This window comes from Pseudorasbora parva, chromosome 21 (assembly GCF_024679245.1).
Source record: "Pseudorasbora parva isolate DD20220531a chromosome 21, ASM2467924v1, whole genome shotgun sequence".
NCBI classification, from domain to species: Eukaryota; Metazoa; Chordata; class Actinopteri; order Cypriniformes; family Gobionidae; genus Pseudorasbora; species Pseudorasbora parva.
This window is the reverse complement of record NC_090192.1, coordinates 25,692,676-25,764,764: the sequence shown is the minus strand read 5'-3', so window position 1 is coordinate 25,764,764 and position 72,089 is coordinate 25,692,676. Positions and strand designations below refer to the sequence as shown.

General features: G+C 38.1%; 4 protein-coding genes and 1 long non-coding RNA gene across 5 annotated transcripts; 2 read left to right on the top strand and 3 right to left on the bottom strand.

The window, feature by feature from the left end:
• Positions 1-506: 506 nt before the first annotated feature.
• tap2t (transporter associated with antigen processing, subunit type t, teleost specific) lies at positions 507-7,216 on the top strand. Its single transcript, XM_067429451.1, has 12 exons — positions 507-787; positions 1,015-1,550; positions 1,680-1,794; positions 1,902-2,032; positions 3,823-4,028; positions 4,183-4,380; positions 4,480-4,608; positions 4,690-4,878; positions 4,957-5,130; positions 5,274-5,433; positions 6,454-6,590; positions 6,734-7,216. The coding sequence occupies exons 2-12, from the start codon at positions 1,022-1,024 to the stop codon at positions 6,941-6,943; spliced, it is 2,178 nt and encodes a 725-aa protein (XP_067285552.1). The 5' UTR covers positions 507-787; positions 1,015-1,021; the 3' UTR covers positions 6,944-7,216.
• Positions 7,217-7,226: 10 nt separating this feature from the next.
• Positions 7,227-11,537, bottom strand: faap100 (FA core complex associated protein 100). The gene is made up of 9 exons (XM_067429450.1): positions 11,183-11,537; positions 10,985-11,100; positions 9,896-10,551; positions 9,317-9,535; positions 9,059-9,215; positions 7,953-8,805; positions 7,753-7,869; positions 7,583-7,669; positions 7,227-7,368 (listed from the first exon to the last, which is right to left on the bottom strand). Exons 1-9 carry the CDS (start codon positions 11,324-11,326, stop codon positions 7,237-7,239), a joined length of 2,481 nt encoding a protein of 826 aa, XP_067285551.1. The 5' UTR covers positions 11,327-11,537; the 3' UTR covers positions 7,227-7,236.
• Positions 11,538-18,379: 6,842 nt separating this feature from the next.
• On the bottom strand, positions 18,380-19,387 carry LOC137056345 (uncharacterized). Its single transcript, XR_010900304.1, has 3 exons — positions 19,132-19,387; positions 18,722-18,813; positions 18,380-18,592 (listed from the first exon to the last, which is right to left on the bottom strand). It is a non-coding gene; the product is annotated as an uncharacterized lncRNA (long non-coding RNA).
• Positions 19,388-39,266: 19,879 nt separating this feature from the next.
• Positions 39,267-71,575, top strand: acsf2 (acyl-CoA synthetase family member 2). The gene is made up of 16 exons (XM_067430334.1): positions 39,267-39,899; positions 47,481-47,676; positions 49,860-49,988; positions 50,073-50,126; positions 50,511-50,629; positions 50,715-50,877; positions 51,570-51,665; positions 52,509-52,660; positions 52,983-53,074; positions 53,204-53,280; positions 67,549-67,656; positions 67,737-67,888; positions 68,007-68,148; positions 70,445-70,555; positions 70,640-70,708; positions 71,082-71,575. Exons 1-16 carry the CDS (start codon positions 39,790-39,792, stop codon positions 71,130-71,132), a joined length of 1,821 nt encoding a protein of 606 aa, XP_067286435.1. The 5' UTR covers positions 39,267-39,789; the 3' UTR covers positions 71,133-71,575.
• Positions 54,947-62,738, bottom strand: chad (chondroadherin). Its single transcript, XM_067429505.1, has 4 exons — positions 61,093-62,738; positions 59,358-59,521; positions 58,934-59,079; positions 54,947-56,351 (listed from the first exon to the last, which is right to left on the bottom strand). Exons 1-3 carry the CDS (start codon positions 61,879-61,881, stop codon positions 58,938-58,940), a joined length of 1,095 nt encoding a protein of 364 aa, XP_067285606.1. The 5' UTR covers positions 61,882-62,738; the 3' UTR covers positions 54,947-56,351; positions 58,934-58,937.
• Positions 71,576-72,089: the final 514 nt, after the last annotated feature.

Genomic DNA, 72,089 nt, shown 5'->3' with positions numbered 1-72,089 from the left:
AATAATATGTAAGCAGATAAGGGGTCTGCTTTTTGTTTTGCTATTAATAAACAAGCAGAATTGTTGTTTGGCTTTTTTTTATTTTTTTACCTAGGTAAACCCATTTTTGTTTACTACTTGGAGAAAATTTGTCTTAGGTGAGATTTTTTTTTTGGTGCCATGTTTTTAAAATTAAGATTTTTAATTAATCTATCGGACAAATTATGAATTTTAACATATTGCATGCTATAGAAATACTTTCCAAGGCATATTTATATCCTCCTAACACACACACACACACACACACACACACACACACACACACACACACACACACACACACACACACACACACACACACACACACACACACACACACACACACACAACGTACTATTGCTATTAATGTGTTTAGAAAATGCAAATAATAACACAGCACGTGTTGGACACAGCTTTAGTTATTAAAATCATTGTTTACATTTATGCTCATGAAAGAAACAATTTCACGATTCATATGTTATTCGCTAAACAGCGCTCTCTGTTGGCCACTTGAAGAACACTAACGAGCGTTACTGGCGTAGTGTATTACGTCACGATCCGTCATACGCACTACATACAGTAAAGATAAAAACGTGTTTTGTGCAGAATGATAATGTCTCGTTTTAAGCAAGATATGAGCTTATTGTATTTCTAAGTCGATTCTTACTATTCTTATTTACGTTACACTGAACTAGAAACACCGCCCACATGGGAAAGTGAAACCAAAAGTGATCATCGATCCGACATAATGCGAAGAGAGCAACATATGGTAAGAAAAATAATACTGTACATATTGTTTAGTGCTCTGGTGTCCTATACTTGCACTTGAGCCGATTCATGCTGCTAAAAAAAAACTAAACCAGCCTAAAATGGTTTGCTGGTTTGGAGGATTCGTCAGTTGGTCAGACACAGACTAACTTGCCCATCAGACTAATAGCGTGACCAAGCTATAAACCACTCTTGTCTGGTGTATTTAATTCCCCATTGTCTTCTCAGTTTTAAGATGATCTCGAAGGCCTCTTCCATACCCAGAGCTGCATTAGAACATTTCTGTCTGTTGTGCTGTGATCTTGTCATCTGGGCTTGGGTGTGGATATCACTGCTATGGCTGGATGGAGAGGTCACTCTGGATCTATGGTGCCTGTGGGCTCTCAGGACATTCAGCTGCGCTGTGCTTTATTCAGTCGTACACCTCTCTGACAGCAGCATTAAACCTCCCTTGAAGCGCTGGGTAGCCCTCCTGAGCTTCCTACCTCCAGTGTTTGATAGCATTCAGACATGGCTGCCTGGGACCATGAGAGGCTTTAGTCCTGTTCCAGATCCTGGCATGGTGATCCTGAGCACTGCTACATCTACTCTCATATATATGGTGTGGGAGATGGCCTTCCCACATGGTGGATCATCTAAGGGTTCCAGAAACCAGAAGAAAGATGAAGAGGCCAGAGCACTCCTAATGAGGGTCATCCGCTACTCCAAGCCAGACTATCTTCATCTTGGGGCAGCCTTCCTTTTCCTCAGCCTTGCGGCGCTTTGTGAGTATTGAAGAAACTAAAATATTGTCAGAATTAGAATATTTGATATACATAGACGAAACTATATAAAATAGATAAAATAAACACATTTAAGTTGGTCTGATGCAGTGTGATCCTGTTATTTTGTAGTTGAGACATTCATCCCATACTGCATTGGGAAAGTTATTGACATACTGAGTGGAAAGTACCAGCACAACAATTTCTTATGGGCCATTGGACTCATGGCACTGTGTTCACTCGGAAGGTCAGTGAAACATCAGCCCAGTGCAGATATCTTATTAAAATGAATGTCTTCAAGTACAAATCGGTTTTGTTTTGTGGAGTAAAATGTTCATTTCTTGTGTCTTTAAGTTCTATGTTCAGTGGTCTGCGCGGTGGGATGTTCATGTGTAGCCTCAGCAGACTCAACAAGAGAATACGACACATGTTGTTCCAGAACCTCATGAAGCAGGAGATAAGTTTCTTTGAAGAAAATAAACCAGGTATGCTACCTGTTTAGACTAATATTTTTAGAAATCACCCCATCTAGTTTCTAAATTCATGTAATAGATCTCATGTGTTGACCATGTAATATTTAATAAGAATGTCATAACTGGACCTTCCAGTGAAAACAGACCAATCTCTGGTGACATAGTCAAACAAAAAATGATTTAGACACCAGATATATTTTTTACTAGTAGTAGGTGCAGGACACTATAGTTCGTTTATTTAAGTGAGGATAGCAAAATAAAGTAAACTGTGACATATTATACACAAAAGTCTTCATACAGTGGACTACCAGTGAAATGTACAAAGATTTGGGACCAAAATTATTCAGACACTTTGACCTGACCATGTGTTGCTTAAAGGGGTACTTCAGCGCTGGGAAGATGAATCTGTATTTAAACTGGGTCATCAATGCAGTAGAAATGTGAAATTATTTTTGAATTTGGTGTCTTCTAGACTGAGAAAAGACAGAAAATGTATTTTTGTCCCATGGGGATGAAAGACTACAATTCCCAGAATGCTTCGCTGCCCTGTGAGGCCATTCCCAACGCCAACAACTTCATTACTGTGACTGAGTTAGAGACACTACAATTAAAAACTGAACGTGTCTGTTCAATATAATGAGTGAGTCACCGCGCGAGTCTCACAGCACTGAGCACTAACTGCAGGAGTGATGAGAGCTGAGGTAATCGCGACTACACTCGCGGCATACATTCACAACGCGAGTTCAGTCTGGCGCGTTTCAGTTCATGCCTTTGCAAGCTTAACTTTCATAGAAATGAATTTGAGAAGTTAAAAGACTTACATTGCTCACCATAGCTCCGTTTAAATGATCCTGTCTGCAAGCTGAGCTCTCCCTGCAAGCTGAGTGTAATCTCCCATCCCCCAATGCCGGATTCAAAACATGCGGAAATGGCTCCCTCTGCTGGCTGTAGTCTTTAGCCTCTGGGCAAACATTCCTCCTATGATGCAAAAATCGTCATTTTGCATCATAGGAGGAATTTTTCCAGAAATAAAATGCATAAATCTCTCGTCTCAGGGAGATATGAGAGGGGAAAGCACAATAATTTGAATATTCTCCAGGGTTTCTACTGATACAAAGCCATATGCTAATCGCTGAAGTAACCCTTTAAGTGTCTTTTCTTTAATTGCTCATGTTACCTTTTATACCACACACTGGACAAAATTAAGCATTTCTTGGTAATTGGTTGACCAAAATTGGTATTATCTATTGTGAACTTAAATTTGACAGCTGATTGGTTGATTGTAATCCATTACTTGCCTCTATCAAAGTTATCTGGCATTATCAAGATGAATTTGTTCTGACAGTTTAACTTGGAGTTTGTCATATATATATATATATATATATATATATATATATATATATATATATATATATATATATATATATATATATATTTATATATATATATATATATTTTTTTTACCATTTTCAAAACTATAGCGAATAGACTATGATAATGTGAGAAAAATGTTGACGGTGTCTGAAAAAATTTCAGTAACTGTATGCAGGACTCCGATCTTTAAGCACACTTAAACCCCGTCCTTGATTTTTGGAAGACCATCTCACCTTTTCTAATTAATATCCAGTTTCGCTAAGTTTTGTACCAAGTAAAACATTTCTAAAAAATAAATAAATAAACAAGTACTTTTTTGTGTGTCTTGAGACACTGCATTCTGCTGCACATTTGAGCATTAATAATAGACAAAGCTACAAATTTGTGTATGAAAATATAGCCATGACAACAAAAAATTTCTCTTACAGGTAGTCTCACGTCACGTTTAATTTCTGACACTGATAAAATGGGACGTTCTGTGGCCATGAATGTGAATGTGTTACTGCGAAGCCTGGTAAAGACATGTGGCATGCTGTTCTTCATGCTGGGCCTGTCCTGGCAGTTAACCCTCCTCACCTGCATTGAAATGCCACTTCTTGCTTTCATTCAGAATTCATACAACAACATCTCCCAGGTAAGTAACCCTCCTCATTTAGGTTTCCTTATTACTTTTACAAAACGTAAGCCTTTATAAAGCTGTGCTTTGGCTTCTCCCGAAAAAACAACAACAAAAAAACAAGTTTGAGATAGAACATAATGAATTCATAATGTCTCACCTTTCTAATCAGAAAACATCCAAAGAGCTTCAGGATTGTAATGCAGAGACTACAGAGTTGGCGTCTTCTGTCATTGGGTCGATGAAGACTGTGCGAAGTTTCAAGGCAGAACATCAAGAACAGCAGCGATATGAACAGACTCTCAACAGGAAGCTCCAGGTTTTGAGGCGTAAAGGCATCTACAGTGCAGTTCATCTCTTAATACGCAGGGTAAATCACAAACAGTCCTAAGATGCATTCACTGCTCTCTGAATTATTTTCAATTTCATTGATTCATATGAACAACCATCTTCTTGCGTTGCATTTTAGTTCATTACAGTGGGCTTGAAGGTAGCAATGCTGTTTCAAGGCCGAAATCTAATATCGTCAGGACAGCTTAGCAGTGGCAGCCTTCTTGCTTTTGTGTTCTACCAGAAGGACATGGTGACCAACATGAGGGTAAGATAGCTAGAAAATGTTTACAGTTATATGACCCTTCATTCAGATGAGACTATTTTCTGGTTCTGATCGTATTCTCAGCATCTTGTATATATCTATGGAGACATGCTGAATACCGTGGGATCTGCAGTGAAGGTGTTCCAGCTGCTCGATAGGAAGCCACAGATGAAAGAGCCAGGCGATCTGGCTCCAGAAAAGCTTAAGGGAACACTAACATTTGAAAAGGTCACCTTTTCCTACCACTCCCGTCCTGATCAAAAAGCGCTTAAGGTAAGTTTTTGTTTATATTGCAAAAGCTAATCATAGAACTAATGTGATTTGCATGTACTGATTGTTGAATTGTTGCAGTCTGTTACATTGGAATTGAGTCCAGGAAAGCTGACAGCATTGGTAGGGCCCTCTGGTGGTGGGAAGAGCTCTTGCGTGTGCTTGCTGCAGAGGTTCTATGAGCCACAGGAGGGTGAGATTTTACTGGATGGAGAACCTCTGTGCCGTTACCAGCATCAGTATTTTCATGAAAAGGCAAGAATTGATTCACAAGCATTTGCAACCATACAACTTCAGGAGAGATGTAAAAATCAATTGTTTTGAATAGTTATAGTGAGACTTTAGTGTATAACTAATAGTTTATAAAACTGCACATTATCCTCTTTCATTTGGCTCAGGTGGTGATGGTATCCCAGGATCCTGTGCTTTTCTCTGGCTCTGTGAGATATAATATAGAATACGGTTTGCAGGACTGCACGCTTGAAAGAGTAGAAGTAGCTGCTCGTAAAGCCAATGCACACAACTTCATATCCAAATTGGAACAGGGATACGACACAGGTAGATATAACTAGAGGAACTGATATTAAACTGTTTTCATGTTAAGCCCAATGTCATATTTAAAAAAGACTGTGACACTGACCAAAAGGTCATTTTAAATGCCTAGAAGTTAATGTAGACATCACATTATACTGTTCTGTATTAAAAATGGATACTAATTTTGAGATTTGCTAAAGAATATACTTAATGTTATTACATGAGTGTTTTTGAATATTGAGTTGAAAGGTTAAGTTCGCCAAAAATAAAAATTCTGTCATTAATTACTCACCTAGTAATTATTGGTCTAGTATGTTGTTCCAAACCCAAAAGACTTTTGTTCATCTTCAGAACACAAATAAAGATATTTTTGATGAAATCTGAGAGCTTTGTGTACTCCCCATTGACAGCTATCAAATGAAACTTTGATGCTTCAAAAATTTCATCAAGGGATCGTAAAACAAATCCATATAAATTAAGTGGTTTAGTCCAAATTTTCTGAAGAGACACGATCACTTTATATGATGAACAAATTTACTTTAGGCTTTTATTCAGATTCAGTGGCAAGAATCCTACATGAAGGTGAGTAATTAAAGACAGAATTTAAATTTTTGGGTGAACTATCCCTTTACGTGAGTTAGATAATGCAATTAGGCGATATTTAAAATGAATTAAATTAACATGAACTATTAAATATCCAATATAAACTTATATTTATATACCAGTGACATGGTACTGATATACCGTTTTGTATATTTGTTAAAACTTTCTTGTGCTCAATTTACTACATTTAGATAATGAGCGAATTCATCATGAATTTATTTTCCAAACCATGATGTTTTTGTCTTATCCTGAATCACTACGGTACACATATATTAAGTGTTCTGACTGTTTTAGTCAGGTGCCGCTGCGGAGTATCACAGTATCTGAGTGACTCGTCATAGACATAAACAGACCGAAGTAGCTCCAGCTACAATGTTCTTCCGCAAGACTAGAGCGCCAAAAGTAACAGTGTTGCCATAAATTTGAATGCTTGGTTTGTAGATGTTGGCGAGTGTGGTGACCAGCTGTCCGCAGGGCAGAAGCAGTGCATTGCTATAGCCAGAGCTCTGATAAGGAACCCACAGATTCTTATCTTGGATGAGGCCACCAGCCACATGGACTGTAGCACACAACAAGCAGTACGAACTCCTCTGGAGTTAATACAAAAATATTTTAATTTAAATAATACTAAATTTGCACATTAATTTAAGCTGCAGTAACATGCTAAATTCTGAGGGTTTTTTTTCTATTTATAGTGTCTGTTTATGATCTTATTTCCCAGGTTCAAGATGTGCTCAATACCATAACAGATCAGACCGTGCTGGTAATAGCTCATCGTTTGGAGACTGTAGAGAAAGCAGACCACATTATCTTCATGGAGGGAGGTGAAGTCGTGGAGCAGGGAACACACCAGCAACTCATGGCCAAAGAAGGAAGATACTATCGGCTTAGAGAAAAGCTTTTTAACCTGGAGACACAACCAGTTGACTAAAGTATCAGATTTGTAGATAGTTTTTCAAAGTCTTTAGTACACACTCACAGACTGCCTTGCGTGTAGATTTAACAAATAATTCTAGTATTGTCCTGTGTGGAGACTTTTCTTTTGTACATTTCTCCATCCTTTTTATAAAGACAGTGTTTTGTTAATTAAGGGATAAGTGATGATGCATGGGACAAACAAACAAAGAAAAGCATGGGCTTGTACACTAGAAGTAAAACAGTATGAAATAACAACCTCGACTGTATTACAAAATATATGTAATACAGAATTTTGTGTGCGCTAAATCAGAGAATGACCAGTGGGTTTGCCCTCAGCTGCAGAAAAATGCGGAACAAGATCTCAGAGCTCTTATTTGTTGTCATTGCACCACCAAGAGCTGCTTGATTTTGAGCATCCTGGAGATCTTTATAAAGAGACTGGGGAAAGCAAACAAATTGTTAGTGTTAAAAAAGCAAAACGGTTTGATATATGTGAAGTAATGCTATTCAGAGTGAAGGTGCGGACACAAATGTTCTAAAACTAGATTTTGCTGTGCAACTGTAAATGCGATGGCACCTTAAGACTTTAATGCAAATGCTGTGATCTAAACATGTAAGAATACACAAATAAATTGAAAGGAATCAGATCTACCTCAATGTACCGTACAGCTTCACACAAGCTCTGTGCTTTCAACTGCTTTGTATGGCAACCTTTTACAGTCGAGTCTCTCAGCAAGACCTGTTGAAAATGCCATGATCTCTAAATCAGATTCAATTGTATGTCAATGTTAGAAAAATAGAAACTCTCTATTATAAAAGTACCTGCAATCGTCTCAGAATGGCATGATGCAATCCACACACTGCTGCCACAGATGTACTTTCCACCCGAATCTCCAGGACTTCAAGAGGTCCTTCAGAACATAAATCTCCCAGTGTCACCTTGAGGAAAGACACAAGTATCCCATTCAAAAATATAGACTTTATTGATTGCAAATGTGTAATCGGTAGTATAAAGTCAGCACCTCTTTGGCCATAATCTTGACAGGGCATCCATCTGGGCTGTAGGCACAAACCACTGGACTTTGTACAGACTTCTCAGGTGATACCAACCAGTTTAGCACAGACGTGCATGTTTCTAAACTGCTGGTTACTGAGATGTGCAGTTTGGCCTTTAGAAGCTCGGATGATACTCTGATCACCACTGCAACAGGTCCTGACTTGGAAGTAGTATCACAATCTTTGGTTAACACTCCTCTGGCACGCAGGAAGGCTTGAATGCCATCTGTGACACTGTCATGTCTGATGTGACCATGAGAAAACGATCCCTCTAGCCTTAAAGCATCAAGCCAGTCCACTATTAAAGAATTTAAAGGTGCACTGATGGAGCCCGTCTCGGTTAGGAGTTGGGAAACACCAGGAGAAGATGCATCAGGGCTAAACAGACTGGCGAGGGAGAAGGTGAGAGAACAGTAGACCTTCACTGGCAGAGACAGCTCATCACTGCTTTCAAGAGGAATTGTTACATCCAGTTTTTGATTAGAATCAAGTTTCCTCAGTGGGAATGAGTATGTCCTGGATGAGCTCTCAATATTTGAATATTGGGATAATGGGTGGACCTGAATGCACAGAGTCCAGCCATGTTCCAATGTACATCCACTTGAATTTTCAAGCACACATGTAAGAGTCAAAGAGTCTCTTTGGAGCAATGAGCTCCATCTAGCCACACCATGACAACTAATTGGCTGGTTGGTGCCCATATTAAGCTTTTTTTCATTTCCATTGGTGTCCAACAGTAGGCTGCAAACATTTATGACTTGATTCAGACGTTTGAGAGACTTGTTTTTCTCCTGAAGCTTGTGTTTCAAGGATTCTGCCCTGCAGAAGACAGTAAAAAAGGGTCAATGATGTGGCACTCATATTGGCCGCTCTATTATTAAAAAAATTATTCATACAGACAATGAATTGTATATTAAAAAAGAGAGAAACCAACACGAATACGGAGTACAAAACCTTTAAATTTGATTCTTTATCACAGACACTGTTATATGCCACTGACTCAAAAAGTGACATTTAGCTTTCAATGTTGGAAAATCAGAAGTTGGTTTTAATGAGGAGACATGAAACAGACCTCTCCCAGATGTTTCCGATAGAAGCCAGGAGGTCCTTCACTCTTTGGCCTGCTAGAGATGAAGGTAAACTGGACACATTTCCTTTTTCAGATGCTTGAGGAAGGTTCACTCGAAGCAGTCTTCCACTCAAAGATATGCCCAAAAGCTGCACAGCTCCTTATAATTGAAATACAAACACTTTGTGTCAGTGACTTAAGAATTAAAACACTTAAGTCTGGTAAATAGCACAGAGATGAATCAGAATATATCTTTCGTACCTGTTGGGTTAGTATATGGCTGAGCAAGTGCTATAACCCTGCACACACCAAGACTGTCTGAGGTCAGAGTTTGCCGCTGAGACTCAGTTCCTGTGGCTTCTGATGAAGATATTGTAGTGAACTGAAGTGTGTGTAGGTCATTGAGAGAGCTGTAGTACAGCCGTTTATCATCAACACAAACACACAGCACTGGTCCTCGCACACTATGCTCATCGAAACCTGTAAAATGTGAAATTAACACAGGTTACCAAGACTGATCTATAATTTATTCAAACACATTCAAAAAAGCTTCATTAAAGATGAAATGGTTTGGCATTATCTATTATTATATCTTAGAAAAAAAAATATTTTAACAAAACTGCTTAACTGATTATTGATTTTTGATATAATGGTATAAATGTTTTTCTAAACCATATGAAATCAGTACATTTCTAAAACAATAAATTGGCACATAAAAAGATATTTCCTTTCTTTTATTGTCAACACTTTTATATCTCATTGACTATCACACCAAACAAATAAAGACATTGTAAAAACACAAAAATATGTTTAATAAAATAACTTTCATCTAATTCTTACTATAATCTGCCTCTTTTGCTTCCGAGCTTGCTTGTTTGCTTCTGACCATTAGAAGTTTGCCTCTTTGACCAACTGCGATGAAACACTGAGGTCCGTGTTCTCCGGAGACACAGGTTCCAATAAATACGATTGGCTGCTCTAAGCTCTGAAGGACTCTGATTGGAGATCTCTGCTCTCCTCTTGGACCAGCCAGGGTGGGGACGAGCAAAGGGAAGCAGCAAATACGTCCATCAGGTAAACCACATAGAATGACTGGAGAATTGACTAAAGAGGCATCCACTCCGAATAAGAGCCTGAAAAGACGGGGCTCAAGATAACGATGGAGGTCAGACTGTTGAGCGCCAACTGATGTGGAGCCTTTCGGGTAGATGCAAGTTAGTAATGGAGGACAGTTCACACTTTTTTCTTTGTCTGTTGTGTTTAAATGGCATGGGTTTACAGTTGAAACCTGGAAACATGCAAGTTTACGAAGAGGTCTAGATCCAGGCTCTTCGTAGAGCTCAAAACTCCAGATGGACTTCTGAAGACCAAGAGTCACAAGGATCTTTTTGACTATGGTGAATGCTTGCAGACTGTCATTTTTCAGGACAATGGACTCATCTGATACAATATCCAGCACATGGTTAGGACTTTTGTTTACAGGGACAGTGGAAGAACTAAGAGGGAAGAAGCATGAAAAATAAAACAAAAAAATCCACATTATAGTGACTTTAGTGATAGTGATTTTTAAAATATCTATTTCACCAGAACAAATAAAATGATTAAAGATTCAATTAAATTCCTTGACGAAAGCAGTTTTCCTTCCTGTAATGACACTTCTTAGGGAAATTTCCCTATAGAAAATCTGCTAGGGAACTTCTCATTAAATGACTGTATTACTGCCTTTAATTGATATTTTAGAAAAATCTGGAATTCAAAAAGTCAATTGACCTCTTGCTAAGCCCCGCCCCTATGATTACTGTTGCTGACCTGATTTTAATTAGACCAAAACTGTTAGTGAGTAGAACAACATAAATGTTAAGAATGTTTATTTGCTATAGCCTAGAATTATGCTATTAACTGAAATATGTTAAATATATGTAATATTACCTGAGCTGTGAAATAGTTGTGCAGTAAAGCCCACCGTTAGCGCAAAGTGCATAAAGCCGACATTTGTCCTCACTTAATGACAAATCTGTCACTGAAGCTTCAAACTGCATCACGGTCTGAAAAACACCATTTATTGAGTGAGCTTGCAGAAAAGTAGTCTGGTATATAACACAAAAGTGACAATATACATGCACTTGCCATGACTCTCCTCTCCTCGACGTTGAATACGAGCACATCTCTGTGTCCACTGGCCAAGAAAAGATTCGTGCCGTCCTGAATGATGCGCACTGAGTGTGACTGACAGTCACTGAACTCAGACAAATACTCCACACTACACCGCATTATCCAATGGCACTGATCTGTTTTACATTGTTTTTACTGTTTTACATTCTCATCAGAGTTTACTCTGAATTAAAAGTCGGTTTCGATTCGTATAGGAACGGTTCTCAGATTTAACGGTATAACAGAAAAGCTCGTGACTTTCTCCGAACTTGCTTCATCCATAGGCTTCATCCACCCGCCGCCACAGTAACCAATGAGGGTCAATGTTCTTCCTCTTCTGTTTGTTTAACCAGTCAGATTTACTACACTGCCATCTATCGGAGATATCGAACAGCTCACTCGTTCGCTCTCCCTTAATCGTCTGAAACGGTTTCCCTGTAAAACTAAAACGGAATATTTTATTACACAGAACAAGAAAGTGTTTAAGTGGAATACTTACAACTAGACCAGAAATGTATCCTATTGTTTGTCATCGACGAAATTCTTTATTAAGCTCATGTTGGCAACAATGGTTAATCAAAATAATGGATAAGGTAAGTTACACTCAAAAACACAGTGCATGTCATTCAGTGTCTGCAGTCTGCCCCTATGTGTATAAAAGGTATAAAAGGTTCTTCTCAGACAAACACATTTTTGTTGTTGTTGCTTATTAGCTAAAAAAAAAAAGCATATCTCGAAATAACACCATTTATCTTTAGGCCTAGGGTGACCAGACGTCCCGAAAAATTCGGGACAGTCCCGAATCTGTCCCTAATTGTCCCGAACATTATACTAAAGCAAAATCTTGAGTAGCTTAGTTATTGTATGATAAACATTAAGGGGGACAACACTCAGTTTCAGTCAATCTTGAGTACCTATAGAGTAGTATTGCATCCTTCATATCTCCGAAAAGTATTTAGTTTTATTATATTTACAAAAGAAATATGGGCTGTACCGCGTGTCATGACAAATCCTGTCCCCCTGTGAAATCGTGTCCACAAGGACCCCTAGAGCGATTCGTTTCGCTGAAAGAAATTTTAATAGGTAATCTGTTCAGAGCCTGATTACAATTTTTACACAATCGCGTTTTGATTTTTGCTGTTTAAATTGTGTTAAAATAGTCTTTAATGTCTTAGAAAGCATATGTTTCATATATTAGTAGTATAACTGAAGCTATAAGTGCTTATATAAGTAAATAAGATATATACAAGCATCTTGTATATAATCTATTTATTTTGTGCACCTGTTCTGTATATTGCTGTTTTTTTTTTATTCTTTATTATTTACATTATAGGTACACTGTCATGATTTTGTATTGGTACTTAGTTTATCAGTCAAAATAATTCAGAACATGTTTTTGCTCCCATTATAGCAATCAATTACATATTTCAAATAAATGTTTTGCGTGTGTATGTGTGTACTTAGTATGGCAATGAATTCATAGTTTATTTTTAAACAATTGCTTGTCCAGAACCATGTATAACAACTTTTGATCAGGCATTTAAAACTGCTACCAGCGGACACAATTTCATAGGCGGACAGGATTTGTCATGCCACCGGAAAAAAACGAGCGCCTGGAGGCGTATCGAGTGGGCGGAGCTAAAGAATGACGAATGCGCGCAAAGCGATGACGTCCTCAAGCGTGGAGGAACCCCATAGCTATCGAGCTCAGCCAATAGATATATGATCCAGGCTGAAATAAATTGAACAGGAGAAACAGCAGCAGCAGGACGTCCGTCTCTGTGGTATGTACTGTATTTAGTGGCCTGCCAACATTTGTGTGTGTTTACTCACAGTTTATGATGACATGATTCGGTTTATGGACTATTGTAGCGACTAAACCTTAGCAGTAGCAATCAAAACGGTTTTGCACATCAGACTAGTGTAACGTTATACAAACAATGGAGTCCGTTAGCGCATTTGAATGACGAAGCACGCGATCGTGTCGTTTACTGATGTTTACTCACGCGACAACAGCATAGACATTTGAAGCAGTTTTACTCACCGGCTGCTTCCAAAGCAGGACCGAACCTTAATCGCTGGGACCGCTCCGTCAAAAACACACTTCTTTGGTATGATTTGGTAAAGTCCTGACAGCAGTGACTTGCTGTGCTGAAGCGTTGAAGTCGCTTGATGTCACAGATAGGAATAAAGTGGAGCGCGGCGGGAGTGTATGGGAGTGAATTTCCTCTCTCGCTCTAGTCACACGCGCGCACGCACCCTACCGGGAGAAGAGCCCGTGCGGCCCATACAAGGACCTTCCGCTCTAGTAACGTCAAGCTGAGCCATACTCGAAAAAAAACTCTCCGAAACTTGTGAGAAACCGGAAGGAGTTTGTTTGACACAGAAATACTCCATCAAACGTCCAACATTAGTTTTTGAAACTTTGTCTATGTTTAGGATGGGAATCCAAGTCTTTAACAGTGTAAAAAGCTCAGTATGCATGAAACAGCATTTCACCCCCCTTTAAAGGGGGGGTAAAACACTCAGTTTCAGTCAATCTCATGTCAATCTTAAGTACCTATAGAGTAGTATTGCATCCTTCATATCTCCGAAAAGTCTTTAGTTTTATTATATTTATAAAAGAAATATAGGCTGTACCGAGTCTTTCCGGAAAAAACCGAGCGGCTGGAGGCGTATCGTGTGGGCGGAGCTAAGGAATGACGATCGCGAACAAAGCGGTGACGTCCTCAAGCGTGGAGAAACCCATGGCTATCTCAGCTAATACAGATAATGATCCAGAATCAAATCTGAGGCAGAAATAAATTGAACAGGAGAAACAGCAACATCAGGACGTCCGTCTCTGTGGTATGTTCTGTATTTAGTGGCCTGTCAACATTTGTGTGTCTTTACTCGCAGTTTATGAGGACATGATTCGGTTTCTGGACTATTGTATGCGACTAATGTTAGACCTTAGCAAGCAAAACGGTTTTGCACGTCAGACTAGTTTAACATTATACAGAGAACAGCAATGGAGTAACCGTTAGCGCATTTGAATGACGAAGCACGCGATCGTGTCCTTTACTGATGTTTAATCATGCGATGGTAGCCAGCAGAGACATTTGAAGCAGTTTTACTCACAAGCTGCTTCCAAAACAGGACCGAACCTATATCGCTGGGACCGCTCCGTCAAAAACACACTTCTTTGGTATGATTTGTTGAAGTCCTGTAACAGCAGTGGCGTGGAAATCCACTTTGCGATGCGGCTGAAGCGATGTTGTGAAGCTTCCCGTCATTTCTGCGTTCAAATCGGTTCAAATGCAGCGCTGCCTTCCCGGAATGCTGTGCTGAAGCGTTGAAGTCGCTTGATGTCACCCATAGGAATAAAGTGGAGCGCGGCGCGGCGCGGACTGTAACCGACATAAGTGTTCACGGACGACTGGATCTGCACCTGAGAGAGTGTTTACTCTCTCGCTCTAGTCACGCGCTCACCCTACCGGGAGAAGAGCCCGTACGGCCCATACAAGGACCTTCCGCTCTATTAACGTCAAGTAGACCCATACTCGAAAAAAAACTCTCCGAAACTTGTGAGAAACCGGAAGGAGTATTTTTGACACAGAAATACTCTATCAAACGTCCAACATTAGTTTTTGAAACTTTGTCTATGTTTAGGATGGGAATCCAAGTCTTTAACAGTGTAAAAAGCTCAGTATGCATGAAAAAGCATTTCACCCCCCCCCCCCTTTAAAAACTGTCTGCGGAGGTTGAAGCGTCCTGCAACCAGCCCGCGCCGGCTGCTCATTGGCTGCAGCATTTCTAAGTTCTTAAAAAAACTGTAGGCGGTGCTGACGTCGACCTGTGTGAATTTAAAGTTTTATTGTTTCTATACATATCGTATTGATCTATATGGACAAAGACAACACAACCTTTTTGTCGCGATTTTGTTTTAATCCTTGATAAAGAGAGCAGAGCGCAAGTTGCAGCGCGAGGAGGACGTGATGTGATGTACTCATAAATGAGTAGGCTAACTGATTGGTCGCAGCACTGTGTAGCTACAAAAAATATTTCACTACACAATTATTTCTTTATTTTCATTTAAGCTTATTAGCGTTCGGCTATAGAGAAAGGTCTGATTCATGCACTGTGTTTTTTTCTTTTCACAATAACATTTGAGTCCATGATTTTAATGTAGTGTTTTTTGTGGCCGACTAAATCTTTGAATTAAAAGTAGTAGTAGTAGTAGTAGTAGTACTTTATTTTAGTACTTTAGTAGTACTTTATTTAGTTCAGCCTTGAATTTAAAACCTGAACTAAAAGATGCTGGTTCAGGTTTTAAATTCAAGGCTACGCAGTCTAATATCATAGAATCCCCCCTTCTCTTCACTCCAGACCACAGACAGTGACATTGTATTGTATTACATGTGTTGTATTGTATGTACAGTGTATTACAGTAAAGTTATTAAAAATGTTTTATTATAAAAAATCATAAAAAATATGCAAAAAGACATTTTCCCAGAATAAGTATTGTAGTTTAACTATCAGGACAGCAGTGATGAGAGAAATGAATTTGGTGACTGTGCAGTGTATTACAGTAAAGTTATTGACTGTTTTCGTAGTGACGCGTTTTGCACTTTGCAGACGGTCCCTTCGAATCTGCCTGTCAGCCGTCTGCACGTAATTAGTCCACTGCGGAGGAAAGCTTGTTTTGAGGAAAATAAAGTTGTAGCTGCTTGTCCACACGACTACGATTGAAAAGAGATGATATTTGTGCAAATAACAGCGTTTAGCGCACAAATTATTGATCCCGGAAATTCGAATCTTTGAATATAGGCTACAGCCAACTTTACTCAGGTCAACTAGGCTACTTCACATAAATAAATTACAGAATTTATTAGAGAACTGAACTAATTAACACACTAGGAAACTAACCTACACTGAAAAAAAACAAGAAGTAGAATTTCCTCAATTTTTATTTTGCAAGTTTTTGCACGAATTTTTTTCAAGTAGCCTAAATTTAACACCTAAGGAAATTAATTACATTTACTTAACTAAGCTGAGTAAAATTTACAAAGTGCACAAGTACATATAACTTGGCCTGGTAAATTTTATTGAGTAATTTTTACTTACAAATTTGATGTAGTTAATATAATTAAGTAAATCTATTGACTCTTTTTAATGCATTTTACTTGTTTTATACAGTGCTGGTTATTACCATATTTTATATTAATTTAAATCACTGATCCTTTTAATACATTTTACTTGTTTTATGCAGTGTTGGTTGTTTTAAATTAAATTAAATGTTGCTTTTATAATGTGACAGGTAATTTATTGACAAGAAATAAAAAATAAGCACATACAGAAACATGTAGCTAATGCTTCACTCAGGTTTAAATGTTTAAGATAGCATCTTAATCTCTATCGAAACATTTTGAAAGCATTTAAAACTAAACACTGAAACAAAACCTGAAATACAAATTCGGAAATGTGTAAATGTAAAAACATTTTTTCAAAACATTTTTTAACAATTTTAGATTTAAACCCTCATTATCAACTCGGGTGTTGTAATACAACATATGAAATTTGCATGCAACTAATACAAGTGTAAATGTAAAGGTTACACACAACATTATGGATGTCACAGGGTACAGGTTCTCTCAAGGGTACAGTTCTCCACAAAAACAAAAACAAAAAAACAAGACAGATAATTGCTTTTGGATAGAAACATGTAAAGTCAGTCAAGTTACTTATTAGTATCAAAACATTAACAGACTACTGTTACAGTTAAAGCCAAAGGGAGAGTTCACCCAAAAATATAAATTTGATGTTTATCTGCTTTCCCCCAGGGGATCCAAGATGACTTTGTTTCTTCAGGAGAACACAAATGAAGATTTTTAACTCCAATAATAATAGGCGAAGCTTGAATTTACGGTTATGTCCCTCTTTGGCTAATGTACTTTCAAGATGGAGGGCCAACATGGCGACCGGCATTCGAACCCCTCACCCATATGTATTTTCAATGGCCTATTATAAACTTACGAGAATAGTTTATTACTTGTGTTGAGGCTATCCTGTAAGCCTCGGCATGGATGGCGTGGTGTTCTCAACTCATAGCAACAGGAATCCAAGCTCAAACGTTAGCTTTCGTTTCTTGTTTATTATAAAGGTAAAAGGAGTATTTTCCATCAAATGGCTCTTCACCCAGTGTGGCTATAAACAAGTGTTGTTGTTGTGCTGTTGGTGGAAAGGGTGTTCACGGCTATGGTAAGAACCGTGCGTTCCCTGCCATCCACACCTTGTCTAACTAATTACCACACCTGTACATATACTCAACTCTCGGTGAAGTGCCACGCCTAGTGCAATGTTCCTTCTAGTGGCTAAAATAGGAAATAACAAAATTAACCTGTCTAAAAGTGAGTATAAATGGCTCCTACAACTTGAAAGAAGCAAATATACATTAATGAGCACATATATTTTTTGAAAGAACTAAGTGTTTTTAGCTAAGAATAAACTAAAAAAGTTACACAGTGTAGCTTTATGTTGAACAAATTAGTAGTTACAATGTGGACACGACTAAGTAAGCCGAGAGAACAAATCCTTAATTCGTGGTCAGGGTAGATTTCTCATGTTGTGCATCACATGCTAGCATTATTGTGAAGAAATGGCGACGAGAACCTCATATTACATTAATGCAAGAAGTTTTAATGTGTCTTATCTGATCTGATTTACATTAGATAGTTATGATGACATTTCGTTGAGTTCTTTTGATCATTTTTTTAAACACATGCTTTGTGTCATTCTGGGCAACAAACTAAACAGCAAACAAATGTAAAACTCACAGACGCTCTGCATGGGCTTGTTTTTATGTTAGAGATGTTTCAGCAGTTTCAAAATTATTTTTCATCATCAAATTAGTGAAAGTAATGATGTGAATGCAAATATTAATATTAAATTTTTTGCTGTTTACTGATTATTGTTTTTTTGTGTCTTTTTTCTTAATTTCAGAATATTTAGCATGTGCATCCAGTGCTTTGTGCATTTGATGAAAACTGGTTGCAAGAGTCAGAAGTGAGAGACCAACTTATGGTTGTCCTGAAGTCTACTCCGTAGTACAGTTGATTTGGTGGCTTGGTTAAAGGTATAGTTCACCCAAATATTCATATCCCAATATTCATTACGTCAATGAAAGGTTCGATTTGTGTGATTTTTTTTTTCCTGAACGAACGATCAAAAGGACAAACAATGCAGATTGCAGATTTATTTGATCATATTTATCAATGGTACCAATAATTCTGACCACAACAGAGAATGAACAAACCTCTTCACTACTTACCACAATATCCTTAATACCCATGACATTGATGACCTTACGGATGACCTCAGGAGGACAAGGTGATCCGGCAGCAATACCTGACACAAACAAAACAGAGGATCTTAGCAGAATACTGATGAAGGTGCAGGATGTACTTTTTGATTGTTTAGAAATCGTGTAATCATTAAGCAGTATATTTATAAATGATACAAGTTTGATTGACTCACCACCCTCAACTGATGACAAATCAATCTGGGGTAGGACAGGCTGACTGAGCATGTCAATAAACATAGTAGGGGTGCCATAGAGAAACGTACACCTGTGGAAACAGTTCATTTTCTGCTAATTGCATTACATAAATACAGTTCATATCGGTTTTTCCAGTAATGCACGATGCATACTAAATGACCTTTGATCCTTACCCAAACTCTACATGACTGCCCATGTCCCTGTGTCTTTTATTTATGACAACATGAATTCAATATGGGCATCAAGTAAGATTTAGATTTATATTCTATTGCAAAGGAAAGATGTGCAATTCTCACAATACATCAGTTCTAATTTTGAGGTAAAAAAAGAAGAACATCTTCTGATTCATGCATCTGAGGATTATTTAAAAGAATTCACAACTGCATACTTCTCTTTCTCTATCGCCACCAGGTTGGCATGTCCATTATAACCAGCGGATGGGAAAACCACTGCGGTACCATGCACAGCCATGACTAGACCACCGCCCACTGAGCCAAAACAATGATACATGGGCACCGGCAAGCAAATTCGCACATTTTTCTGTAAGGAGAATACAGTAAAATATTACCCATACTTTATGTACTGTGAAGGAAATTTTATGGAGATTCGTTTAAAGCTACACTGTGTAACTTTTTTAGTTTATTCTTAGCTAAAAACACTTAGTTCTTTTAAAAATATATGTGCTCATTAATGTATTTTTACTTCTTTCAAGTAATAAAGTATTCTCGTAAGTTTATAATATGCCATTGAAAATACATACAGGTGAGGGGTTCGAATGCTGGTCGCCATGTTGCCCCTCCATCTTGAAAGTACATTAGCCAAAGAGGGACATACCCGTAATTCAAGCTTCGCCTTTCACTTTTTAACACTCGATGGCACCGTGTCAAATGTGAAGAGGGGGATTGACTAGTTTTCACTTTTACAAGATTATTCTAAGCAAAATATGCATAATTTTTCCTGTTTTATTTACTTTGCCATAAAATCATTTTTTACAGTGTAGAAACACAGAGACATTCACAGAACAGGAAAACAGATCAGAAACAAACTCAAAACAAACAGTACCCTTCCCTGCGTCCTATACCCTGCGAAGGGCGTCCCTGTACTGCATTACATCCACAGCGGTGGTTAGTTACCCTGGAGGCTGACCAGGGCGTAGCTTCATAGACCAGGAAACCTCCAGGGCGGAAGTTCAGGGGCCTAGTGAGGCTCAGCCACTCAGAGGCCTAGGGAGCCATCACTGGACTCTGGTCAGGGGCTGGGGCCAGACAGGAAGGGCAGGCTCTGGAATTTCACTCAATCAAGCGGACTGGAAATTTTAAATCACTGGAATGGACTTTGTCACTAAAACGGACTCAGGAACTTCTCTCATGTAGCCTAACTCAATTAACTAAACAACACCTGCACAAAAATAAACTTTTGCTTGGTGCATCAGCACGAGAACAGGCGATACATTTTTTTCCAGGCTTCTAGATTGGCCAACATATATTTACGGTTATTGTTAAATTGCCACCTGTTGGTTTGGCATGCTCTTGACAGTGCTTTGTAGCTTGTTTTGCGTTTTCATGGAAAATGAAATAATATTTTACTATTATCTTACTTTTCCCCCTTTTTTTTACTGTATTTTGAGCAGAAGAGTCTTCTTTTTTTTTTAAAAACAAAACAATCTTACAAATCTAAACCTTCTGAACTACACAATATATATGAAATATAATCAAGTATTCAAAAGAGGTCATATAATTTAAAAGCAAATGTTGGTGGTTCAACCATGTAGGCAATTATGCACAAATGACAATATATCTTTTTTTTAATTAAAGATAAGTTTGGCTGTATTTGGTGCTTAGATCTTTATTTGTCATTTTATGTTTTAATAATGTGATCCAGGGCTAAAAATAGTAGTTATTTTAATGTAAAATGTTTTGGTAACACTTTACAATAACAGGACATTAATAATCATGTATTAATACATTAATTAATAGTTAATTCAACATGATCTCATAATTATTTAAGATATGAACTAATCATGAACAAATGAGGAGCTTTCCTGAACTAAGACATGAGTCATAATGATTCATGCATGAATAACATCACCATTAATACATGTTAGTACATGTTTGATAATTAATGCATTCGTTAAGTATGGGTAAACTAAATTAAACAAGCTCCCTAAGAAGAAATAACAAATATTTTAACTTTGAAATACATTTTCAAATGAATTATTGTCATCATTTAAACCATTTTTATCAGAAGCCTCATCATAAATATTACTGAAAGCCAAAGGTTTGCTGTGAAAAATTCTAGTTTTTAGAATTTGTTTTTCATTACTTTCACTGATCATCTAAATCTGCTATATTTTATCTCAAAAGGTCTGTTTTGTGATCTCTTTCCCATCAAACTAAACCTACTGTGACTTATAACAGTTTCTGAGGAATCAGTCCCCAAAAAATAACCAAACAGGAAACAAGCAGTTAAGTCCGGAAGTGAGGGAACGTCTGCTGGTATCTGTACAGTTCTCTCTCCACCCAGACATAGGCCATGATGATACGGTACTCTGTTCTCTTAACTGTTATTCATGCATGAATCCTTATGATTCATGTTTTAGTTCAGGATAGCTCCTCATTTGTTCATGCTTAGTTCATATCTTAACTAATCATGAGTTCATGTTGAATTAACTATTAATTCATGTATTAATACATGATTATTCATGTCCTGTTATTGTAAAGTGTTACCCAGAAATCTCCCCCCTGACACACTTTATTTGACATTACAACTGATAAAACATTTGGAATACTCTGAGTCAGATACAGACATTATTATGTTTGACATCACTACAAGGAAATAACCCGGTTTATTAATAAAGTCATGTAAACGTGGTTTACTTGATAGTCAGTTTACTGGTTTGCATGTAAAACTGGTTATTTCAATAAGCCAATATTTGTGAGTTATCAGCTTACTGGTGTGCATGTAGACACACTCACTGACTGGAAAGACCACTGAAAACACAGGAGGCAGTATGACCCAGCAGTAGACGAGACCAAGCCAGCAAGGAAATCAAGGCTTGTTACAACTCCTCATCTAAGGGTTCTGAATACAGAGTCAAAAACAGGTAAGATACAGAACCGAACGTAGTGCAGACATATGACATCCACGTGACATGAACTGATCCTCTGACAAACAGAGATAGACACAGCTGGGTATATAAAGGGTAGAAGGAACAAGTGAAGTGCAGGAGATCAGCTCGTGATCAAGCTAATAACTCCATTCACAAGCTGCAGAAAAGTGACAGGACAGGACAAACAACAGAAAGAGCCTGTGTCACATGCTCAACCTGTGACAGATTCTTGAAGCACATACTCCAGCTGCAGTCCACTCTTTGTGAATCTCCCCTACATTTTTGAATGGGTTTTGTTTCACAATCCTCTCCAGGGTGCAGTTATCCCTATTGCTTGTACACTTTTTTTTCAACCACATATTTTCCTTCCCTTCGGCTCTCTATTAATGTGCTTGGACACAGAGCTCTGTGAACAGCCAGCCTCTTTTACAATGACCTTTTGTGTCTTGCTCTCCTTGTGCAAGGTGTCAATGGTCGTCCTTTGGACAACTGTCAAGTTAGCAGTTGTTCTTAATTCTCCATGTTCAGCATAAAACCGGAGATGTGCACTGAATCAGCGCTGCACGTCACAGACTATTGCGCAACATGCGCAGCTGCGGAACTTTCGCGCATTTAATACACTGAGAATATGCGTAGCGGTATAGAGCTGCATCCGCCATTCCGACGGGGAAGAAAGTTCGCTCGCTGGATTGCTCACACTTTAAGGACATTGCATGAGTAACGGACAAGTAAGTCCAGTGTTATTTGAATATTAATGTTACATTGCAAGTGTATTCATTGCAGATACTGTTTATAAGAGTTATTCATGTATAGCCTATTAATGCTATCCGTTTACCTCAGGTGAGTTATGTGCTGTATCATGGGCCATCAAGTCTTTGAAGTTTAATACAGCGATCTTTATAATTGTATGAGGAATAAGATACTTTGAGTTTATTTGATCTATCATGTAACACTTAGGTGATCTATATGTTAATTATTATTTCTCTTTCATTGTTTAGAAAACCTTGCACATGTCCATCTATGTTGATGCCAAAGCATTCATTAAAAGGCTATCATCTGTCAATGACTCTGAGTTCTCTGACAAGAACACTGTGGCGGTCAGCGCACATTAATCCAGCTATATCCTAAATCGGAACAGCAGTCATCCCATGATTGTGTAGCCTACAGAACTAGACTGAGAGACCATTTAATGCACTGTAAATGATTTCTGTTGTTTTCACAGTATTATACTGTTTTCTCAACAGTGTCTTGCTGTATAACACATTTACATTATGTTACTGTAGATTTTGTTGCTTTCACAGTATTATTTTGTATTTTCAAAAGTTATGTACAGTGTACACAGTTCACAGTATTTTACTGTAGATTTCCAGTGCATTCTGGGAAATTATCAGCTACTGTAAATCTAAATACAGCAGTGCAAATTGACCGCGAAAAACACCACACACAATTCTGCAGGTAAAATCGCCTACAAATAAAACATTTGGCCTTTGCGGGTGTTTTGAGTTAATTCGCTTATTAGAGTATGGCACCATGTATCTTCAGTACTGAAACTTTTCACAATATTCTAATTTTCTGATACTGAATTTGGGATTTTCCTTAGTTGTCAGTTAATCATCAAAATTAAAAGAAATAAATATTATATAAAACATATTATATATCAGTCTGTGTGTAATGAATTAATATAATATACAAGTTTTACTTTTTGAATGGAATTAGTGAAATAAATAAACTTTTATGACCTAATTATATGACCAGCACCTATAAGGAATGTCCTGGCTAATACAGTTGGCAACCCTAAGGGAAATTGCAAAGCCACTTGAGCGAGTTGTGTTCAACTAACTCTGTCACGGTTCATGAATTCATCGTCTCATTCTGTCTGTGTTGTGTGGTGTTGTTGGAGGAGTGGTCACTGATTACTCATCACCGATCACTCTCACCTGCTGCACCTCCTGGGCCCATATATTCCTGTGTCTCACCCAGTCTTGTTGTCAGATCGTTTCAGTGTGTCCTGGTTTTCCTGTGTTGTCGTGTTCTTCGTGGGGATTGCTTCGCTCCGGTTCCGGTTCCAGCCGACCGTGTCTACCCGATTGCCTCCCTGCTTCACGAGTTCACGGACGTTTCAGTGCCCAGCGTACCTCCTTGTGACTTTGCTGTTATCAGCCTCTGCAACTTTCTGATCATTCAACCTGGTGTTTTAAGAAAATAAACCTTTTATCTTATTCGCAACTGAATCCTCTGTTCTTTCTTCTAGCGCACACGACACTCTCTATGTTTCTTGAACAGAACAACCTCCTGATCAACAACCAATCCGGTTTCAAAAACGGCTACTCGACTGAGACTTCCCTACTCTCGGTTACTGAGGCACTAAAACTGGAAAAAGCAGCTTCCAAATCCTCACACTCATCTTGCTGGATCTGTCTGCTGCTTTTGACACAGTTAACCACCAGATCCCCTGTCAACTTAAGAAGATGGGTATCTCAGGAACTGCTCTCCAGTGGTTCAGGTCTTACCTCTCAGGTAGGTCCTAAAGGGTGTCATGTAGAGATGAAGTGTCTAAGCCACATCATCTAGTTACTGGGGTTCCCCAGGGCTAAGTGCTTGGGCCACTTCTCTTCTCCATCTACATGTAATTAGGCTCTGTTATTCAAAAACATGGCTTCTCCTGTCACTGCTATGCTGATGACACTCAACTCTACTTCTCATTTCAACCAGATGATCCTACAGTCGGTGTTCGTATCGCTGCCTGCCTGACAGACATTTCTGGCTGGATGAAGGAGCATCACCTTCAACTCAATCTTGCAAAGACAGAATTACTTGTTGTGTCAACCAACCCAGCACTTCATCAGAATTACTCCATTCAGCTTGGTTCATCAACCATAACTCCTTCCAGGACAGCCAGGAACCTTGGATTTGTGATTGATGACCATGCAGTTAAACTTCACTGACCACATTACTGCAACCGCCCGGTCCTGCAGATTTGCCTTATACAACATTAGAAAGATTAGACCCTTCCTATCAGAACATAGCACCACCCAAACAAACTTGGTGCAAGAGTGTTAAAGGACAATATTTATTTTCCCCTTCATCATCCTTCAGCTGTGTGTTTTAACCCACTCAACCCGATACAGAGTATGGACGACCACAGGACTTCTTTTCAGCAGCTGAATGGACATGTGGCTGATACATCCCACAAGGACAATGATAAGACCACGCCGCCACAACAACAATTGCTCACAGACACACTCCCAGCTGAGCCCTGCCCACAGAGCTCACCACAGACAGACTGTGAAGGATTAGAACTGCTCCAAGATTCAGCACCCAAGGATGATTTTCTGGAAAATGGACAGGGAAGCCAGGACAACATATTTCAGCTTCCGACAACACCAGAGCAACAGCCCCTCTCACCGGACATGTCATTCCTCTCTCCAGCATCCCCGCATCTGAGCTTCTCGGAGAAAATGGAGGACTCGGTTCATTCTGGAATCAGACTATCACACTCGATCACTGTGAGCCCCCAAATATCGACCCAAAAATCGTCAAGCCCCACAACCGCCAAAGCCTGTGGGCCCAGCTCGCCCTCGTCCTCGCCCTCGCCCTCCTCCTGTGAGATTTCTTCGGTCACAATGCCAGGCCCCACACCCTCCTCTATCTGTTGTAGGTGAACCAAAAACAACTGATTCCAGCTCTCAGTGATGTGTTTTGGGTCCCCGCTATGATAACAGTAACTTTATCAAATGTTTACAAAACAAGGGGGAACCCAGTGTGCCTGTCTCCCCAGCCAACATTTCCATGTGGGTTTTTGATGGGCTGTCACTTGGGCCCTGCATGGGCAACCCAAGTGGGGCCCGTATAATTTTGTCCATCGGCTCCACATGGGCCCTATGTGTGTTAGCCCACAGGGGCACATGATGGGTCCTTAGTGGGCTCTAAGTGGGGCCCATTTGTGTGTTCATTATAGGGGCCAACATGGGTGCCATATGGGTTCTAATAAATGGGGCCAATGTGGGCCACATACAGAACCCTTATGGGGCCTAAATGGGTTGATGACGGTCTCTTGATGGGCTCATACTGGGCCCATATGGGTAACCCAGGTAGCACCCATTTGGGGCCTACATGGGTCTGCCCATATGGGTTCATGACGGGATCGAGATGGGTGTTATGTAGGGCTCTTATGGGCCACAATGGCAATATAGATGGGCTAGCATATTTTCTGTTTGGGTTATCTTATAGTAAACCCCTAAATACAAACATTAATCCACGTAATCCACTGACTACAAAAAAACGACACACGCTAACTGCAAAATAATTATTTAGAATTAAGGTGAAGAATTAATTTTGAAACCATCAGAAACCTTTTAGTCTCCAGCAGCACAATTTTCCAGAACTGCAACCTACCTGGAGTCTCCAGAAGTGAAGGTGTCAGGATCTCAGAGACTTCAGTGAGCTAAAGAATCCTAAAAAAAAAATGACCCCCACTTAATAAGAATCACAAGCAAATGTGTTGTAAAATACATGGTTATGGTTACAAACCTGTCTTGGAGTATCACCAGCCCTGCAAATGTTGTATGTCTCCCTATATCTGACACACCCATTTCAGGTTTTTCAGTCTAATGAGCTCGTGAGTTGAGTCAGGTGTGACAGATGTGGGAGACCTTATATAATTAATTATAAAGTGAAGATCCTGGTGTAACCTACTAAAGCCTAGTTCACACTGCCCGATTTTTGCCCCGATTTTGAGTCGCCGACAGGTTTTGTGAAATCGCCGACAAATGCCAGAGATCATAGGCAAATCGGTGCTCGTGCACGCGAGTGACAATCACGCAGTGTGAATAATCAAAGACGTGATCAGAGAGAATCGCCGACGAGTCGCCGACGCCGGTGAGATATTTGGCATGCTAAATATCTGGACCTGTCGGCGGTTCAAACTGTCTCTCCAACAATTTCTTCAGCCATAATCTTTTTTCTTTTTCTCCACAAATCAGCGCACATACAATTTGAAGCAAACTTTGTGCAGTTTATCATTTTTAATAACAATTCCAAGTCTCGCGCGAGAACTCCGGTCTGACGCACGTGTGATCTCGCGTTGTTTACTTGTCACATCGCACGTGTATTTGGGAAACGTAGTTTGCGCACGGGAGAGAGAGAGAGTTGTCGGCGATTCTTCCTCTTGTTCAGTCATGCAGTGTGAACTCCTCTGTCGTCAAACCATCGTGCAGTGTGAACACAGCAGTGACTGAATGATACCCCAGAAAGTCATGCAGTGTGAATAGAGCAGTGACCCGACGAGTTTGAAAATCGTGCAGTCTGAACTAGGCTTAAGACTAGTCAAGAGTATTACCAAATCCTTCTGAAGGCATTACAAATTATTTGTAACAGTATTCTAAAGTGTTACTATATTTGGTATATTTTGTGCATTTGTTATTTGAATTAGCACTAAATAAAAAAGGGGAAAAGGACCGCTGAGTGATGAGATGGATAAAGCTCCTCAGATCTCATTGCTCAGTGGAAAGTTGTTCTGTGACAACATAAACATTTATTAAAGATCATTTAAGAATGAGAATATTTCCCTCAATGTGCACACTTTTTGAATAAAAAAAATCCCTGTATGGCGCTTTTCTGTGATCACAAAATAAACTTTTTTATTGCCTTTTTTTCTCTGTATCCACAGGCTCTTGGTGCCTGTTACCACTAAATGGCATCATATTTGGTCAAATTGCAATTGTGCTGGCCTTTTTGGATTTTGATTAGATTGAAGTCACATTGTGTTAAAGTGTCAAAATAACAATACAAATTATTTCAAGGGTGATATTTGTGTGCTATCTATCCAATCAACCTTTGGAATTGACTGTGTTTGCACTAGTCTTGACTGTAAATGAATTAGACCACTGAGTTGCCCATTTTCAACCCATGTACTCATTTCCCATTAGTGAACCATCTAGGTCCCACATCGGAAGCCCAGCTGGGTTTGTGGGAAGAACTACATTTATTAATATACAAAAAAATCTCAAAGTGCTACAGACTTAAAACAATCAACAAAACATTTTAAAAAATAACATGGAAAAATTAAGAACTTATATATAAACTTATGAAATACTTAAAATGCAATAAATGTAATCAGTTGTTAGGGTTAGGCTGTTACCCATAATTGTACAAAAACAAAACCAACTGCAAACAATAAAACGTTACAATTCTAAATATAGCCCAAATGTGGCCCACATGGGACCCTCAAATAAACAATAATGGGCAACCTAACTGGGCCCCACAACTTTATCCAAGATGGGGCCCACATTCAGCCCATCAAACTGCCCACCCTGAGCCCATGCCCAGATGACGCCCATGTAGCCCAGCTAAACCCCATGTGGGGCCCACATGGACATGTTGGAGTATGTGTTTGAGTAGGTTGTCCATGGGTGTGCATGCATGTAAACACTCATATATGCCTGTGTCACATGCCTGTCCTGTCTTGTGTAGCACAGGTATTTTGTTATTTTGGGCATGTGCTCGTGTTTCTGTCTGATCCCTCCCTCTTGTTATCTGATTAATGTTTGATTTCTCCCACCTGTTCCCTCTTGATATCTTCCTTTTATAGGCTCCTTGTGTTTGTTAGTCTTTGTCAGATCGTTGTCTTGTCTATGTCTCCTGATTCCTATCTGTTATGTTTTTGAGTTCTACTTGTTTATTTTGATTATGTGTTTTGCCCCATCGTGGGTTTTGTTTTGTTTTGTGTTTAAGTTTCTTTTGGTTTCATAAATGTAGTGATGGGCAGACTGAGGCTTCGTGAAGTGCTGAAACAGTTGAAGCAAATGTGCCGAAGCTTCAAAACAACACAACCGACACCTGTCACCATGACGCCATCTAGTGGTCACGTATTGATCTGAAATAACCTTGACAGTGATCTACTGTGTGTAAAAGAAACAAACAAACAAAAAAACAAATTTTTAACATCTGTCTGACAACTAGGCTACTTGGTTTTGTAACCTGTAGCCTCCTCATTGTAAATAACTAGTTTTTGTTTTTTTGTCATTAAAAGTTTAATTTATTAAAAGAAATAAAGCCACAATGTGTCATTTGTTACACAACATTTTTATTCAAAAATATGAATTGCTCTGCTGTTGAAGGACTTAGTTGATTTTTTTTATTATTATAATTTCTTCAGCCTTTGAAAAAATTCTCTCACAAGGCGGGACACTTGTTGCTGGCATGCACAAATATTTTTTAGCAAGTACATACAAATGAGGGAAAATTACTGAAAATTAAGTCAATGAATCATGCATTCTAGGCCAATACAATACACATGTGGCAATGGGGGCGTGGTTTAGGGAGGTCTGCAGCGGGAGAGAGAGCCGCGGGACGAGCGGTAAGTGAGTGGGTTGGACGCAGATTGATAACACCTGTATCTTGTTCCAGTAATGGGCGTGGAGAGAGGATAAAACGCCAATGGAACCGGAAGCCAGGGAGAGAGAGAGACCGGACGGTTGATGCCACACACACCCAGAGACTGAGTTACCGGAAGCCGGAAGTGCCGACCCGGAAGTGATCGTTGTTGATGAGAATCCACACCGTTGTGTGTGTTACTTTGAGTTTGAGTTTGAAAATAAAGAAAAGCATCAACCGTCCAGCCGACCCCCGTGTCATCTTCCTTCCTTACCTTCACGAACTTATTACAACACACATCTCACTTTATGTGGTGTATCCAAATGGAAATCCTCCCACACCAGATGTAGTAGCTACGACATCTCTTATGTGGAGCCTCCATATCTATCTATATATCACTTATGAATATCTTCTATGTCTATATATATATATATATATATATATATATATATATATATACCTCTGCAAACATGCCTAAGATTCACCCAGAGACTAAAGTTTTGATTATCAAGAGGCTGAAGACCAGATCCACTGCTGATGTGGCAGACACCTTCAATGTGTCTCAGCGTCAAGTACAGAGGATAAAAAAAAGATTTGAAGAGACTGGAGACGTTTTTGACAAGCCCAGGTCAGGCAGACCCCACAAGACAACTGCTCGAGAGGACCGTTTGTTGGCTCGATAATCCAAGGCCACTGCAGCAGAGCTCCACGAGACCTGGTCACCTGAAGTCCCTGTGTCAACCAGAACAGTTTGTCGGATTCTGTCTCGAAATGGCCTCCATGGTCGAATCAGTGCCCAGAAGCCAGCACTAAACAAAAAACAATTGAAAAACCGTGTGGCATTTGCCAAGGCCCACAGCCTGCTAAAAGGATGGACGCTGGAAAAGTGGCAGATGGTGGATTTTTCAGATGAATCTTCTGTTGAATTACACCACAGTCGCCGCAAATATTGCAGGAGACCTACTGGAGCCAGAATGGATCCGAGATTCACCCAGAAAACAGTGAAGTTTGGTGGCGGAAAAATCATGGTCTGGGGTTACATCCAGTATGGGGGTGTGCGAGAGATCTGCAGGGTGGAAGGCAACATCAATAGTCTAAAATACCAAGAAATCTTAGCTACCTCTTATTCCCAACCATAAAAGAGGCCAAATTCGGCAGCAGGACGGTGCTCCATCGCATACTTCCATCTCCACATCAAAGTTCCTCAAGGCGAAGAAGATCAAGATGCTCCAGGATTGGCCAGCCCAGTCACCAGACATGAACATCATTGAGCATATATGGGGTAGGATGAAAGAGGACGCATGGAAGACGAAACCAAGGAATATTGATGAACTCTGGGGGGCATGCAAGACTGCTTTCTTAGCTATTCCTGATGACTTCATCAATAAATTGTATGAATCCTTGCCAAACCGCATGGATGCAGTCCTTCAAGCTCATGGAAGTCATACAAAATATTAAATTAGGATCTCACAGCACCACAACTTAATTTGCTGACATATTTTTGTATTTGCAGTAAATTTGTTCAATTTCTGTATAGGCGACAAAACTTTTGTCTTGCCAAAATTTGACCTTTCTGTCTTGATTAAATGATAAATATTTTTTCTGTGAAAATTATTTATTTCAGTGCATTAAACATCATTTGGGAGGGTTTTAGCTTTTCATATGAGCTATTTCTAACACCAATGAATTAATTAAAAGTCAGGTTAATATCAGGTATTTCTAGAAAATAGATAAGCGACAAGGTTTTTGTCAGGGACTGTATATATATATATATATATATATATATATATATATATATATATATATATTCAATATTATATAGCCTATCTATAATTCTAATTTAGCCTATATGAATGTTTCACTATAGCCTATATCTTTACTAACTATTTGTTGCTGGCTATACCTATCAGTCAATATATCTCATTTAAATTTAGCCTCAACTAAGCAAAGCGCACTATAAATCTCACTTATATCACAAAATATATCTCCTCTCACAAAACCCACGAGGTGAAGATGGATTAACTTCAATTTTAAACTGTGGGGAATGGGGTTCATTCAGATGTGACTGTGTGGTTTGTTCCCGCCCCTTTCAATCAAAGCCGTTTCGACAGGCGCACCTGATTAAACACTTCGGCGCTTCATTTAGCTGCAGTCACGTGACATGGAGCAGGGTTTCGAAACATCGTCGCTTCGGGATCTCGACACAGCGCCGAAACGTCTGTTTCGCGTCAGCTATCCCTACATAAATGTACTCTTTTTTGCATACGAGTCCTCCAAGTTTTCTTTAAGTTTCATTTCTCATAACGATTTGACCCCAAAAGAGGACTCAGCTAGAGGAGTTTTTGTTTGTGGTTTTTATTCATGGAGTGGAGCAGGTTACAGATGATGCAGTATACACCCTTGGAGGGGATGGAGAGAATGGGGAGTCTGGGGTTCTAGGGAATTTGTTGACAACCTGGACCCCAGTCCTCCCATGGTCCCAGTTCCAGTGGACCCGACTCCAGGGGACCCAGTTCCGTGGGTTCTAAGTGAAGAAGGAAGGGTCTCCTCATCTCTGCCCCGATGGTCCCTGCTCCGGCGGTCGGTATTCCTGTGGTCCCAGTTCCGGTGGATCGTGTTCTGGTGGTCCCAGTTCTGGTGAATGAACAATGCATTATGGTTTTTGTGTTATTACAAACTGTGTAAGCTGCTTGTATGGTTTTAAAGTTAACGTGGATGTGGTAACACTAAGCTTAAATATGTAGATGGTTTATAACGGTGTGCTACTGTAAAAAAAAAAAAAAAATGTGTTGTAACAGTTGTTCAACACAATTTGGAGTTAAGCTTTTCCTTGAGAAAAGAACAAAAGAACAGCACTGAAATCATTCTTAAGAAGGGAAGATGTGTGCTGTGTTTTGCTGACTGGATACGGCGAAAGTTTAATCTGTCAACTAGCTCCGCTTAGCCTTCTTCGTTGCTCTGGTTGGTTGTAGCGCTATCCAATTGCATGCAGAGGGAGTCTGAAAAACAACCGTTTATCCCGCCCCTCGGATTGAGCTGATTTGGCTGATTAGATTTGCTGCCGCTAGGGTGCGTCTAGATTTTTAGGTTAGTGTTTTCTTACAATACTAATGAGAATTTTTAATTAAGTATATTACAAAGTTTTCATTTCATTTCATAGACACTAAAAAATCAAAAATCATATTAACTTGTACAAAAATGGCATTATATATGCTATATGCTTAGAAACAGACCTTCCCCCAAAAGAGAAGAAAAAGACTTCTTTACCATGGGGACTTCCATCAGATAAGACTTTGTTTATGGCTTGAAAGAATGTGAAAAACAAGAGCCAGAGGGAGACCTAGTGGTTGAGGGGGATTAAGGTGCGGGGTTGTTTTTTCAGAGGTTGAGCTTGGCCCCTTATTCCAGCACTCAAAAAAAGTCAGCTAGCCACTTGCTTGATCTGATTAATAAGAATATAATGAGTTTACTTCTGTTAAATTCATTCTTGTTATTTGAAACTAAATTAAGAAATAATTAAATTAATTAAACCAGCACTTGTTGATTCAATGAGACTGAGTCACTTCATATCATATGAGCGGAGAGTTCTATATCTTTGATATTGAGGGGGTAAGTACTTGATACAGTGTATTCAAGTTAACCCTTATGCATCCTTGGGGACGTTTTTTGAGTCTTAATTTGGACATAACTTTCTCTTTGTTTCAGCAAATGGAATGATTTTTGGTGACAAATCTTATTTTCACACATATTTTGGGAAAATGCTTTGAAAATGTTCACAAACTCAACGATACATTGTGGGCAAATTCACTACCCTTTCATTACCCTCGTGACTGAAAACAGCCACTAAAAAAACTGCTTTAAAAATGTAACAGATAAATATATATTTTTTTTACATTTTTTTTTTGCATAAATCAACCTCAGTCCTGATCAAAACTATTAAATGTTTAAAAAAAAATAATAATAATCGGGATTTTAACTCTTTAATTGCCAATTTCAATTAGTCAATGTCATTGAATTGGAGAAAAAAAGAGACTGATTTTCAATTTAAAATGTAATTGTGGACTGGGGTTTTTTCAACCTTTTATCACAGTCTTGGATATGTCAAAGATTAGACAAAACATTGGCTTTGATGCATTGTTAGTTTTTGTGCAGCCTCAGATTTTCCCTCATTTACTCCTTGTGGCTGTTTTTGCTCCATTAACTTCCATTATAACCACATTTCTTTATTGCAAAGCCATGACACCATATACTCATACATTTTTGATTGTTGATGGTATTCCCTGTTGGGAAGAGGTAAAATTAGTACTTTTTACAGTTGATAACCAGGTGGCAAAAAAAGCCCAGTTTCTGGCTTTTCTATGGAGTTTTTTATGGACTTATGGAGTATTATATGGAGTTATATGTATTATATTATATGTATTATAGCATATTAGTGTGAGTGAGTGTGTCCGAATGAGTGAATGTGTAAGTGAGAGTGTGAGAGTGAAGGTGTGTGTGTGTGTGTGTGTGTGTGTGTGTGTGTGTGTGTGTTTGTGTAACCTTTGAACACTTGCATCTGAGAAAATCAAAATATGCATCTCAGCTCTCAGAACTACATGGAGTAAAACAAAACAAAGTAAGCGTATTTTTACACTTGCTGTCTTTTGATAGTGAGAAGTGTAGACTAAACAAAAAAAAAGATAAGTGGATTTAACAACTTGCATGCCTTCCTGCTGCTCATTTGATGGTGAGGAGAGCAACATGAGAAGGGGCTTGAATTGTACCAAAATTTTAGAAATGATTATGCAGCCTGACCCCTCCAGTGAGCTGCAGGATGTATCGTCTTCTCCCTCTGAAACCTCAGACTCAGGAGAGTCAGAGACGTGACTCCGGAGGGGTCACATGTTGTCATTTTGTGTGTTTGTTTTCTCCAAATCAATGACATCATTTATGATCAGGACTGAGGTTGATTAATAGATTTATACAAAAAAGAAAAAAGAAAAAAGAAAAGAAAATTATCCGTTACATTTTTAAAGCAATTTAATTTAGTGGCTGTTACATTTTTGCTGCCTATCACCAGACCCAAGCATCAAATATCTTTTCGGAACTGGAAACAACTTAACTCAACCTCCATCACTGTAGACCTTCAACACAATATCTGTTGCCCACTGCCCAGTCTATTCAATAGTGGACGTACTGGTGGATCACTATAATACATCTCTGAGCAGTGTTTTGACCTCCATGCCCTTATCAGGACACGGAACGTTAACTTTGAGCGCTGGTTGCGCCTGGTTCACATAGAAACTGTTGCAAATGAAATCTGAGGGCTGTATCCTGGAATGCAGCTGTAAACAGTCTGGTCTAACTGTTCACAAACTTGCCTTCTGCGACCATCAAAAGGCTTATCAGTCCTTGAAGGGTGCGTGCTCTAAATTTTATTCCAACCTCATCAATTACAATACAATATCAGCTTTTTTCTACATCAAACAATCGCCTGAAGCCAAAGTCATCTTCTGAAACCACAGTGGAGTGATGCAACAGCTTCATTGATTTTTTTTAGATCTAAAGTCAATAACATCTGCTCTTCAATATCTGGCTTTTCCTCCCTGTCTTCACCGTCCTCCAACCCCCACCCGGGAGATTACCATTCCTTTCACACTTCACTGAAGTTCAGCAGAGCCACGTTAAGGAAACCATCCAAAAAAATGAAGCCGTTCACTCGCACCTTGGATCCCATCCCGACTCTTCTGCTTGACCTTCCTATCAAAGGTTTTAGAGAAGGAAGCCACCTAAAGCTCCACAATCTAAAACATAACAACCTATTTGAGATTTTTCACTAACAGCTTTAGGGTAAAAACTATTGCGCAAAATGTTAAAAATGAGAGGACTGCTCAGTTAGTTTCTCACAAAAACATTTGCACAATTTAAATGAAAGAGGTGGAGGCAAAAAACACTGATGCATTTTATTTGGCAACAGGCCTTTAGATCTAGCATTCTGCATGCTTTAAATCAGATACAAAAATGTAGCTTGAACAGATCACATTAATTTAAATTAACAGAGAGAAAGTGAGAAACTGCATGTGAATAATGTTTGTGTAGTGTCTCTTAATAATCAAGCTGCAAGTTTAGTTAAATCAAAAAGGGATACATTGTTACTTTTTAGTTCTTCAGTATGCTATCCAAGCTATTTTATTAATGAATTTTGCATTGATCTTGAAAATAAGTTTCTGTGCTCATGATTGTTTGTGAGTTGTGTGTGTGTAACCTAGCCAGTGAATTGGCCCTCACCACTGTGGTAAAAAAAAAGGGTCAGTCACATCCCTAATTGTTTGGAAGAAAGTATGCAGTTAGGGCAGTTAAACATGACTAAGGCTATCATTCTGCCTTTTGTTTCCACCACAGAAAAGTCATGCAAATGTCACAGTTCAGAGCGGACCACCAATACCGTGGGTCACGCTCCTCCCTCTAAGTCCACCCCGAGGAGTTCTTAAAATGCCCCAATGAGCAGACAGACGAAGAGGTAGAATTATAACAAAACTTTATTTTAAATTAAAAAGGGAAAAAGGGAAAAAGGGAAGGGGATAACTAATAAAAACTTCTGCAGCTGGAGGGTGTAGTGAGCAGCTCGGGACACCGACGTCAACTTCTGGCCGTACAGGTAGGTACTCAGAACTTGGTCTCTTCGACTCACAGGTGGATGCTCTGAACTTAGTCTCTTCATCTCACCAAAGGGCATACAGATAGGTACACAGGGCGTTGGCCGTTGGGCTTACAGGTGGGTTTACAGGTGAGTACACAGGCCTTTGGCTGTTGGGCTTACTGGTAAGTATACAGGGGAGTACACAAGGCTTTAGCTTCTGGGCGTACAGGTGGGTATACAGGAGAGTACACAGGGCTCAACTTACAGGTGGACGTGTGGATGAGTCCACAGGGCTTTTAGCTTTTAGATGTTCAGGTGGCTAGAGAAGACGTGCGGGCAAGGAGACAAGGCTCTTAGCTTTTCACTATTCAGAAGAGCAATCAGGTGACGGTACAGAGCTTTAGCTCTTTGACATACAGGGGTAACGGAGCAGGTAAGAACACAGGGCTGTGGCTCTTCAGCTTACAAGCAAACATACAGACCAGGAGCTGGTATCAGCAAGAGGAGACACGGAGATATGCAGGCCAAGATGGAGGCTTTTAACTTTTGGCTTACTGGTGGAGGAAGGCAAGTACATCCAATCTCCATCTCCTCAAACAGCTGAGCGGAGCGTCAGGGCATGACCTGGCGTCTGGAAACACTCAGCAATAGAATGGCTATACGTGAGGGTAACCAGAGAATTTCCCAGCGGCAGTAGGTAAATACAAACACTCCCTTTCTTGACACCAGGCACAGTAATCGAAGTCAGCTCTTACTTCCACGGCCACAGCACCACCACCAGACAATAAGGAAGGTAGAACAGTCCCCCATCATAAAAAACCTTTTGGGGTTCAAGATACAATAGTGGTCCAACTCAAACTAGCCAACTAAAACAAGTAAGATAATAATCCACCTAAGCACTTTAAGTCTCGTAAAACATCTTTCAGTTGAAAGTCTACATACGTGTACTATCTTAATTACACATTCCCATTCATTTCTTTGCCAAACATGTTTATAACATCCATGCATTTCAATCACTATTTCCTGATTTTTTACTCAAGAAAAGTAAAATTATGACCAACCAGTTCGTATGTATAATACGCCATAAAATGCGTGTCATATGCACGCGAAAAACGGCGTGCCATAGACACGCCAAAATGAGTTTTGGCGTATACATTCCACGACATTGCCACTTACCCCAATATTGTCATAATTTTACCAAGAGCGTACAAATTTCTATGGTCTTTATAAAGTATTCAGGTTTGTCATTATTAATCTTTTTGGGCTATATCTCTTATCCCATTATTCCTCTATCAAATACTTGTTTTAGTATCACTTATCTCTGCTGCTCTGCAGAAACCAAAATATTATTATCCTCATCTCAATCCCAGTCCCACAGAAAGCCTCACAGCCCTGTTTATCTCTTACATTAATTGTAATTCTCTATATAAATCAAATATCTTTCTTCCCTTCTGAGAAAGCATACAAATAAAATTTTTAGAGGTTCTATTCTATTCGTTCGCCCTCCAGCATTTCATAAATGTGATGGAGTCTCTGGATAATTTCAAAAGTGACTTAAGCCAATCTGTCACTTTGTCTCTGCCCTCAAGTCTATAACTTTTCCTAATACAGAGTGTAATTCATCATAAAATAACAAAATTAGTCACAATTACCATTAACAGACAGAGCTGGATATCAATCCACTTAAAGCTTGTCCCATTGTTAGTTTTTTTCGTTTAACTTAATTATCTGTAGTGCTAAAAGACTACACTCAACCAGGACACATAAATATGAACTGCTCATTCTCAAAATGTGCTTCTACTTGGTCTCTAACCAGTTTCAAATTCACTAAAGTTGCCTTTAGAAAAGTCAGCTGGGTTGTTGTAACAAGTATGTTAGTTTTGTCTCCTTTTTACAACACGATCTTGTGGTCATGCGTAAATAGTTGCTATGACATGCTTGCTTTTCTACTGCCATGTGTTTACTGGCCCAAAGGTAAAAGTGGAGAAAGTGAGCGAACGGGTGGTACAATTTGAGTAGCTGAACAACTGTCAGCTGGCTATTGGCTAACACCTGCTGTTGGCATGTAAATTTGCTTTATAATAGATGCCTTGTCCGGTTTTACTGCTGATTCTCAGCTGGGCCTGATGAGAGACTCTCTACTGAGGTCACTATGTTACAGTAATGAACAGCCTTTTAGCTCTCTCACCATAATCATAAATTTATCACCTCTGAGTGCAGATGGTCCATAACCATGCATCACCATCAGACCCTCGCCGGATCGAACCCGGGAAGGGTCTTTTATCCTTTCTCTCTCTCTCTATTTCTTCATCAAACTTGTACAGAAACAATTAAAATAACTCACAAAAAACATCAGCAATGCATCAAATGACAGGATGTGGTTCATAGGGACATTTAATAAACATTGATATACACGTTACATTTAATAAATAGGTTGTGCATGGCAAATACCTTAAGTAAATACATTTTATGCACACTCTGTGACAGACACTTTTTATCAACTATAAATTCGGACTTCTTATTAACTATGTAAATTCTGTAAATGGTTGCTGTAGTTTTTCAGTAACTGTATTTTCATTATAATTAACAGTTTACTGCAGATTTATTTTATTTGAAATCCGGCTTAGGCCTAATTAAACAGCTTTATTGTTAGCAGAGGCTCACGAGTGAACATAATTCAAATAATAAATTCACCAGGAGCTTATTCAATGTGCAAATGTTGCAATATAATGTAGCAACACCTTTTTTCTTAGTGTTTTATTTTAGCAATAGGCACATGACTAATGGCTGGTCTCTCTCTCTCTCTCTCTCTCTCTCTCTCTCTCTCTCTCTCTCTCTCTCTCTCTCTCTCTCTCTCTCTCTCTCTCTCTCTCTCTCTCTGTGTGTGTGTGTGTGTGTAATTCCACAAACATAGACCTTTTGAACAAGGAGATTCTTCTACAAAGAAGTAGATTCAATGAATGAATCATGAGCTACCCTTTATACCGTTGTGAGAATGTGATCATGTAGGCCTAATCAATAGAAAATTAGCCTATCTGTAGTCTGATTACGAATAGCCTATTTTAAAAACGAATATAATTACTTAACTTAATTTTCGGAATCTACTTGTTATCCAGCACTGCTCTCTGAGTGTAATGGGTGGAGCTATAGGACAAGTATAGGTATGTGGTCTCTGCAGGTTAGTAATAGGCGTTACCACATCAGTGGGCGTGGCAACAAACAGGGACGTTTACAACTGTGTTACCTGGTTTTCCACGTCACAGTGTGGGGTGGGGTCGGGTGATAGGGAACATTTTCATTGCGTGATTTATGAACACCCATCATTTCGAAAACCCCCACAAATTTAGAAACGCCCACCCTTTATATAGATCCAGAGTTGGAGCTGGACTAGGACAAGCTCAACCCAAGACGTCCAGAGAGGTGGAGCTGAAAGTCATTTGGCTCTGCAGTGAGCAACACTTGTTTTGTGGCATATGCCACTCTCTCCCCTGGCACATGCAAAATAATACCGGATATGCCATCGGATATGACACTACAACCAAGTATATAATATGCTGCGTCTGTCCATAGGATGCCACCTAATGTTTACCACTACAACTGGAGCCTCCTGAAGTGCCAGCGATTGTTGCTCAGTTCATATTCCGCTGCAGGAAGCTGCTCGTCTTGCAACTTGAAGCGTTGTTGGTTCAACGATTAACTTTTGGACACTTTGAGATCGCAGTTGCATGCTCTTGGTGTTGCTTAAAAGTCGAACATTCATGATTTACCAGTGCAGTTTATTCAGGGTTTTTAAAGTTATGCGAATTTATTTTATGGTCGTGCCTGGGTACGTGTTTTTTGTTTGATTGAAGTCGAGTTTCTGAGTTAAAAAGAAAAAAGAAAAAAAAAAGCTGAGATTAGGATACTTCAGAGTTCACTTCTATCGTAAAGGTGAAACTGAAAATATGTCTTCTAAGATTCTTCTGACTAATCTGCGAACTACTGCGAGATTCTACAAAACACAGTATTTTCTGCAGAGACCCTGGACTCCTCTAGTAGCTTCTCAACAAAGGTGGTAAGGACTGTTTTTGGATGTTTTATATCTTTTGGAAGATGACAAACATGTGCCAGATTGCTGGCATTCTGTCTACATTTTCTTAGAAACTCGAAAATAGCTCAAACTTCCGATGATTACTTAGCAGTTTATGTAGTAGTTATGCAATGTTTTCAATTAGCCTACCCTTTAACTGACACTGCAAATAAACGCGCGCGTGAAATATTATATATTTTAAACGAAATTACTAAAATAAGCGATTTTTCTGTGAAAAAACCCAGTCTAACCAACTTGAAAAAATATTACAGTAGAATTACTCTATTAAATAGGCTACTATAGTAAATATACATTGTAGTAGGCCTATACATCAGTATTTAGCCTACTAGGCCTAGGTGAACAATTAAATAGTTAATACTGCAGTATGCTGTAGTATAAATAAACAAAGTGTAGTAAATAATATACTGCAATTTTCTGTATTGTATGGTTCAAAACACTAGTATTTACTAAATTAATTTGACGATAATATGCAAATGGTTGTTTAGCTGGTTTATTGTTCTCACATACTTTTAAAAAAATTGATAACAATATATAAACAAAGAATGAGTCAGTCATAAAGTAGAACAAATAAACAAAGAAAAGGAAGGAGAAAAAAGTTACACAACAGAGGTTTATAACTTATCAGAATAGATCACATCAAAGGGAAAGAATAAAAGACTTACATATTTGAATTGTTTTTAAAGCATTCTGATGAGTTGGCCATAGTCCCGAAATAATGTACTTCAACAAGCAAAACATGAAATAGTGGTTTCTAACCTGAAAATTTACGTTTATGTTTTTAAAGTTTTGTTAACAAAATAAAAATATGACGTAATTGTGTTTTTGTGTAAATGCTCATTTTTAACTATTCCAAATAAAAAGTTTTCCCAAAGTAAAGAAAAATCTTTATCAATGTTCTCAATGATAATACACAAAAAAAAAATTTGCAAAAAAGTTACTTTTTTTTTGGTTGCCTTGAGTTCATTTTGAGTTCATTGAAATTAAAATTTTGAGTTAATACAATTAACATTTTTTTGAGATTTGACAACCTTTATTAAAATATTATTAAAATATTTTGTAAGCATATTGGGTAATTGTGTGTGTTTTATTTGTGATGACAGTGAAACATGCTAAATAGTGCTATTTTCATGATTTATCTTTTTTTTATGTGGTTCAGATACAAAAATATTTTGAGTTTCTATTAATTAAACAAATTTCCTTCATTGTATCAACTCAAATTGTTAATTTCAATAAACTCAAAATTTTAAGGCAACCAGGTTACTTACCTTTTTAAGTTAAACCAACAAAAACCAACAAAATATTTTTACAGTGTAGGGAAAAGTCTTTCCACAGTAATTTAGAGTAATGTCAGTGCCAAAACAAATGCACCAGAGTCTCTGGGTGCTGTTTACAAAAAATGAACAGTTTGTATCAATATCTTTTTTGAATATTGCCAAACGTTCCTCCAAGGAATATCAGGAACAAAGGCATTCCAATAAACTGTGACATTTGGAATTGACACGGTTTCATTAAGAAATAATAAACTTATAAATCTATTAATCTATCATATTAATCTTTTAGAAGAAGTGAATGAAAAGCAATATTTCCCCACTGCTGGAACAGTAGGGTCTAGAGGAGGTAAAATAGAGGGGTAGGAGATAATGTTCAAACATTCTAATAACACCAGATAGTATGGCATCAAAAGCAATAGCAAATTGTTTAGGGGTAATGGGAATGTTAAAACGACTAAAAAATTATTTATAGTTTTACAAATGGCCATTTTCATTAAACAATGACTTACAAACAAAATAACTGCCTCAAACTTTAGCTGGTATTTTTTCAACATTATAATTACAAAGCAATAAAAAATTAAAGCCACCAAATTATGGAATAAAGTTCCAGATCGAAGTTGGATTTTTGAAAAAGCGTTTGGCTCAATTCATTTTAAAAGTATTATTAAACAAATAGAAATCTAACATATTGAGACAGATTTCTTGATATATTGTATGCCATTTTTCCATATGAAATTGTATAACATTTTGTCAATACTCTTAATAATGTTGTTATCAACATGAAGAGACTAAGCAGCGTACGACAGTCTAGAGATACCATCCCCGTTTCTTCCCCCAAAGCTGCTCTGCAACCCTTTTCACAGACTTGCACCAGCTTGTGTAGCTAGTTGGCTCTGCACTGCACATTTACCAGGACAGAAACGCCCATTCAATATATATATATATATATAATTGAATGGGCGTTTCTGTCCTGGTTTTGTCCTGGATTTTTTTTATATTATATATAATATAATATAATATAATATAATATAATATATATATATATATATATATATATATATATATATATATATATATATATATATATATATATATATATATATATATATATATATATATATATATATATATATATATTCCCCCAGATAAATTCTGAACTAAATTGTGATACATTTCAGATATTTTGTTTTAAATGTTCTATTCATCCAAAAATTCTGTATCATGGTTCAATCATGGTTTTGTCAAAAATATTAAGCAGCACAACTATTTTGTACATTAGTAATAAGAAATATTTCTTGAGCAACAAATCAGATGAAAAGTGTAAAACAATTGCTAAATTGTAGGGGTGTAACAATATACTCGTGTCATGATTCGAGATATATATATATATATATATCTCGAATCACAAACTTACGATACAATGTATCCCGGCAAACATAAAGAAGCATTTTTTTTTGTTTTTAAAATTATGATTATTCAATTAATAATATTATTATTTGTGTATAATTATTAGGACCCACATATATTCCCCCATTGCATCATTATACATATATTTTTTTAACATTATATATAGTCGTATAATGTCACTGAAACTCTGTAAACTTTCCTTTTTTCCCCTCCGCATTGCTCATGCTTCCCATACAGGCATTATGTCTCCTGGTGCTCATAGCACCCTGCCTCTCCTGGTATAAATGCACTAAACGTATAAGAATAAAATAAACCATCTAAAATGCTTTGAACAATCATACTACTCAAACTAAATGTGTTCTGGTGATTTAAATGATGTTTGCACTTTCACTAAGGAGTGCTGCTTTAAATGTTATTTGTGCTTTGACTTTGAGGAGTGCCTTTAAAGGAATAAATCAACTAAAAATGAGACTGTGATGTTTCTCCGCTAACCCCCACACTGTAAAATATTTTTTTGTAAAAAAAACAGTAAATGGCTGGCAGCTACGGCCGCCAAACAAAAAACATAAAAGTAAAATATCTTGATTTAAATAAAGTGCAAAAACAATAATTTTAAAGAAATTTACATTAAATGTTTTAGTTAAAAACACTGTTATTTTACAGATTTTTCCTTGTTTAAATTAAGATATTTTACTTTAATTTTACAGTTTTTGCTTGGCAGCCGTAGCTGCCAGTCATTTACCATTTTTTTTAACAATTTTTTTGATACAGTGTTAAATTGTTAATTCTAAAGATTTTCTTTGTTTAAATTAAGATGTTTTACTTTAATTTTATGGGTTTTGTTTGGCAGCCGTAGCTGCCAGTCATTTACCATTTTTTCTACAGGGTTAAACTGTTATTTTACAGATTTTCTTTGTTTAAATAAAGTTGTTTTACTTTAATTTTATGGTTTTATTGTAAAACTGTTTTACAGATATTTCCTAGATTATAATGATCAAACACCCTCAATAAAGTGACAGTACTAAAAATTCTGCAGATTATTTTACAGATTATTACAATAAAAAAATTCAATAAAGTGTTAAAGCATGCTCAAGATTGGAAATGTACAGTTTTATTTTGGAAGACAACATGCAGTCTTACAACAATATAATAATTTAATATTTAAAATACAGATAACAGTTGAACAGTTTCATCAAATTTTTAAAGGTGAATAAAATATTCTCAATTTCAAACTGAAAAAATACAAAACTGACAAGATTGTCGCTGTTTCAATATTGATTCTAAAATGTTTATTATTCAGATGTACATTTATGTAAACAAATTCTTCAATTCCTCAGAGCCCCCAGGAGGAATTGAAAAACTAAAATTTTAATTTAGCTTGTAAGGTAGGGTTACTAATATCATGATGAGGTCATTATTTCACCTTATAACAAAATAACAATTTGTGCCGTTTACATTTTAGCTTGTATTTTCCAAAATCAGTTTTATATGGTTTTCCTCCATTTTCAACTGACCCGTGGGCTCCATATAGCTCTGATCATATATGTAGGCAAACATTTACCTTTTCATTTAGAATCCAAACTATATAGTGTAATTAGAAATATTAATCAAAACATACAACAGAAGGTCCATGATGCAGAAGACAGACAGATAAAGAGCAATCCTGTTCCAAATCTCCAATCAGCTGAGTCCTTAAAATAAATAAATAAAAATACATTGATTCACTGAAAAGTCCTTAAAAGGGAGTAAGTTAGTTAACTTAGTACTTTATTAAGCTGGTGCCCCTTTAAGAATGAATGCACAGAATGACACGCACCTGGATTTCCAGGGCATCCAAGATGTAGGTGTGTTTGTTTCTTCAGTAGAAGACAAATGAAGATTTTTAACTCTAGCCGTTTCTTGTATAATGCATGTCAATGGGTTGTATTTCTATGAAAGCCGCTATGAATGTAAAAAACACATAGACATACAAATCCATATTAAACCCTGTGGCTCATTGCGATACATGAATGTCTTAAGACACAAACAAAAAAAGCAGACAAACATCACATTTTCATTTTTGGGTGAACTATCCTCTAAATATTGTTTGCTCTTTGACTTTGACTTTGAGGAGTGCCGCTTTAAATTATGTTTGCGCTTTTGAAAATTGCCAACACACCAGCAGCATGTGCCCTTCAGATGATCACTGCAATCAGTCACAGTTCTAATTGCAAGAAAACGTGTCAAAATGACTATTCTCAAACTGTAAATGTTTAGCTATCCAAGAATTTTAATTCTACATTTAGCCTCGCAATCATTTCAACGTCCGTACCATGTGCATCGTTTTAAATCTTTTCAATATAAGCCATCGTTGGTGTCTTTTTAGAAGACTTTGATATGACTTTGGATTAGACGCTTGATTAGTTATTTTTATGATGCCTTTATGACATTTTTGGGGGGATCTTTTAAGTTTGAGAGGAATAATGGGCTTTAAATGGAGGGACAGAAATCCCTCAGGTTTGATAAAGAATATTTTCACTTGTTTTTGGGTGAATTTTATCTTATAAATACACCTACTACAGCAAGTTGAGCCTTAGATAAAACAAGTCTATACTGCGAATCATATCGTTTCCATCAACGATATTTTCACATTTTATATCGCAATATATGTTTTAATGATGTATCGTTACACCCATATATTGTATATAATATTCTTATCAGTAGTTTAAAATGAAATATAATTATTAATTACATTTTTTATACTGTATTGTTCAAATAAGTTTAGCCTTGGTGAGCAAATCCGACATCAATCAATAGCCACGTTTACATGCACACTTTTTTGTCATTCTGATTAAAATCATTCGGAAGATTTAGTGGACTGTTTACATGAGACGTATCTAAACCGATCTGGGGTTTACATGTGCTGACTTTCAACCGCAATCATTTTGTGACATGCAGTTTGTCTGCCGCATCAAGGGGGGTCGCACTATATCCATAGACAGTAAAAGAAATGGACAGAGCGTTCCCATATAGCCTGACAAGCCAGACCCACATCAAGATGTTTGGTCTGGAAACTCACCATAGACAGGGCTCAATCCGAGGGGCGGGATAAATGGATGTCTTTCAAACTCCCTCTGCACGCGATAGGATAACGTTAGCGCTACACCAACCAGAGCAACGAAGGTGAAACAGAGCTTGTTGATAGATTAAACATTCACCATATCCGGTCGGCTAAACTCCGAACACATCTTCCCTTTTTAAGAATGACTTCAGTGCCAATCTTTTCTCAGAGAAAAGCTGAACTCCAAGTCTTCCAGAGTCGTGGTCAAAGCTGATTCGAAAGACTGCCGCTGTTCGCCAGTTTCTGTGTTTAGGCTACTAGAAGCACGCAAACGCAACTCGGCCGTCGTCATTATGGCCCCGCTCGCCGACTCTATACACAACGTGATTGGCCCGTCCAGATTGTGAGGAATACAGACGACACTTGCGGGCAGATTAAATTTGCTGCCGCTAGGGTGCGTCTAGATTTCTAGGCTAGTTCCCATAGACTTCAACGGCAGAAAATGAGGTCAACTAGAAGCACTCACTTCCAGATGGCTGAGCGAACTGCGCAGGCTCAGACTGAGCTCGACGACGTAGATGTGACGTAAGCAACCTGTCTGACAGTTGTAGGTCTTCTAGTAGTTGTGGAAAGTAAAATCTGAATAACATTGTTTAAATGTTGTCTCCCGTTGCTTTTGGCTCACTATCGGCTTCTCCCCATTCTTCTCCCTTGACTTTATCAGACTTTATGTCTCCACGTCCCCCCGACTGTCTCATAGACAGTAAAAGATTGCCTGCGAGCATCTCCTCAGGTCTATACGGTAATTTCTCAACTGTGCGACAGAGTGGCGTTGGTTATGACGCAATCGTTAGCCTATTTTTACAAAAACAGCTTCTGCGGGGCGATAGTGTAAGATACAAGGTAATGGAGCCTTTTATGCATTGTCGTGTTTCTTTATAAATAAACAATGGACAAATGGAGTCTTTAAACGCCTCAGATGTAAAGTTATTCACTGTCAAAGTGACTCAAAAATGAATGGGAGTCAATGGGATGCTAACAGCAGGTGATGGCTTAGTTAGCAATGGCCGACCCTATGGGTGGAACGCTTTCCGAGCGCTAGATTACCCCCTTGACTACATCACGTCCTCCTCGCACTGCAACTTACACTCTCTTTATCAAGGATTAAAACAAAATCGGGACAAAAAGGTCATATTGTCTTTGCCCATATAGATTAATACGATATGTATAGAAACAATAAAACATTAAATTCACACGGCTATAGCCTACCTTGGTTGTAGAGGCCCGTCGTCAGCACCGCCTATATGTGTTTTTTTTAAAGAACTTAGAAATGCTGCAGCCAATGAGCAGCCGGCGGGGGCTGGTTGCAGGACGCCTCAACCTCCACAGACAGTTTTTAATGTTTATCAGACTATAACTAGGCTACTCAAGATTTTGCTTTAGTATAATGTTCGGGACAATTAGGGCCAGATTCGGGATTCGGGACAACAGTGTAGATTTTGGGACTATCCCGAATTTTTTGGGACGTCTCGTCACCCTATCTGGAGCAGAGTTTTCGTAAAGGTCCATTTTACACACAAATTACTCAGAATTTGCTCCTATATTTACGAACGTTTCATGAATGAGGCCCGATGTTGTCAGGAGGATGCGTTTTAGCTTCTGCTCTCCATTCAGTGTATGACCTTCACCAGACCAAAACAAAAAGACAGCGTCCTTTATGAAACATTCATATTTTACAAACCTTTTACAAGGTCTTTGTATGCATTTGTTTCCCATTCAGATGTCTGCCTCTCTTATAACCACACTTTCCTGACCCCTCTTTTTCAGTGCTATTCATGTGGATAACCCACCCAGCACCCCAACCCTGACAACCAGTTATGTCCATGGCATCTCCTCCCATCCGATGCTCTCTAGCACTATGGACCAGTGTCTTCAAGCCTCAGTGGAGCGCTACCCTGACCGTGAAGCTTTGGTTTTTGTGCAGGATGGAATACGCAAGACTTTTGCTCAGTTTTACCAAGATGTGAGTGATTATGCTTCTGGTTTGTCTAGAGGACTAGTTAAAATTAAGTGATACTAACCACAGTGCTTCCCATTTTATACTCTCATTGCTCCCGCTGTCAAAAGTGCAGTGTGTGGATTAAAAGGTCTTGGCCTAAGCAGCCCTTTATTAATCAGACCTAAATAAGCTTTTACCACAGATTCCATAATAAATTCCACCCACCCACAAACCCTTTGTTTGTGTACAGTGTGCACTGTGCATATAGGATTGGTGAAGCACATTGAAAACCTGGCATGATATAATGAAGTGGTTAAATATTATCGGTGGTTCTGTGAATATAAACATGACCTTTCTTACACATTATATCATTATCAAAGTGATTGCAGGCGACAGACAAGTTAGCCTACCAGTAATCACATTCTTTGGATACTGAACGGTTGATGGCAAAATGGAACGAGCACGCACCCATGTCCATTCAACTTCATATCAGTTTCCTGAAAAGATGAAATATTCATTTAGTTTTAAATGAGGTTCAACAATATCATTAGCTGGCTTAAACCATCACTCCACGACCATGACACTTTGAAATGGAGTATTTTAACCAGTAGTATCTATGCTCTTCACTCAAGTAATGGACTTCTGTACTTTGTCCATCTCTGTTTACATACATATTACACACAGAACCCAATATTTTGTTCTAAACTGACTGATATGGGCTATCTGGCACAAATAGGTGCTTATGTGGCTGCTCTCTTCCATAATGGGTTAAAGTGTATCAATGTAACAAAGTTAAACATTTACAGACCAGCAATACTATACACAGATCAGGCATAAGATTGTGACCACCTTCCTAATATTGTGTTGGTCCCTCTTTTGCTTCCAAAAGGCATGGACTCCATTAGACCCATGAAGGTGTGCTGTGGTATCTGGCACCAGGATGTTAGCAGCAGATCCTTTAAGTCCTGTAAGTTGCGAGGTGGGGCCTCCATGGATCGATTTGTTTGTTCAACACATCCCACAGATGCTTAATTGAATTTAGAGGCCAAGTCAACACTTCAAACTTGTTGTTATGCTCCTCAAACTATTGACCCAAAGTTTTCCAGCAGAACATTGCTCACCGGCTTGCCTTCTTCCCATAGTGCATCCTTGTGCCATGTATTCCCCAGATATGCAACACAAGCACATCCAGCCATCCACGTGATGTAAAAGAAAACATGATTCATCAGACCGGGCCACCTTCTTCTATTGCTTTGTGGTCCAGTTTTGATGCTCCTATGCCCACTGTTGGCTCTTTCGGCGGTGAACAGTGGTCAGCATGAGCACCCTACAGCTATGCAGCCCTATACGCAACAAACTGTGACGCACTGTGTATTCTGACACCTTTCAATCAGAACCTGCATTAACTTCTTGAGCAATTTGAGCTACAGTAGCTCATCTGTTTGATCAGACCACAAGTGCATCAATATGCATTGGCCACCCATGACCCTGTCACCTGTTCCTTCCTTGGACCACTTTTAATAGATACTGACCACTGCAGACCGGGAACACCCCACAAGAGCTGCAGTTTTGCTCTGACCCAGTTGTCTAGCCATCATAATTTGGCCCTTGTCAAACTCAAATCCTTACACCTCAGTCTTGTCACAGATATCCAATATGGAATGTACAATTATTTTTTAAAAACCTTTTATAGTGCAGTGTTGTTTTGATTACACAAGGAAACATTAACATATTACTTCATGGTGAACCACAAAAGTGTTTATTTTAAACCAGAATGGTCATTTCGGTTCTTGACAAATTCCCATCAAAATGTTATATTTTGTTCACCATGCTCTTTTCCAGAGGACAAAAATATCTGGGTAAAAACATTTAAATGTATTTTATCCAAATGAGAAACATTACAAACAGTTTTTAAGAGCTAATGGTATTTGCATTGCCATGGGTCTGATTTTATTGATTGTATGAAGTGCAAATCTACAAGAGTAGGGTGATACTGTGATACCACTTGAAATGTAACTCATGTCATGTGCCTTGGATTAACCATAAACTTGATTCTCTTGATTCTTTTTAATAATATTTCACATATTTATTAATAGTAAATTATTTATCTCATCCTAATCTAATGAACATTTATGTACAAAAAAATCCACCTTATATTTGAATTTCTTCAAGATCAGTGTAAAAAGGGGGTTGTATTTTGATTTCAGGTGGAACAGACTGCTGCAGGTCTGCTGGCTGTCGGGCTGAAAAAGGGCGATCGCTTGGGGATGTGGGGACCGAACATCTATGAGTGGATTCTGATGCAGTTTGCCACAGCTAAGGCAGGGATCATTTTGGTGAGTGTTCTTGACTTTTGGTTTATCTGAGGATTTGTCAATGGCTGTTCTCTCACCTGTTTAAGTTTATCGTGATTTTTACAGGTTTCAGTGAACCCGGCTTATCAATTGCAAGAGGTAGAATTTGCACTCAGAAAGGTAAGTCAATGTTTACACATGCAAAAAAGAACAACAAACAGCTGAATGACTGTTTTAGATTTGTTTTCACTTGAACAAGGTCTGTTTTATGTTTATGTTTCCAAGTTTTATATAAAAGTAAATCAAAAACTGGTGTTAGTGAAGTTAAAACTCACATTATATATTATATACAACTCAAAAAATGATAAAGTTGCAATTGCTTAAAAGGATTCACAATTCCAAAAAAATTAAGTTGCCATTGATAGATGTACAGTCATAAAGCTAAACATATAAAGTCATAATTATGAGAATAAAGGTACGGTTACCTTTTTTAAGGCAGAAACAAGCTTAGTTTGTAGTGTGAGCAAACTTTACGCATGATTAATGGATTAATGCTTCTTCTAGGTGCAGTGCAATGCAGTAGTTTGTCCGACTCAGTTCAAGACCCAAAAGTACTGTGACATGTTACGGCAGATTTGTCCAGAGATGGAGAAGGCTTCGCCTGGACGAATCAAGAGTTCAAGGTACAAGTGATGTAATAAAAGGAAGGTATAGTCTTTCCTGAGGGTGACTAAGTTGTTTTTGCGAGAGACATGTTGTTTTTTTCAGACTACCTGACCTACACACCGTGATCGTAACTGACAGTGAGCAGCCAGGAACTTTCCACTTAAAAGATCTGAAGCAGGCAGGAAGCAGCCAACACCTTCAAGAACTACGGGACCTAGAGAAGAAACTTGTTTGTGATGATCCCATAAACATTCAGTTTACATCGGTACTCTACAATATTTTGAACTTGTATATATCTCTGTTAAAGCTTTTGTGTTATTTCTGCATCAGCAAACAGCATAGCAAAAATAATGATTATTTTCAGACAGGTTACCATCATTGGTAGGTCAAAGTGATCGTCTCAGCCATCTTAGGTGTATATGACTTTATTCTTTCTAATGAATTCAATCCGAGTTATATTAATAAATGGATCGCTGTTTCCAAGCTTTATAATTGGCAGTGTTTAAAGCTCAGAAATGTTCATCCATTCATTATAAAAGTACTCTGCATGGCTCAAGCGGGTTAATAAAGACCTTCTGAGGCGACTTGTGGGTTTTTGTAAGAAAACTATCCATATTTAATATGTTATAAAGTAAAATATCTCGCGTCCGCCAGGCCACCTTCCGCATTCAACTTATGAATGAAAAAAAGCGAAAACTAAAAAGCTATGATGCCTGAAGTAGCGTAAGCGTTTTGAACTTCAAGAGTCGTTAAACTTTCTTCATGAGTTGAATACTGAAGGCAGTCTGGTGGAATCTAGATATTTTACTTTATAATGTGAGTAAATCATGTGGTTATTTTCATTTAAAATCTAAACCCCATGATTTACTAATTCTTTAAGTCTTAAAACGCAGCCTAGTGAACTCAAATGTGACAAAAAATAAATGTATAATTTATTTTTGTTCTTTATGACTTTAGGGAACTACTGGAAAGCCCAAAGGAGCCACTCTGTCCCATCACAATATTGTGAACAATGCGTATTTCATCGGCTTGCGCATAGGCTTCAACTGGAGGGTGGGTGCTTGTCATCAAGGAACAATGATAATGATTTCTGTAAAATGTAGGATATGTGTCTGATAAAATGGTCTTTAGATGATGTCTATTCCTCCAGTCGAGGAAACAAAAATACTGTTAATTGTTTAGCATACTGATATTACAGTACAGAATAGAAAATATTTCGTTTAAAGCTACACTGTGTGATATTTTCCCCCATCTAGTGGTGAAAAGGTATATGACCATCCAACGAATAATAGTTTCTGTTCCTCTCAATTCTGATTTAGTTTTAACTCCTACGGTGGCCGATTTAGTCTAAGATTAACATGGCAATCCCCCTCTTCACATTTGACACGGTGCCATCGAGTGTTAAAACGCGAAAGGCAAAGCTTGAGTTTAAGGATATGTTCCTCTTTGGCTAATGTACTTTCAAGATGGAGGGGCAACATGGCGACCGGCATTCGAACCCCTCACCCGTATGTATTTTCAATGGCATATTATAAACTTACGAGAATATTTTTACTTCTTTCAAGTAATGAGCACATATATTTTTAAAAGAACTAAGTGTTTTTGTTTTTATTTATGCATTCTCTTTTCATGGTAATGCAACATGAAATGCCACAACAACAATCCTCAAACACAACAAAAATGCATTCCATGACAAAAAGAACAGGAGTAGGATGAAGAAAAAAATCTTATAAACTCCTACCCCATTCTTATATTAAGAAAGTCACAAATTGGATGGCCTCTTTTAACTAAGAATAAACTAAAAAAGTTACACAGTGTAGCTTTAAACGAATCTCCATAAAATTTCCTTCACAGTACATAAAGTATGGGTAATATTTTACTGTATTCTCCTTACAGAAGAATGTGCGAATTTGCTTGCCGGTGCCCATGTATCATTGTTTTGGCTCAGTGGGCGGTGGTCTAGTCATGGCTGTGCATGGTACCACAGTGGTTTTCCCATCCGCTGGTTATAATGGACATGCCAACCTGGTGGCGATAGAGAAAGAGAAGTATGCAGTTGTGAATTCTTTTAAATAATCCTCAGATGCATGAATCAGAAGATTTTCTTCTTTTTTTTTTTACCTCAAAATTAGAACTGATGTATTGTGAGAATTGCACATCTTTCCTTTGCAATAGAATATAAATCAAAATTTTACTTGATGCCCATATTGAATTCATGTTGTCATAAATAAAAGACACAGGGACATGGGCAGTCATGTAGAGTTTGGGTAAGGATCAAAGGTCATTTAGTATGCATCGTGCATTACTGGAAAAACCGATATGAACTGTATTTATGTAATGCAATTAGCAGAAAATGAACTGTTTCCACAGGTGTACGTTTCTCTATGGCACCCCTACTATGTTTATTGACATGCTCAGTCAGCCTGTCCTACCCCAGATTGATTTGTCATCAGTTGAGGGTGGTGAGTCAATCAAACTTGTATCATTTATAAATATACTGCTTAATGATTACACGATTTCTAAACAATCAAAAAGTACATCCTGCACCTTCATCAGTATTCTGCTAAGATCCTCTGTTTTGTTTGTGTCAGGTATTGCTGCCGGATCACCTTGTCCTCCTGAGGTCATCCGTAAGGTCATCAATGTCATGGGTATTAAGGATATTGTGGTAAGTAGTGAAGAGGTTTGTTCATTCTCTGTTGTGGTCAGAATTATTGGTACCATTGATAAATATGATCAAATAAATCTGCAATCTGCATTGTTTGTCCTTTTGATCGTTCGTTCAGGAAAAAAAAATCACACAAATCGAACCTTTCATTGACGTAATGAATATTGGGATAAATTTCATTATGAAATAAATGGGCTTCACAAAATAGAAAGTGGCTGTAAGAAAACAGCTAAAGCATTGAGAATTCACATTTCCACCATCTGGGAAGTTACAATAAGAAGGAAATGTCATATATTTGCTTGGAAGAGGATGCATATCTATATTGTCTTAAAGGGTTAGTTCATCCAAAAAAGAAATTGGTCCTTTATTACTCCTCCTCATGCCGTTCCAAACCAGTAAGACTGGTTCATCTTCGGAAATCTAAGAGCTTTTGGTCCCTCCGTTGACAGCTACGCAACTACCACTTTGATGCTTCATAACGTTTATAAAGTGATCGTTAAACTAATCCATATTTTAATTGAGCATAATTCTGCCCAGAATTGTATGTATACTGCATGTCAGAATCACTAGAGGGAGACAGAGCCTTCCACATGAATGGTTTAGCTGCAAATTTCATGACAATAATTTCTTTTAATCTAGAACAGCTCACTTTGTCTGTACTTTACACTTTTTTCAGTGTATATTAAAACTTAAATAAAAGTAAACCATCTATCTTGACTAAGAATATTTTCTTGCCTTTTATTGATTTACCACATCTGATATTTCATACTCCCATTAAATATTCCCCTTTTATTTGAGTTGCAAAAGCTTGTTATTTTTACGTAATGTACACTACCGTTCAAATGTTTGATGATTTGGATTTTTTATTTAATTTAATTTAGTCATATATGCTCACCAAGGCTGCTTTCATTTCATTAAAAATACAGTAAAAACAGTAAGATTTTTGTTTAACTATAACTTTTTTTTCACTTCTATTTTATATTTGTCTAATTAGTTTACGCCAATCATAGCAAAACTGAATGTGTCACATCATTACTCCAGTCTTCAGTGTCTCATGATCCTTTCTGATTTGGTGCTCAAGAAACATTTTATATTATTATTCATGTTGAACACCGTTATGCCGCTTCATATTTCTGTGGAAAGCTGGGAACCATGCCACAATCCCTGATACAGGATTCTTTAATGTATAGAATGTTCAAAATAACATTTATTTGAAATGGGTTTTTTAACTATGCAAAACTGTACCATCCATTTTGATCATTTTAAAGGGATAGTTCACCCAAAAAGAAACATTTTAAGGCATCCTTGCTGATTAAAGGTATTCATTTCTTTAACACACATTATACATACACTACCACTTAAATGTTTGGGGGTCAGTAAGATTTTAATGTATGTATTAATGTTTTTAAAAGCATTGTTAAAAAATGTAGGCGCTATTTACTTACCCTCATGTCTGAGGGTGTCAAGCTTCAAAAAGAAAGAACCAAAGAACCATGTGATTTGCACATGGATTGCTAGTCTTCTAAAGACTTTTGATAGCTTTGTGTGAACTAACAATTTTTTTTTGTTATTCCCTGAAAATATTCACTTTATATTAAAAAAGAGCAGCTTGGACACTGTTATGAATCACTCCTTTTTATTTTTCAAGAAAAAAGGCATACAGGTTTTGTCATAAGGGTGTTGTAAATTATGACAATTTTCATTTTTGGGTGAACTATCCTTTTAAGAAATGAGTCACAGTACTACTGATTTTCTAGGCAAACACTGCACAATTTTAGTGCTTCCACTTGAAATTCATAAAGTTCTCATTCTTGTTAGTGCTTTATATGTATTTTTATTGAGCATGAGTACACAGTTACAAACTGATAACATTAGACTGGAGAACCTCCATTTGTCTCAATTTTTATTGCATTTTTTATTAAATGTTTTCATTTTACCCGCTCTTCATAAACCGTCCTCTTCTGGCACCATCTCCACTTGTCATTTCTTTATTTTAACTGTACAGTTGCAGCATCTTAAAAGGCTAATCTGTATTTCTGGCAATCAGTCCTGATCACCCTGTCTAGATTTATTTTGTGATAATAACTTGCTGTAAACTGAGCGTTATACCTACACATATTGTCTCATTTACATTTTTCATTTCCTGGCCTGTGTTGCGTTTGACATTGGTCAGAGATGTAAAGAAGAGGTCAGGTCATGTCACATCTTGAATACGTGTCAGTTTTAGTCACGGTCAAAATAGGTTGGTCATGGTTGCGAAGATTTGGAAATTCCTTGTGAGACGCATAAAGCTTAGGAGGATCTCACAATGTGGAAACTGGATCCTCACGAAGAGCTCTGCTGTGATTATAACTCTGTGGTTATAGAATAGGTGCTTCTGCCATGAGACTGGGAGTATGACTTCAAAGACCATAAAATGAGAATCGGTAGAATAATAAGGTTGATTTAACAGTGGCTCAAAAAAGGACAGCAAAACATGTTTGGCTGTGATGTACTGGTACATCGTTCTATGTTTCCTATATATCGTTCTGTGTTCTATAATATTCTCTCTAATAAGAAATTTTATTTTTGATGTAAATTTAATTTGAATTATAGGCTTTGTCATACAGTTAGCAGAACATATTTTAAAATAAACTCAAACTTGTAGTCAAGATGAAGCCTAAGTCTAAGCCTAAGTCTGTAAATAAATGCTAATCAATGCAATGCAAATCCGTTTTACCAATTCTCATTTTATGGAGAAGAGTATTCCTGATAGTACTCCTGATTTTTACTACGGTGTAGAAACTAGGTTGTTTGAATTAGCATATTCAGTGAATACTAAGAGTTTGAGGCGCACATGTTTATGAAAATGTGCAAATGTACACAGTTGCTCCTTCAGGGTGTTTGTCAATGTCTGTGAACACGTTTAGCCTATTCGTGCTATTTACTGTTAATTGAGTCAGCGCATTTATGTCTCACACAAAAAATGAGTGAAGGAGGAAATGGACAGTCCCAATGTAGAAGTCTGCATCGCTTTCCTTTTCTGCACATTGAAGTCCCGACTCCTGGACAGGCCTCTTCTCCCTGTCCTCCTGAGGGAACATACAAAAAAGGTTGCCAAGCTCAGTTTTGGACATCTGATGTTCTGCACGTAACGCCAAAGCCAAAATGGAAAAGCACAAAGAGACCAGGAAGAACATGAAGGATAGGTTGGAAAAGCATAACAAACAGTATTTTACCACAAGGCAGTGGCCCAAACCCATACCCTGACCACAATTATAGTATTACAAGTCAGTATTTTATGTTGGAAGAGCTAAAAACACTTGAAATTAGCATTAGCCTCTCGATTATCTGTAAATATGCATCTTTTATCACAGATGTTATTGGAAGTTTGCTTTAGGATGAATCGATTAGATTATATTATGTAAATGCTAGGTAATAACTGTTATGGGGAAGGTTAATGGATAATATGATTCAAAACATTTATATTTCTTTGTTGATAAGCTAAGAATGAATAGCTACTGAATTAGATGTAAGATCGCCGATGACTAACTTAAAAAAAGGAGTCTTAAAAAAGGAGTCCCATGAGTATCTCCTGATGAAAGAGTCTTTTATAGAGATCATGGGAGAGGAGTGGGGTCTTGCTCTGTGTACCACAGAGAACCCTTGAGGCTAGTTATTTACCCTGCTTTTCTTCATTTATTTACATTTGTAAATCATGTGGAAAGAGGCTAGTTGTCATACTGTAGTCTGTGATTAATATTTCATTTTTATGATCATAGCCAGAGCCTTAAGCCTGTGGTCTCATTTACAAGACCTCTGTGGACCACATAAACCTTATTGGGTCCGGATATTAGACCTCTATTTAGGATTTGGGTCTCAAACCTGGAGGACTTGGTTTGCACTATGGTGTATAGTAGTCTTGGATAACCTTTTGGAACTTACTGTTCAGTAATCAGGATAACATATTTTTGTTGTTTGACTTTTGGTCTCAGCAAGAATTGATTGGTCAGCAATGACTTTAGTCTCAGCACTCTTGCAAATACTTGTAAATATCTAAATAATTGTGCAATATTTTATATATAAATGTATTATATGCTGCCTGGCCAAGAAAAGGTCACTGTTTGGATTTAAATAAGCATATGCTTAAGAGTAAAATTGTAAAAGGGTTTATGATGTCACCAAACCCAGGAAGAAGCTCGTTGTAGTCCAAACCGGCCGTTTTTGTAGGCAGTACACTGCCATAACTTTAAAAGACAATATCTCTGTTTGCATTGAACTTTCAGCGCTGTAACTTTCCATATACTGTTTAAGCGAAAGCAGCAACATTACACACTAACTAAAGTTAAAAAAGTGAAATTGCATGCAACCACCTCTTTAATTCATTTCCATAAAGAGGTGCATGATTTCCAGCAAGAGTCCAGCACTCTGTAAAGTCACTTCCAGCACATCCAAAAGACTTGCAAAGATTTTAAGGTCTGGACTCAAAGGTGCCAATTCATGTGTGAAAACAATTCTTCATGCTCCCTCTCAACCAAGTACTGTGACGTAGGATTGCGTGCAACTTTCCAGTTTTCGTCCTCCACATATAAGCTTAATAAAGTCTAGACCTTGTTAATAGTCCATCGGTCGTAATTTTTCAACGTCATTGCTGATTCGAGCAAACAAGTCTTACTGCACTCCCTGCAGCGACTTTTAAAAATGGTGGTTAAAAGAAAATGCTGTGTGGAGTAAGCCAATCAAAATGCTGCATGAACTGAACTAATCAGCATGTTTGCATGCCCATGTCACACCCCCGAAAGTTCCTGAACTTTGAAAAAGTACTACCTCGCGAGCAGGGCCGTTTGAAATTTTCATTTACCACTCTGGTTCCTGCGGTCGAAACACACCAAGTACCACCCCAAAGTCCCTAGTTCTTATGGAAAGTTCCTGCGGTGGAAACCCGGCTATAAACCTTTTTTGTTTCCTTTTAAATAGGATTACCGGTATGTTAATTTAGCTAAATTAAAATAATTTAAAGACTAATTAGGGGCCCATTTGAAGTTTCCCAAGGCCCTCGAGTGGGTCCTGGCCCGGTTGAGAACCACTGTACTAGAGTTGAATAAGTTAGCCATTAGCCCTGTTTCCACCAAAATTACCCAGAAAAATTTGTCCCAACAATTGTTTCCTCCCCGAGACCTGCTGCTGTCTACATTTTCATCGAAGTCTAAAGTACCATGAAGATTAGTCCGATGGCGTAGGACTGCGTGCGACTTTCCAGAGCCCACTGGATTTCGTCCTCCGCAAATAAACTTAATAAAGCTTGAACCTCGTCATCCGTCCATCGGTCGTATTTTTTAAATTCCATTGTTGATTCGAATAGCAAACAACTCTTACTGCACATACACCGCAAGAGACTTTTTGGTAAAAAAAAATGAAATGCTGCATGAACTCAACCAATCAGCATGTTTAGTTGCCAAGTCCCACACGTGAAAGTTTTTTTTTCAAAGTTCAGGAATTATCTCACAAAGGTACCTACCCCGTTCCTGCGGTCAAAACACACAGAGTACCACCCCAAAGTCCCTAGTTCCTGGGGAAAGTTCCCACAGTGGAAAACCTGCCATTTATGCATAATTTAATTTTTGCGGTTCTAAATGTCCTGTTATGAATTCTAAATTTGTGAGAGGCTGCTCACCATCTCAGAGCCGTGTTCCCTTCCTGGTCCTCTTTGTCTTTGCCTTGCAGCGGGTGAAAGCAGTGCTATCTCTTATTTGCTTTCCTTTCTGGTTTCCAGGGGAAGCACAAACTGCATCAGGGCGATGGCGTCCAGTGTCCATCCATCTGTACAAGCATTTAAAGCAGATAGAAAGCACCATTAATGTTAATATCAACTGCTTTTTCATTTACAATCTCATGAAATATTACAAAGACAAAAGATTTCCCCTTTAGAATAACATGCGCCAATCAGTTGTTTGATATGATCAAAAACGTGTTATGAAAGCAAATAGGTTTGATTTTGATTTCATGTTCAAGTAAAAATGAAAGGCATCATTTCTTTTTATCACTGCATCAACCTTAAATACAGTTGTGTTTAGAGTGATGTGATTTTTGTCTCTTACTTTTTGAGATTTGCTAACTGGCAGGTGCAGCTCCAGGGATTGTTGAAGAGCGTGATGTTCTGGAGAGTGCTGAACTCAAGGCTGTTTGGCAGCGACTTCAGCTTGTTGTTCTCAAGGTGCAGAGATTTGAGAGCCGTCACTCCCTCAAAGGCAGCATTGGAGAACTTGATGGGTAGAAAGGACAGATAGACGGTATGCAGATGATAAAACGATCATACAACTCGCTGCTTTGCCTCTGCATGCAGAATATCCTACAATTAGCATTCAAAGTCACTCTTAATATCTGAAGGAGACTCATGAATGCTGGACTGAGGGCTTTTTTCCACATGAAAGGCCTCTCTCATGCCGTCCTATGTGCCAGAGCTTATGTAAACCTGTCCAGCCCTCCATCAAACTTCATAAGCTTATGCAAGGCTGCTAAAAACTTCACCAAGGTGTTAGATGTACTGGTCTGAGTGGTGTCTGCTTTATAGGAAGACGACGGTTGAAGGGCTTAGACAGTGTACACCCAGTGTCTGTGGGTGTGTTATGCAAGCGTAGAAACGATGCACTTATTGAAAGGACATTTTGGAAATTTCCACTCAGAAGGCAAGAGACGTGGAGAGTTTGGTAATTTGAGGCGATGGAGGAAGAAGGATCACTTCCATCATGGAAGGGTTGTTTTCATTTTTTCTGTCTGTCCATTCCTCCATCGACCAGCTTTTCTGCCAGAAATGCCTGCAAAGGGCTCACTTGTCCATTCAGGTGAAGCAACGACTAAAAATACTTCTCTTCATGGGCCATGGAACACCCTGTCACTATTTACTGCTAACCCTTGCTGACCTGTTTACATGGTTCGCCAAATGAGAGGAAATAACATGGGTCTCAAAATAATCTTTTTCCAGCAAATACACCCTAAAAATATCCACACGTGAAAGGAAAGTGGTTACTTTTACCCCCTTTTCTAGCATACAAACAGCATTGACCAACTGCATGGGACTAATACTTGTTGATGTGCCTTTAGCAAACATATCTCGGGATAGATAGATAGATAGATAGATAGATAGATAGATAGATAGATAGATAGATAGATAGATAGATAGATAGATAGATAGATAGATAGATAGATAGATAGATAGATAGATAGATAGATAGATAGATAGATAGAATTAAAATTATTATTTGAATTATTAATATAATTCAATATTTTGGTCAGTAATGTGATGGTTTGCCCTGGTATCAGTCAACGTGGCGATTTTGTGGAAGTCAGATCAAAGACAGGGAAAAGATAAATGTATCACTTAAACACTTTTATTAGCTGTTTAATGATCCACAGGGGGAAATCCTGCTGGTATAGCACATGTGCATCCTGACATAAAGCACATATGACCTTATTTAAGGCCTGAAAATATGAAGGGAATGGACAGAATATCAGGAGGATCTTATTGAAAGAAAACAGGTGAAAGTCTACAGCGCAGGTCTGTTTTGGTCAGACACCACTTTGTTCCAATCTACAGTATTGTTTTATTCTAATGGAGTTGCAGTACATTTGCATGACCAGCTCTGATGAGATGCAAAGTTTGTTTGCCGACACTAAGCTTCCCGAAAAACCCAACACAAACATGCTTTTATTTAGCCACAATTTTAGAGGCCAGCATTATGGGGAAAACATTTATTTTGGTTCACAGTTAGCATCTTAATTCGCATGTCTTATTCTAGTTTAATCCATAAAATAACTTCTGTGTCACAGACTTACCTTCTCCAGGCTCATGTCGTTTAGATGGAGCTTCTCCATGTAGCGGCCGAAGCTCCGGAATGCGTGGTCAGGGATGAAGCTGAGAGGGTTTTTGGACAAGTTGAGTTCCTCCACGACACGCAGCTTGCTCATAGCCAGAAGAGGGTAGGTGGACAGCTGGTTACGGTCCAAGGTTAGAATGGCCAGGTTCTCCACTTCATCAAGAGCACCTGGCTGTATGGAGTTTAGCTCGTTGCCACTCATATAAAGCCACCTGAGATCATTAGCACCTGTGAAAGTACCAGGCTGCAGCTCTCGAAGCTTGTTGTTGTCAAGCTGCAAGATAAACAGGTTGATCATGGGAGAAAAAATGCCCTTCGGAAGGCTTGTGATTTGGTTACCATCCAAATAGAGATAGGTCAGTTCGGTTAGGTCCTCAAAAGCACCTGCTTTGATAGTGCTGATCTCATTATTAGACAAGTAGAGGTAGATGAGCTTCTTTAGCCCTTTGAAAGCCTGGCTGGAGATCTCTCGGATTTGACAGTGCTGCACATGCAGAGAAATTAGCCCCGTCATCTCGCTGAAGCCCCCAGTTGGGAGATTTCCCAGGTTGTTCCTTTGCAGATTTAGGAGACGAGTGGCCTCGGATATACGGGGGATCTTCTTGAGTCCGACGTTGTCACAGATAACATGTTGCAGGTCCCCGTGGCAGTGGCACTGGCTTGGGCACTGAGTTGGTGCAGAAAATGCAAAAGGGACGCAAACCTGTAGACTCACTAGCACCAGTAAGAAGCTGAAACTGTACATCATGATGGTGTGTTAGTCAGTCCACTGCTTTATGTTTGGCAATTTGGTCTTCTTTCTGCTTTACTCCGGAGGGTTTTGCAGCAGGAACATATACAGACAGAAAAAGTGGTCCACAAAACCTCAGTGTAAAGAGAGAGTGTGTGTGAGTGCAGAGAGAGAGGGCTAGAGGTGAGCTTGAGAGAAAGAGAGAGAGAGAGAGGGGTGTGTGAGTCAGAGAAAAGGAGGGAAGAGAGCTGAACGCAGTAGTGTTTATAATTAAGATAATCTCTTTACTTACATAGCCATTACAAACTTAACAGGGTCATGATGCTATTTTGAAAGTTCATTATTTTGTTTATTAGGCGTAATAGAATAGGTTAGCATGCATTTTTCACATACTGTATACAGAGTGCAGTACCTCTATTGCCAGTCCGTCTGAAACGCTCTGATTGAGTTCCAGGTTCTACAAAGCCTCTCCTTCCAAAAAGACCAAAGTGCTCTTATTGGCCAGCTGGCCATGTGTGTTTTGTTTGGCCATAAAAAATATGAATGACGCACCTTCACTTCACTGTCCCAATATGGCGCAGGAACCCGAATTTAAAGGCCCCGCCCACACGCCCGCAGAATCGGTTAGTGCAGTTTATTGCAGAACAATAGCCTGACAAGCCAGACCCACATCAAGATGTTTGGTCTGGAAACTCTCCATTGACAGGGCTCAATCCGAGGGGCGGGATAAACGGTTGTCTTTCAAACTCCCTCTGCATGCGATAGGATACGGTACACAACCAACCAGAGCAACTAAGGTGAAACAGAGCTCGTTGATAGATTAAACATTCGCCGTATCCGGTCAGCAAAACTCCGAACTCCGAATGACTTCAGTGCTGTTCTTTGTTCTTAAGCTTAACTCCAAGTCTTCCAGAGTCGCGGTCAAAGCTGATTCGAAAGACCGCCGTTCGCCAGTTTCTGTGTTTACTAGAAGCACGCAAACGCAACTCGGCCATCGTCATTATGGCCCCGCCCACCAACTCTATACACGATGTGATTGGCCCGGCAAGAGTTAGGCGATTACAGCTCAGAAGGGTATTGAGAGTTGCTAGAGGACACTCGTGGGCAGATTAGATTTGCTGCCGCTAGGGTGCATCTAGATTTCTAGGCTAGTAGAACAACTCATGTCGGTGTGAAATAAACAGTTGTGTAAATGTAGAAATTAAAGTCAATCTCTCCTTTCAGTCATGATGTCACACTCCTGTTTTTATAGCATCGAATAACTAAAACCAAACTTTTTAAACAATTAACACTTGAACTTACATCAGTGTAATTAAAAACTATTGTTAATAGTTTTTATAGTGTGATTAAAATTGTTATTAAAAGTAAATTTTGATTGTTTAGTTTGTTTCGCGTCCCATTACATTACATGGAGAGGGCGGGGTTTATGACTTATACTGGGACCAGCCACCTGGGGGGCGATCGAAATGCGGTACACTTGGTTCGGGCAAAATCTCTAGCGTGTATGTGCAACTAGTGATGGGGAGTCGACTCCAAAAGAGTCGATTCCTCGACTCCGAATAGCCCCAGAGTCGGGGTCGACTCCAGTACGGGAATTGCCGCTTGGCGTCGCCTCTGTTGCTGTGGCCCAAATCGCTCGTTTACTGATTGTTTACTGAATCTCTCACTTAAAGTGAATGGCAGTTGCGTGCACTATCAGCAAAGAGAGAATGAAATGAAGTGAGCCGCGAGGTAATACATTGACGTAATACACGGCGTCAGAGAGCTGTCGCAGAAACTTTGTCACACACACTAATTTGAGTGCTTACTTTAGAAATAGAAAAAAAAAAATCACCGCAACTTAAGTTTGTAATTATAGGCTTCCTCCATGCTAGCTTTAGTTTAATTGATTGTATATATTATTGCAATAAATATAGATTTGGTTTTCCATGGTTAACGTCATTAACCATAAATCAAAAATTCTGACATCAAGAAAAAAACGCATTAATAGTGTGCATTATTTTATGTATAGGCTAGTATCTTTAACTTACCTTTTAAGACAATCGACAATCACATCTTTTTTCGTGACTTTTCCTATGTAAAATGATTGGCAATAGATACAGAAACATGATAGCCACAAAAGTCATCGCTAAATTGGACTAATTTGGACGGCCACGCTAAAAGGGTGCGGTTTTAATAAGAGGATTTTAGGACTTTGTGTCAGGGGGAAATAATTTAAATATGTATCTACAGCAATTTTTTCTGATTTCTTACCCTGTTTTGATGTGAAGTAAATGGAGTCGAGGAGTCTATTCCATAGACTCCCATAGTGGGAGTCGGGAATCGGCGTCGACTCCAACAAACCTGGAATCAAACACCCCTATGTGCAACTCACCATAATTGTGAGTTTCTAAAGCAATTGTAAATGTCAACTGTTAATTTAATTGGTTTTACCATATCAGCTCATGTCAAATTCCGAAAATGCAGATGATGAAGCAGATCAGTCGGAACCAACTTTCCAAGCACGACTTGTGTACAGATCAGTCTATAAATATCTTTTGGAAGATTTCGCAACGAAACACACAGCATCTCCACAACATGGCGACAACACTAATTCACTGATGTCTTGCCTTATTTCTCTGTGTTTTTGAGGGTGTTTGTGGAAGTAATATCTGAACTTCAACAGTGTTGTTTGAGGCAGGTCTGAATCGGTGTTCTCTGTTAGATTGAATACATCTCTTTTGTGTGAGACTGAGCTTTGTTACTTTGCAAATTTTACACATGCAGAAACATTTGAAACATTAAAAACATTATATATTGCATGTGAGGTATAAGCAGATTCAGAGGTCTGAAATTGTGTTTTTGTTCTTAGTCTCTCATTTCATAGGGTAACTTGTGTGCAGCCAAATATCATGAGGTTAAGGTGAGACTGCGTGTCGTGCCAGACATTTCCATTGTTTTTAGTTAGCAGAAGGAGAAAAAAAGAGACACTCCCATATGGTGGGTGTTTTATAACATATAATCTTCGCCAGATGTTTGGCTGGTATCACAACAATGGAAATGGAGGTTTTCATTTGTCTGCATAGGAGCGTTTCATTTGGAGAGGCACATTCCTCTGCATAAATGTCTCCTTTGATTTCAACTATGTACAGTATTCAGTAAAGGAAAGAAACTGAAGTGCACTGTGGACTCAAATGTTTTTTTTTTCCACATGCAACAAAACATTTGATCTTTGTTCCTCTTTGGTTCAAAGACCTAAGAGACCTTAGATCTGTTTATGTGCGTCACAGCTCTTCTCAGGTTAGGTGGAATCTAGTGTTTGCTTAACAAATGTAACATTTTATCGGCAAAGTGTAAGTCTTGGTTCTTTCAAGTCCACATTCACACCTTGCAGTGTGCAAATTCTGCCCTGCAAGTACCTAGTGTTTGGCTAGCAGTAACATTGGCCTGATATATATATATATATATATATATATATATATATATATATATATATATATATATATATATATATATATATATATATATATATATATATATATATATATATATATATATATATATATATATATATATATATATATATATATATATATATATATATATATATATATATATATATATATATATATATATATATATATATATATATATATATATATATATATATATATATATATATATATATATATATATATATATATATATATATATATATATATATATATATATATATATATAAAATTATAGCAAGTGAGAAAAGGTGTAATACTGTTTGACAGTGAAATCCCAATAAGAATATACTGGAAATGGCCATTAAAGATGATGCATTTTTTTTCCTGTACTAACTGAGTTCCTGACTCACTTAAAATCACTTAAAATATTCCACACAAACATTATAAATGTCTAGCATGTCAGACAGTTTCACTTCAACAGCTGACAGCACATAATTTAGTTTGGTAAACACAAATTGGCATCCTCTGCCATGATGAGGTTATGTCTCTGAATGACACCATTGGCAAAGGTTTTTTTTATTTTTCAGTGTACATTATCTAAAGCTACCTTATGATTTATTTTAGCCCAAAGCGATAATGTATAGTGTGAAAGCTTGGGTTCAAAACAACAGCTGGTGTGCCAGTTCTCAGGTGCGCACCACATACCTCACCTGCTTCCCAGGCCTGTTAGATTCCGCTGATTCAGCTGTCTCCTTGCCTTTAGGCTAGTTTTTGGGAAAATGTTAGCTAAAGGCCTTTACCACATTCTGCTGTGCAAAAAGACTTTGTTTAAAGTGAGTGAATTTAAGTGAGTTTTATGGTATTGAAATCATGAGGTTAGTTACACAAACCATAACACATACACTGGAGTCTAATATCTGGGGTTTAAAATGTAATTTACACATGGACGTAAGCAACGTTTTACAGTAAGATAAAACATTTTTTTTTAAATAAATATTTCAGACACGTTCTAATTTGTCAGATTTGTAACCCTGTTAAAGCAAAATGGTAAAAATAAATGAGACGTGTGCTGTGGTGTCTGGCATCAAAATGTTAGCAGCAAATCCTTTAAATCCTGTAAGTTGTGAGGTGGGGCCTCCATGGATTGGACTTGTTTGTTCAGCACATCCCACAGAAGCTTGATTGGATTGAGATCTAAGGATTTTAGAGGCCAAGTCAACAATTTAAACTCGTTTTTATTCTCCTCAAACCATTCCTGTACCTATTTGCTTTGTGGTGGAGTGTGTTATCCTGCTAAATGGACACAGCCCCCAGCGAATACCATTTCCATGAAAGAGTGTACATCGGTCTGCAACAATGCTTAGGTAGGTGGTACGTGTCAAATTAACATCCACATGGATGGCAGGACTCATCCAGATGACGTTAAAGAAAACGTGATTCATCAGACCAAGATGCCTTCTTCCATTGCTCCGTGGTCCAGTTTTGATGCTCACTGTTGGTGCTTTCGGTGGTGTACAGGGGTCAGCATGGGCTCCCTGACTGGTCTATGGCTATGCAGCCCCACACGCAACAAACTGCGACGCACATTGTATTCTGACACCTTTCTATCAGCACCAGCATTAACTTCTTGAGCAATTTTAGCAACAGTAGCTCGTCTGTTTGATCAGACCACACAGGCCAGCCTTTACTCCCCACGTGCATCATTGAGCCTTGGCCACCCATGACCCTGTCACCAATTCACCACTGTTCTTACCTTGGACCACTTTAGATAGATACTGACCACTGCAGACCATGAACACCCCACAACAGCTGCAGTTTTGGAGATGCTCTGACCCAGTCGTTTAGCCATCACAATTTGCCCTTGATAAACACTTGCCTATTTTTCCTGCTTCTAGCACATCAACTTTGAGGTTCACTTGCTGCCTAATATATCCCAACTACTAACAGGTGCTGTGATGTCTGTGTTATTTACTTCACCTGTCATATCAGTGGTCATGATGTTATGCCTGATCGGATATGGATATATATATATATATATATTATATATATATATATATATAATATAATTTTTATTTTATTTTTTTTATTTAATTTAGTCATATGCATTTCATTTTACATTTTATCAATTCACAACAATTTTCTTTTAAATATTTATAAAACATTATTTGTATTGTAAAATATATGTAATAATAAATAAAAAAATTAATTATAACAGAAAAATGAGAGAAGTTGTATTCTTGTTTTGGAACAGATTGGGTACGGCACAACTGAAAACAGCCCTGTGACATTCTGCGGCTTTCCAGTTGACAGCATAGAGCGAAAGACTGAGACTGTTGGATGTATATGCCCCCATACTGAGGTTCATTTCCACACGCTACTAGATAAAGATGTTCAGCATTGTTGTCTGTTTTAGCACACTGAATGTTGTTTCTCCATTAGGCTAAAGTAGTGAACCCTACTACAGGAGAGACCCTGCCTCTGGGGGCTCAGGGGGAGATGATGATCAGGGGATACTGCGTGATGCAGGAATACTGGAAGGATGATGAAAAGACCCAGGAGTGCATCACAAAAGATCGCTGGTACAAGACTGGGTAAGTGCGAGTGAATTTTTTTTCTCTTTTTTTTTCTCTCTCTTACTAGATAACATTTTTCAGAATTCATTTCAAATAGTCCTCAATGACTCCATAATTGTTCTGTATTTTTATAAAGTGATATTGCCAGTTTGGACAAGTTCGGCTACTGCAAAATAGAAGGACGCATAAAGGACTTGATCATCCGAGGAGGAGAGAACATCTATCCTGCTGAAATCGAACAGTTTCTGCATACACATCCTAAAGTTCAGGAAGCACAGGTCAGCAATGTTAAACCCAGTTATGCTCTTTTACAAAGTCTTGGTTTTGTTTTTTGCCATCTACTAGAATAGTTTTTCATACTTGTTCAAAAAAGATTTTTAAAAAAAAAGATATATTTTTAAATTGTTGCACCACCTTTCCCCCAGTCTGTCAGTAATGCTCTGTTTAGTTCCTGTTGCTCTGAAGGCTTTCCTTCTAAAAAGCACACTGTGCTTTGATTGGTCCACTGACCTAGTGTGTTGTGATTGGTTAACAGCTTCAAGTGTGTTTCACAAATTTCACGCCCCTTACAATAACAGCGGGTGTCAACACACTACGTAACTCATCCAGGTCTCAGCCCTTTTTTCCACATCGCTTGGGTGGTGTCTATTCACACCAAGTGCAAATTAGCGCGCCTTGTTGACAAGTGCTATTTGCACTAGCTCCACCTAACAATGCCTTGTTGTGCTAAACAACATTTTTAAAAAACGCCCGCCATTCTACGTTTCAGCACAAGGCTAATGGATTGTTGTTTTGACGAGATCCACACAAGTTCGAATCCGGCTTTGGCAGAGGTTGCTCTTCTCTATTTTCTAAATCACATCGGAAAGGCATTTCCTTTAAACAAAAATTAGGAAAATGTTTTAAATGTGCAAATAAAGTGCCTAATGAACTGTTTAATAATAATGAAAGTATTTATTGGGTAGAGTTAGGGGTAGGTGTATGGAGGGCTTTTATTGTCCCTTTAAGCTGCATTCTTTTAATAATAAATAATAATTAATAAAATAATGTACACTATTATTGCATCCTGTTAATGTATAACAATACTAAGGTGCAAATAGTAGCCTATGTATCTGTCAAAATAAAGTATAAATTACATGTAATTACTACTTACACATATTGGAAAGAACTACTTTATAGTTTAAATAGAATATATCACTAGTATTTGTACTTAGTAAATAGCATCTACACCTATTTGCACTTAGTGTAAATATCATCTGACTATATTGCTAAGCAAATTATATTTTCACTGAGTGTAAATAGAATCTAGTTGCTATTTACACTAGGTGTAAATAAAATGTTTCGCTATTTGCACAGTGCAAATAGCCACCGCCATTATATAAATTATGAATATTGTGGCGTTTACGTTCGAAAGAATAACTCCATTTAGTGTCGACTATGTGTTTGCAACTTTGCAGACCTTTTCATGCTCATTACACACTAAAAGGAAGTTGAAAATGTAAAAAAGCCTCTTTAACTAGACATTTATTTACCTTAGCACTTCTCAACTGTTCCTTTAACCACCAGTTTATAGTTAAAGGGTTAGTTCACCCAAAAATGAAATTGATGTCATTAACGACTCACCCTAATGTCGTTCCACACCCGTAAGACCTCCGTTCATCTTCAGAACACAGTTTAAGATATTTTATATTTAGTCCGACAGCATATCTAAGTGTATGCACACTATACTGTCCATGTCCAGAAAGGGAATAAAAACATCATCAAAGTAATCCGTATGTTAATTTGAATCTCTTGAAGCATTTTTGGTCCAAAAATAGCAACAACTACGAATTTATTCAGCATTGTCTTCTCTTCCGCGTTTGTTTTCAAACCTCAAATACAGATTCAAATGGTCAATCAGCGTATTCATTCATGATTCTGATCATCATTCATTCCAAATCATGAATCAATAAGCTGATTCATAACCGTTTGAATCTTTATTTGAGGATTGAAAACAATCACAGAAGAGAAGACAATGCTGAATAAAGTCGTAGTTTTTATTATTTTTTATTTTTCGATGCTTCAAGAGATTCTAATTAACTAACTGATGTCACATATGGACTAATTTGATGATGTTTTTATTAGCTTTCTGGACATGGACAGTATAGTTTGCATACGCTCTCGGACTAAATATAAAATATCTTAAACTGTGTTCTGAAGATGAACGGAGGTCTTACCGGTGTGGAACGACATTAGGGTGAGTCATTAATGACATCAATTTGATTTTTGGGTGAACAAACCCTTTAAGAAATCTAGATGGTTCAAGCTAGAAAAGAATATTAATGGCCAGTTTTACAGACAGGGCTTAGTTTAAGTCAGGATTAGGCCTTAGTTCAATAAGGACATTTAAGAACATTCATTACAAAAAAACATTGCAGGTCTACATCTTGAGACAAAACAATGGCACTGATTTAAGCGTAAGATATGTCAGTGCAAGTTGCTTTCAGGTAAAACAGTTCCAACACGAGTTTTAGCCTGGGACTAGGCTTAAGGCTTGTCTGTAAAACCTGAGATAAATCTCTGTTGTCCATACAGGTGGTTGGAGTGAAGGATGAGAAAATGGGAGAGGAAGTTTGTGCTTGTATTATACTCAAGTCTGGTATGGAATGCACTGCAGAAGAGCTCAAGGCCTACTGCAAAGGAAAGGTCAGAATATCCGTCATGCTTTATGGATTATCCAGCACATGTACAAAACTATTTGCCATTAAAATATTACTGTTGTTTTCGCAGATTGCCCATTTCAAGGTGCCACGCTACATATTGTTTGTTGAGAGATATCCTTTGACTGTCACAGGCAAGGTAAGTGATATGAAAAGTATGTAAGTCGCCACACGTCACCACTGTTATTAAACATAAACAATTCAGATGATTAATTAAGTCTAGAGAAAGTCGTTACAGTATGTATTTAAATAACGAATCTTCACCCCTTTCTGTGTCTCTGTGGGTACATGTTAAAAATGAAGACAATGTAAAAATGGTGTTTTCTTGGGCCGATTCGCATTCGTCTCTAGACGGAAGAAATTTAAGCAATTTCCCCGTCTGCATGAAAGCCACTGAAGTGGTTCTCAGGCATTCAAGGGCTACTATGACACCTTTGCTTTTAACGGTTTGCTGTCGACAGATTGAACCCTTTAATAGCACTAAAACTGTTTCTTTTCTTCATCCCTGTCAGATCCAGAAGCAAAAGCTGCGTGAGCAGGCAGAAAAACAGCTTGGGCTCTGATTGCAAAAGCAATGGTGATATTATTTTTTTAAATTACAAGTGGGACATTGAGGTTAAGGATATTGTTACTCAAAATACTGTGATTTTATATATGTTAAGCTATATTTTTTAATCAAATATCTCTTTGAAGGTTTATACATACATGAAACTATCCTATTATGTTACTCTATTTCTAAAAACATGTGGCATTCCTACATGTTATGGATCATGTGTCTTTTCGTAATCATCTTTATTTTGGTATGAATTGTTTTTGATACCAAATAATTCTTAATCATAGAAACCAAATATATACCAACATATCAGTGTCAAAAAAACTAGGCCAGTTTAAGGTAAATATCTTTATAAATGTAATGAAATGTATCCAAATTACACTACACTATTGTTAATAAATGACAAGAAAACTGTGTTTTTCAGAAGTTGCAAATAAAAATGATTTTCTTTGGTTTCTGTGCACATCTACCTATTTAATCTGAAGTTCATGTTTTATATTTTATATTACCAAATATAGAGTATTTAGGGCACAAATGCAGTCTTTTTTTGGCAGTAAGGTGGTTTCCCTCATTGTGATCTCAGGTGTGCCCTGTCGGTGTTCATTTAGGCCTTGGTGGTTTCCTGCTTGGCTCGTGATGAGAACATTTTGATGCTAGTATTGAGACCATATGGAAAGAGGTCCTCTCGCAGGATTCGAATGGGTCTGATGGAAAGTAATGGCTACTCCGGTTTGGACAAGCACATAGTTTTGAGAGGATCATTTAGGGTGAGACTTTAAAATTAAAGACCTGGACAAAATCCCAGACATTCTTTTCGAATTTTCTTGCAGCTAATAATGGAATCAGTCATTCACTGCAAGCTTCTCAAGGTCATTATTGGGTGCATTCACTTGACTGTGTAATATATTTCATAAAATTAACAAAGATTTATGGCATCATTGCTTCCAGTAAAAGGAACACATAGTTT

Excerpts from the sequence above, each read along its gene's own strand:
- tap2t (XM_067429451.1), top strand. The coding sequence starts at position 1,022 with ATGATCTCGAAGGCCTCTTCCATACCCAGAGCTGCATTAGAACATTTC. Across the intron at positions 1,795-1,901 it reads GCACTGTGTTCACTCGGAAG|TTCTATGTTCAGTGGTCTGC; the intron begins GTCAGTGAAACA and ends TGTGTCTTTAAG. Across the intron at positions 4,029-4,182 it reads CATACAACAACATCTCCCAG|AAAACATCCAAAGAGCTTCA; the intron begins GTAAGTAACCCT and ends CTTTCTAATCAG.
- faap100 (XM_067429450.1), bottom strand. The coding sequence starts at position 11,326 with ATGCGGTGTAGTGTGGAGTATTTGTCTGAGTTCAGTGACTGTCAGTCA. Across the intron at positions 10,552-10,984 it reads ACAACTATTTCACAGCTCAG|TTCTTCCACTGTCCCTGTAA; the intron begins GTAATATTACAT and ends CTTCCCTCTTAG. Across the intron at positions 7,870-7,952 it reads TCAAGATTATGGCCAAAGAG|GTGACACTGGGAGATTTATG; the intron begins GTGCTGACTTTA and ends TCTTTCCTCAAG.
- acsf2 (XM_067430334.1), top strand. The coding sequence starts at position 39,790 with ATGTCTTCTAAGATTCTTCTGACTAATCTGCGAACTACTGCGAGATTC. Across the intron at positions 50,630-50,714 it reads GGACGAATCAAGAGTTCAAG|ACTACCTGACCTACACACCG; the intron begins GTACAAGTGATG and ends TGTTTTTTTCAG. Across the intron at positions 68,149-70,444 it reads CTAAAGTTCAGGAAGCACAG|GTGGTTGGAGTGAAGGATGA; the intron begins GTCAGCAATGTT and ends TTGTCCATACAG.
- chad (XM_067429505.1), bottom strand. The coding sequence starts at position 61,881 with ATGATGTACAGTTTCAGCTTCTTACTGGTGCTAGTGAGTCTACAGGTT. Across the intron at positions 59,522-61,092 it reads ACGACATGAGCCTGGAGAAG|TTCTCCAATGCTGCCTTTGA; the intron begins GTAAGTCTGTGA and ends CTACCCATCAAG. Across the intron at positions 59,080-59,357 it reads CAGTTAGCAAATCTCAAAAA|ATGGATGGACACTGGACGCC; the intron begins GTAAGAGACAAA and ends ATGCTTGTACAG.